Source organism: Chrysemys picta, chromosome 1 (assembly GCF_011386835.1).
Source record: "Chrysemys picta bellii isolate R12L10 chromosome 1, ASM1138683v2, whole genome shotgun sequence".
Taxonomy (NCBI): Eukaryota; Metazoa; Chordata; order Testudines; family Emydidae; genus Chrysemys; species Chrysemys picta.
In genome coordinates, this window is record NC_088791.1 from 23306707 (window position 1) to 23378795 (window position 72089).

The 72089-nt window shown below is 41.8% G+C and overlaps 1 protein-coding gene across 1 annotated transcript; it reads left to right on the forward strand.

The window, feature by feature from the left end:
* The first annotated feature begins 4222 nt into the window (after positions 1-4222).
* GNAT3 (G protein subunit alpha transducin 3) lies at positions 4223-31658 on the forward strand. The gene is made up of 7 exons (XM_005296970.4): positions 4223-4259; positions 15734-15875; positions 22964-23121; positions 26579-26707; positions 28787-28916; positions 29306-29459; positions 31029-31658. The coding sequence occupies exons 1-7, from the start codon at positions 4255-4257 to the stop codon at positions 31217-31219; spliced, it is 909 nt and encodes a 302-aa protein (XP_005297027.2). The 5' UTR covers positions 4223-4254; the 3' UTR covers positions 31220-31658.
* Positions 31659-72089: the final 40431 nt, after the last annotated feature.

Genomic DNA, 72089 nt, shown 5'->3' on the forward strand with positions numbered 1-72089 from the left:
AGAAAAATTCATTGAGGATAGGTCCATCGATGGCTATTAGCCAGAATGGGCAGGAATGGTGTCCCTAGCCTCTGTTTGCCAGAAGCTGGGAATGAGTGCTGGGGATGGATCACTTGATGATTACCTGTTCTGTTCATTCCCTCTGGGGCACTTGGCACCGGCCACTTTCGGAAGACAGGATACTGGGATAGATGGACCCTTGGTCTGACCCATTAGGGCCATTCTTATGTTCTAACATTACTCTTTAAAATGACCACCGGGCCACATTCATCCCTGGTGGAACTAACTCTGTGAAGATTAGTGGACTTAACACTTACAGCAATTCTCTATCCTAGGTCTTTAAGAAACAAGTTTTATGTTTAGCCATTTATACTTGTCTGAGCATAAATGAAGAGCGTATTTCGGATAGTTAGAAATGGCTTGTTATAGGTTTAAAAGCTTCATAGGTTTAGTTCAAAGAAGCACCCAAGAATTAGGACATATGTGCAGACTTTATCCCTCTAACTCAAACATCTTGAGTCTTGGCTCTAAACATCACAAGAACAGGCTTTCTAGAAACACTTCCATCATTGTATTTCACATTCCACATTCACAAACTAACAAATAGTCTGGTGGGAAAGAGTTCTTTCTATTGTTCCTGAATAGTTATACAGAAGTTGCCATAAAAACATCATTTACCCATAGAGAGACTGACGCCTAGGTAGTTATGCAACTATTATCAGGTTGTATTGCATCTTTACCTTTCCTGGGGCCTGGAGTCTGGAGTCTGCAGAGATAGCTGGTGTCTTATGAGCATAAGTGAAGCAGCATGTTGCAAAGGAGATGCACACTGCTCTCGCTCACACACGGGCTTCATTTTTGCATTCTCGTTTTATAGGTTTTTTTTCCCCTTTAATCTAAAATAACAGTGAATGAAACTGAATGTGACTGACCTTCCTGCATGGAAAAATTTAACAGAATATACCTCAGTCTTCATCTGTTACTCCAAGCAGGAGATAACTGAAATAGTTGGAAGGGTGCAGTGTTGTCTACTGGCTAGAGCACTGGGCAGGCACTGAAGGGACCTGGGGTCCATTCCCAGCTCTTCAGCAGGCCTGCTGGGTACATTTCGTCACCTCTCAGTGCCTCAGCTTCCCCATCTGTAAAATGGGGATTAAGATACTGATCCGCTTTGTAAAGCACGTTGAGATCTATGGATGAAAAGCACTAGATAATACTTAATAAATAAGCATTATCAGATTCACTTTGTAATAGCTCCCACTGTACATAACTCCGGTTGTTCAGTGTTATGAGTAGAGGTCTGGGAACTCCTTGCTTCTTCTTCTGACTCTATCCCAGACATAAGTGATACATATAAAGTAGGATTGTCACTAGCCCTAATCCTCAGAGCAGAACAGGAGGGAGCCAAGGCCCCCAAGCCCGTATGCAACCATTTAAGAGCTATGGTGACTCTGGGTCCTCAGCTCAGTTGCTGCCGTTCCCTGTGAAGGAGGGGTGGAATGCAGATACAGTCATGGCTCTCTGCCCCTGGCCCCTTGAATGCTCTGGCGGGAGGAGCAGGCTGAACATGAGGAAAGAAGAAAGGAAAGATTCAGGGCTGCACTAAATTCTTACTATTACACTCCCTTGGGAGCAAGAGCTGCTCCTGAGGCAGTATAGCTAAGTGTGATCCCATACTCAAGACTGAGCCTAAAAGTTGTATGTAGCCTATGAGTAAAGTATTCCTGAGAGATTAATTAAGAGTATAAGCAAAGAAGAAGAGCTGCACCCACTGGATTTAAATCCCAGCTCCTTCTATAATTTAACATTGTCTTTCAGTCACTGAACAGGGACTCGTTTATGTATTATTTTCACTAACATTGTTCAATGCCCCAGGCTTGCATGAATGTCATAAGAAGAAGAGCTCGGTATAGCTTGAAAGCTTGTCTCCCTCAGCAACAAAAGTTGGTCCAGTAAAAGATATTACCTCACTCCCCTTGTCTCTCTAATATCCTGCCAACACTGCTACAACAACACTGCATAGACCTCTCTGTCACATAGTGAAACTGTGGTAAGCATTGCACAATTGGCCGGGTGGGCTGTGGTTTGCTCAGTTCCTTAAATGGGTATTGAGAAGATACTGACTAATGACCTATACCAAATTTGCAAGTTCCAGATGCAAAACCAATTGTTGACATGATCGTAATTAATCACAAAGAGTGGCAGATGGCCGCATCAGCCAACTTAGCATAATCATGGTATTTTTCACCAGTGCTTTCTGCCACATCGGTTTCAGAAGAATGTTTTGCATATGTTTTGCTGGTTGTTGTGACTCGTTTGCTGACATTTAAAACTCATTCCCTTCAGCCAATGAACAGTCAGTTGGAATAGCAATGGCCTGATTCTCCACTGGGTGTAGCCATTTACACCTGCGCCAAAGGAGGGTAAATCAAAAGTATTTTGCACTTGTGCTGTAACTGACAAAGAGCACTGGAAAATCATGTTCATAGAATCATAGAATATCAGGGTTGGAAGGGACCTCAGGAGGTCATCTAGTCCAACCCCCTGCTCAAAGCAGGACCAATTCCCAACTAAATCATCTCAGCCAGGGCTTTGTCAAGCCAGGCCTTAAAAACCTCCAAGGAAGGAGATTCCACCACCTCCCTAGGTAACGCATTCCAGTGCTTCACCACACTCCTAGTGAAATAGTGTTTCCTAATATCCAACCTAGACCTCCCCCACTGCAACTTGAGACCATTGCTCCTTATTCTGTCATCTGCCACCACTGAGAACAGCCGAGCTCCATCCTCTTTGGAACCCCCTTCAGGTAGTTGAAAGCAGCTATCAAATCCCCCCTCATTCTTCTCTTCTGGAGACTAAACAATCCCAGTTCCCTCAGCCTCTCCTCATAAATCATGTACTCCAGACCCCTAATCATTTTTGTTCCCCTCCGCTGGACTCTTTCCAATTTTTCCACATCTTTCTTGTAGTGTGGGGCCCAAAACTGGACACAATACTCCAGATGAGGCCTCACCAATGTTGAATAAAGGGGAACGATCGCGTCCCTCGATCTGCTGGCAATGCCCCTACTTATATAGCCCAAAATGCCATTAGCCTTCTTGGCAACAAGAGCACACTGTTTACTCATATCCAGCTTCTCATCCACTGTGACCCTTAGGTCCTTTTCTGCAGAACTGCTACCTAGCCATTCGGTCCCTAGTCTGTAGCAGTACATAAGATTCTTCCATCCTTAGTGCAGGACTCTGCACTTGTCCTTGTTGAACCTCATCAGGTTTTTTTCGGACCAATCCTCTAATTTGTTCCTTGAATTCCTGGCGTTTAGCCCCCAAATTATGCCCCCATTTGTACTATTGAAACATCAGGGCCTAAGACCTAGATGTGGGATGTAAGTTACTCACCTGAACTTCTAACATTGTTACTCCCCAATCTGTGCTCTGACAACATCTCAGGTGAGTAAGTGCAGCTACACTTGCTTTGCAGCAGGGGGAGATCATTTTGTGATTGTTAGCCATTTTGCACCTGAGTAGGAGGGCCAGGTTCAAGTAAATAAGGCCACCCACTCCCAAATCTTGATCTCAGTTCTACAACTGACTTTATGCAGGCAGACCCAGGCACCACCTCAGTGAAGTCAATGAGGCTCTGCAGATACAGAGTTTTTCCTAAACTGAGCAAGCTTGGTTGGGGTCCTATTTTACACACACACTCACTCTCCCTTCTACATGAGAGTCCAAGGTTACGGTGCATAGAGAGTGGAGTTATATCTGCAACAAGGGGTTTGCACCCGTGATGCTTCTAAGTATAGATAAATGTAACCTTTCCACACTCCCTTCCCCACCATGCAAAGTAATGCAGGACCAAAGGTCTTTTGTTCAGTAAGCTGAGCTCTCATATGCTTCAAGTGCCCAGTGGATGCTGACAGAACATAAGTTTGGCCCATTTTCTTTTCTTTTTGTTTCCAAAATCTATATTCTTTTTATTACGTCAGTGTTCTTTTAGCTTTTACAAATGATATTTCTATTAGGATTTCAGTGCAAAATACGCCTTGATTTAAAATGAAAGAGGATTCTACGAGATAAAATGATGCCTCTGAAGACAGTATGTGTCTCTCCCCTTCCCAGTTTTTGTCCATGGAAATTATGGAATTTGCAAGATTATTTTAATGCCTATTAGAGTTATTCGTGTATCAGTAACATTTTTGAATATTCCATTTCTGCAGGTGCTGGAGAATCAGGAAAGAGCACTATTGTGAAACAAATGAAGTAGGTATATGAATATTAATTTCAGTTATAAAATTTGAATATTTACAGTATGTATAGCAAATGTCTTAGCTATCAGTAATTTTATTTTCAAATAAAATGCAAAAACAAAAAAAATTAAAATCAACTTCCAATTCGAAATACAAAACGATTGGAGATACATATTTGATTTTCTAATCAAATATATTTGGAAAATCTTGCACTGCTCCAACTACTACTGAATTCAAGCAGTCTTTCCATTAGCTTCCACAGGAATTGCATCAAGTCATGAGTAAGGCTGCGTGTCTGTCATGGAGGTCATGGAAGTCACGGATTCTGACTTTTCATAACCTCTGTGATTTCTGCAGTGGCCGCTGCTGAGGCAGTCCCGGGCCGCCATGTCCCCCCAACCCCAGCAGCAACAGTAGTTTGGGTGTGGGAGGGGGCTCAGGGCTGGGGGTTGGCGTGCGGAGCAGTGCTTACCTCGGGGGGAGGGGGGTGGAAGCTCCCTGGAAGCGGCCAGCATGTCCCTGCAGTTCCTAGATGGAGAGGCCAGGGGGCTCTGCACGCTGCCCCTGCCTGCAGGCACTGCCTCCGCAGCGCCCATTGGCTGTGTTTCCCAGCCAATGGGCGCTGCGGAGCCAGAGCTAGTGGCAGGGGCAGTGTGCGAAGCCTCCCTGGCTTTCCCTCCCCCTAGGAGCTGCATGGACATGCTGGCAGCTTCCAGGGAGCTGCGCGGAGCCAGGTAGGGAGCCTGCCAGTCCTGCCAACCCCTCTCCCCTCAGCAACAGTGGAGGTCCTGGGCCACGTGTCACTGCCCACCCTCTCACACACACAGCACCAGCGGCGGTCTCAGGTTGCCCTGCCCAGCAACTGCGGTGCCCCCTCCCCGGGACCTCCCCCCCCCCAGCATCCATGGTGCTCCCCCAGGCCAAGTTTTAATTAGGAGCATATAGTACAAGTCATGAACAGGTCACAGGCTGTGAATTTTTGTTTACTGCCCGTGACCTGTCCATGACTTTTACTAAATATACCCGTGACTAAAACGTAGCCTTAGCCATGAGTATTAGATCAAGGAGTATAACTGAACTCATAAATCTATGCTTTGCTTCTCAGAGTGTCGATCGCTGTTGATCTTCACAGAATTACTCTAATTCCTGTCTATAGCCGACTCCCTAGTGAAGGCAAAGATTGTGTCTGACCCTTGTGCCCTGTGCAGCGTGGGAGGTGCAAGCAGATCCCATTGCACACTTTGCACCAAGTCTAGGGAGAAGTGCAGGGAGTGATGTCTTTGTGCACCCAAGGATGCAAACCTCTCCAAAGGGCAAGGGAAGAAGTTGGGATGATGGCCCTACCCCACTTGCAGGCATCCATGGTCCCAGCTGGACATGCTGGGAAGTGCAGGTGGGATCATCCAAAGGGCAATATCCCTTCACAGACTCTCATTGGGGATTTTGATTGTGCCATTACTTCAGATAAACCTAGTGCAGTAACTGTTCACTCAACAAGGGCCTGGGCCTGCTTCCATTGAAGTCAATGACAGTATTTCCATTGATTTCAAAGGGAGTTTGGACTAGGCACTTATTGGTGGACTATTTTTTATATTTTATAGCTTTATAGCTAGGCTGTTCACATTCCTTTACATGTATCTAAGCAGGCCAATTTTTCCAAAGGTAGCTAAAGTAGTAGTTTAAAGAGGAAACTCAACTGTGCCAAGCAAGTGGCAACATAAGTCCTATTTAAATGTGCAGCCCATGTCCTCCTTTACATTTACAAGCTCGTAAAATCATATTGTTTAATCGGGGCTTATTTTTCCAGGTAAATTTGTGAATTATTGCCTAAAATTGCTTTTTATAGTCATCTGACAAATAAAGACATTCCAGAGCCATAACCATTGTAATTATTTGAGCATGCTGCCACATTACTGGTATCAATCTGTTCCAATGTAAACATTTTTAAGGAGAGCATTTTTAATAGAGGGGACACTTTATCTCTTATTTACATTTTTATGGTTATTTGACATCCTTATTGACCCATTTAAAGAGTAATTTGGACAATGTTGGGCACAGGGATAAATGCCATAATGGCATTTTTTTACTTTTTTTCCCTTATGTTTTGCAGCAGGACAATTTTAATAACATCACCATAGCTTTCACCAAATGTTTTTGCCAACTTTTCTGTTTCACGTAAGATCATGTATTTTTTATTTCCTTCATTGTAAGTCTGATTGAGCAGCACATCCGTACTCTGCAAAGTGCTTTAAAATGTACGTAACTCCCACTGGAGTTGTGCTGAAGTGTTTTACTGAATAGGGCTAAACTTAAGCTTGTTCTGCTGAATTGGGAACTGTGAGAAATCTGATGGCTAATTTACTTGATGGCATTAGACAGAGGTAAACCTGAAAAGCTCTATGCCATTTTTAAAGCTCCATGTCTATAAGATTTAGAGCTGGAGGAAAATGTTGTTGTTTTTTCATAGAAAATTATTTAAAAAATTGTTTTCATTTTTGTTAACAAATTCCATGGAAAAGTTTGACTTTTTGGTGAAATATCAAAACCAAAATATGTTGGCCAAAACCTGAAATATTTCAATATTCAATGGTTTGATTGTCAGGTGTTCGTTTTTTCAAAAAAATGTCACAATTTTTCATGGAAGCAGACACTGTTTCTAAAAAAAATTGTTTTGTTGAAAACTTTCGTCAGAAAACAGTTTTGACAGAAAAATTTTGACTAGCCCTAATGAGGGCATCCGAATACTACTAATATGATTTTTAATGAATACATTACAATACTATACTTTCTATTATTCATCATGACAGAGATATCTGTAAACCTGATCCAAACCCCACTGAAGTCTGAATTATTCCATTGACTTCTGTACGCTTTGGATAACATCCTCTGAGACATAAAGGAGACTTACAGTGTCTTAACAGAGAAAAAGCTAATTTTCAGTTAGGATTGAGGAAGATAATTCTTCAGCTGTTAAAACTGTTCTTATCCTTCTGAGAATTTACAAGGTGATATTACTGGTTTTAAATTTTCTCTAAAGAAGGCTATGCTTTGAGAGTGCATTTGAAAATGTTTCCTTGCTTGTTAAAGTCATACATAAAGAGAATAGGGGACTGCTACTGACTAACTATTCCTCGAGGTGGGTAGCATGGATGCTGCCAGAGGACGTGAATATAAATATAAAAGCCTCAAGAGAAAACAAGTATTTTTCTTTTTGTAATTACAGTAGCTAGTGCTATTTTGAGGCCCTCTATTTTCTTCCTTTCTTTGTTGTTCAAATGCTTTTAAGGATAATAACAACATTTAAAATGACTGTTTGAGAATTATAAGTGCATTTGCCTGTCTTCCCATCAGATGTTCACAACCCCCCACCCTTCAAAACAGACAGTAAAAATGTGTTCTTTTAATCCCACAACTTCCACACAGACCTTACTGCACGCATTGCTAAGGGGCATGCAGATAAAACAGCCAACCTTAGATTTTGAATGTACTGTAGTTTATAGTTTCCTTATATTTCATGCCATTGTATGTAATAAAGTGCCTGGTTTTTATAGATGGAGGGCTATAAAGGTCTCTTCATAAGTTCCAAAATATCTTGAAAACATATCGGAAATAGTTTTTTCTCTGTAACAAATAGCATATACAGAAAGTTTGATGGAATGGTACAATGTGAAGGTTTTTTGATACTCATTTGGATGACTTTCTCATGACCTGGTTTGCCACTCATGACCAACATGGACATTCCAAGCTCACCCCAATAAGTACTCCATGCGACTCCATACCACCATGTATCCTGTACATGGTTCATATGTTACATTCAACTGGCATTCATTTTGTCTTTCATTTTGAACATTTCTAGAGGTTGTAGAGGTGTTTCTCATTCTGAGGCCAAAGCCCACTGAAATCAATGGGAGTCTCTGAAGCCTTCCACAGTCTTCGAAGGGCTTTGAAATAGATCCAATATATATTCATTTTGAGAATGTCACTCAAACCACTAGGCACTTCCAAAATGGAGGGTAAGCTTTAAGCTATTTTGGAACTGTTTTAGAGAGGGGTTTTTGGTACCTCACTGTATGCAAAGTTGTATCTTTGCCTTTTCTTGAGTGATTTGGGTCAGAGATATGATAGGATTCATAGACATTCGATTCTAATCTACTCTCAACTCGACCTCCTCATATACAACTTCATCCTTGGGGTTGAGTCCGCTGTCCGCAGTCTCCAACCCCGCCGAAATATCCGTGGAGCTTTTGGTGGTGAAGGTGATGTCACTGCAGAGGATGGCGACCAGCTCTTTATAGAAGCATCAAGTTTTCGGTGCAGCACCAGAGCAACCTAACTCAGCTCCTTTATCTTTGCATGGCACTACTATGTGTCCCATTCTCAAGTATGCCATGAGAAATCTAACCATAGGTATAAAAGTCCCTACAGCTGGAGCACAGCTGGTACTGCACAGCCTCCTCTCCCCACAGTACCAGCAGATCCAACAACTCAGGTGTGCTCCAAGCGGGAGAGCATTTGCTGCGTGGAGCCACCATTGTCATCTGGAAAGATGTGATGTGAGCTATACACGCAGAGCAAACAGGAAGTGGCATTTCAAAAATTCCCAGGTCTTTAAAGGAGGAGGGGCGGATTCCTGTGTACCTGGGTGAAGGGCAGCAGAGTACTAACTGCTGACCACAGCGGTCATGAAGAGCATTGTGGGACACCTCCTGGAGACCATTTAGAGCAGGGATAGGTGTTGTATCCACCACGCAAGGTATTAACAAACTTTAACAGAACTTTATTTACAGTGGAAGTCTCTTTTCCAAACTGTACCTGCACACCCTGTAACTCTCCCTGCCTCAACTCCTCTCCCCTCCTTCCTGTTTCCTGTCCTTTCAGACTCCCAACAGCCAGTGCTCCCAGTTCTAATAATCACATGCAGCATCTAAACACCACATTCCCTCCTCTCTTAAGAAACTTTCCAAATTAAAACATTGTTGTTCTAACCACAGGAACAAATATGAAACAAGACACTATACTGTTTGCAGGAATATTACACTGAAAACACTGTAGATACTACAAAACGTAGTCTTTAGTCCAGGCAGGTGGTCGTCTGAGTCTAACAGGCCGTCTCTCAAGCCCCGGTTCCAGTGCAATGTCTTGTTGTGTTGGTTCTACAGTGAAGTCATCCAATGCAGACTGGGTGTTGGCATAATCTCCTCTTGGTGCATAGGCAGGTGCAAGATAAGAAGCATTCCATACCCGCCCATCAGAAAGTCGATAGGTGTAAGGTCCCTTCTTCTCTATGATTTTAAGAGGAGCTGTGAATTTATGGTCCCCTTTGCGTAAGATTCCAGGTTTTCGTATTCTAACAAAGGAACTACACTCAAACTTTGGTTCCTTAGCACCCCACCATTTGTCTGTGAAAGCCTTAGACTTTGCTTGGTTCTGTTCAACTGTCTTTCTCACATCATCCTTGTTTGGGGCATCAGGTCGTGCCTTTAACAATCCAGCAATGTTCAGTTTAGTAGTCATCTGTTTCCCATGAAGTAACTCTGCGGGTGATCTTTGCATTGTGGCATGTCATGTAGCCCGGTATGCTTGCAAGAAATCTGTAGTGAAGGGGATCCACAATCGCCCTTCCAGTTTAGCTGTTTGCAAACTCTCTTTCAAACTTCTGTTAAACCGTTTGATTTCCCCATTGGCTTGAGGGTAATATAGGGATGACCTCCTGTGTAAAATGTTCCTCTCTGCTAGAAAAGTTTCAAACTCCAGGGAAGTAAATTGACTACCATTATCTGAAACCAGTTCTTTGGGGTTACCTTCCCAGCTAAAAACTGAAGAGAGGAACTTCATTACTGTAGCAGAAGAAATTTGCGATGTAAACGCTACCTCAGGCCATTTGCTGAAATAGTTTATTAAAGTGATGGCATAGCGACAGTCAATTGGAGCAGTATCAAAGGGTCCTACAATGTCAATTGCCTCTTTTTCCCATGCAGATTCAGGAAGAGGAACAAGCTGTAATGGAGGGGTACATGTCACTGCTGTCTTATCATTCATTTGGCAAGTGACACAGGATTTTATGAGTGCTTCAGTTTGAGAGTCCATCCCTGGCCACCAATACAGATCCCGTAGTCGTTGTTTGGTTCTGACAATTCCTTGATGAGTATCGTGTGCCAGGTGTATGAGTTTTGACTGTAATTCTTCTGGCACAAGTAGCCGGTGTGTACCTCGTAGCACACAGCCATCGAGCAAAGAAAGTTCATCCCGAACTCTAAAATAAGGCAGCAAAACTGGGTCAAGGTTTTTAGGGTTAATGGGCCATCTCTTTGTCAGAAATTCCCGTAATTTTTGTTGAATTGGACACGCTGAACAAGCAGCTTGAAATTGTTCTCTTGTAACTGCAGTAAGAGTGCTTGTAATAAGCGCAACTACTACATCCTCATCCTCCGGTGGACCATCTGGTGAAGGCAAAGGCAGGCGAGAAAGGCAATCATCTACAACATTTTTGTTTCCAGACTTATATTCCAGTTCATAATTGAAAGAAAGTAGTCTTGCAGACCATCTAGCAATACGATATCCTGCTCTTCCCAGTCCTTTTGTGGTGAGCAACATTGTCAAAGGGCTGTGGTCCGTGCGCAACTTGAACGTGCGGCCCCACAGGTAAGTTCTCCATTTTTCAGTAGCCCAGACACAAGCAAGTGCTTCTTTTTCAACTGTAGAATATTTTCTCTCAGCATTATTTAGTGTCCTTGAAGCAAATGCAACAGTCCTCTCTGTGTTGTCCTCATGAAGTTGTGTGAGGACAGCCCCAAGTCCATAATCAGAAGCATCAGTAGTTACAATTATGGGCAATGCGGGACTGAATAATGCAAGTACTGGACTATGTACAATCAAGTCTTTCACCCTTTCGAAACTAACTTGTGCATCCATTATCCACACTAAGGTTGAACTTCTCCGTAGTAATTCTCGTAACGGTTCAATGACAGAAGCATAATTGGGAATGAATTTTGCATACCAGGAGGTAAGACCCAAGAAGGAACGTAAGATTTGCAAATCTATTGGAGGAGGAGCATTTGAAATTGCCAGGATATGATCTGGATCAGGTTTTAGTCCAGCCTGTGAAATTGTATGCCCCAGAAAGGAGAGTTCAGTTTGTCTAAATTTGCATTTGGACCTATTGAGCTTGAGGCCTGCTTTGCTGATGTAGTTTAGTACAGACTGCAGGTTATTGTCATGCTCCTCAGTAGTATTTCCAAACACAATAATATCATCCAAATAGCACTGAACTCCATGTTGATTCTTCAGAATCAATGACATCATTTTTTGAAAGGCACTTGGGGCTGATGCAAGACCGTAGTGGAACACGTTTAAAATGAAATAGTCCCTCATGTGTAATAAATGCTGTGAGGTCTCTGCTATCTTCATGCAATATAACCTGGTGGTACGCGCTCTGCAAATCAAGAGTAGAAAACATCTTTGCTCCACGGAGTTCTGCAAATACTTCCTCTATGTGAGGAAGAGGATGGCTGTCAACCACAATAGCTTTATTTGGCTCCCTTAAGTCCACACAAAGGCAAATGTCTCCACCCTTCTTCTGCGTCACTACTATAGGTGAAACCCATTCCGAGGAGTTAATCTCTTCAATAATGTTCTTTTGAACAAGTTTTCTAAGTTCCTCTGAAACAGCTTCCCTGACTGAAAATGGTAAGCACCGTAATTTCTGTCTTACAGGCAACACATTATTCCGCATTTTAACATTATGCAGAAACCCATAAGCATAGCCGAGTTTCTCCTCAACCTGGAGTTGGGTCCCAGCTGAAACTGGTGTGTGTACCGCAAGAGTGCTTTGCTGAGGAAGATCAATTCGTCCATTAACTACCCTGAGATTTAAAGCAGCTAATAAATCTCTGCCAAGGATAGGAGTGCCTTTGTGAACAATGTAGAATTCCGCAGTTACACAGCGATCACCAAAAGTAACTATTGCTGGCAAGCAGCCATGTACTGGAATATGGTTTTTCAAATAGCATACCAAGTGAAGTTTGGGTTCAGTAAGAGGCACATCTTTAAAGTAATGCAAATAGATGGAATCAGGTAGTATAGATACTGCTGAGCCAGTGTCCAACATTAGCTGAATAGAGTGTGATTTGCCTGAGGGTATGGCAGAAACATTTACAGTGCACTTTATCTGTTCTGGAATATGTGCAGTAGTGATTTTGTCTACACTCAGCACAGTAACATCTGGTATTCTAACTGCATGCACCCGTTGATTGAACTGGCTACTGCGACATACTGTAGCAAAATGCCCAATCTTTTTGCAATGATTGCACTGAGCTACTTTTGCTGGACATCCTGTGTAGCTTGCAAGATGTTGTGGGGATCCACAGCGAAAGCATGCTTTTACTGTATTTTGCATTCGCTGATTCAGTGGCTTTTCATTAGTTTTCCTTTTGCAATTGTTTGTCTGCAGTGATAGTGAACTTTTCTGCAAAGGAGTCACAGCCTGGACTGGGCCTCCTGTACCCTGGCTCATTATTTTGGCTTCAACTCTAGCTGACTCAATCTGAGTAGCAATGGTTATTGCTTTTTCTAGTGTAAGTTGTGGTTCTAGAAGTTAGCGTTCTCTTACACGAAGCATTGTTGTTTTCTCAATGAGCTGGTCTCTAATCATCTCATCTGCCACATTTCCAAAGTCACAAGTTGCAATCAGACTCCTCAGGGAGGCAATATACTGCATTATAGTCTCCCCTGGTTTCTGCTCACGCTGGCGAAATCTGTAGCAATTAGCTACTACATTCACTTTTGGCACAAAAAAGTTCTTTAATGCAGTGAGTGCAGTCTCATATTTATCATCTGCAAGGGGAAAAGTGTAAAATATATGCTGCCCTTCTGCTCCAAGGCAGTGGATTAGCAGAGCACGCTTTCTTACTTCAGAAATCTCTGTAGCACTGATTGCAAGCAGATAAGTCTCAAACATACAGATCCAGGCAGTAAAAGCAATTGGAGGCTCACCTGGGCTTTGCAGAAAGGGTGCAGGTGGGTTCAGAGGCAGAAGATCCATCCTCGTTGCCAAAATGTTGTATCCACCACGCAAGGTATTAACAGACTTCAACAGAACTTTATTTACAGTGGAAGTCTCTTTTCCAAGCTGTAGCTTCACACCCTGTAACTCTCCCAGCCTCCTCAATTCCTCCCCAGTCCTTCCTGTTTCCTGTCCTTTCAGACTCCCAACAGCCAGTGCTCCCAGTTCTAATAATCACATGCAGCATCTAAACACCACAATAGGCAACCTATGGCATGTGTGCCAAAGGCAGCACATGAGCTGATTTTCAGTGGCACTCACACTGCCTGGGTCCCGGCCACCAGTCCGGGGGCTCTGCATTTTAATTTAATTTTAAATGAAGCATCTTAAACATTTTAAAAACCTTATTTACTTTACATACAACATAGTTTAGTTATATATTATAGACTTATAGAAAGACACCTTCTAAAAACATTAAAATGTATTACTGGCACGCGAATTAAATTAGAGTGAATAAATGAAGACTCGGCACACCACTTCTGAAAGGTTGCCGATCCCTGATTTACAGCAACATAACCAAATGTCTACACTGACACTTTATGGATATAACTTTGCCACAAAAAGCTCTTTGCTTCTCGTCGAGGTGGTTTTATTTTGTCGGAAAATCAGGAGAGTTTTGTCGGCAGAAGGAGCATTGCAGTGTGTATACCTCCACTGTTTTGTCAACAAAACTGTGTAGTGTAAACAAGGCCCCAGTGTAGGCTTGTCCCTTGCAAGAAAAGTTTCTCTGTACACTTCTGTTCATTCAGAGCTACGTTGTCATGGCCCTTATTCTGCTGGGCAGGAAGTCCTACTTAGCCCTGCTCGGATTGTAACTCTGGATACAGGGCAACAGCAGGAATAGCTCACGTGGTACCCTATCTTCACCTTTGAGTAAGTGGGCAGGAAGGGTGCAGGGAGTGGGAGTAGCCTTGGCTCTCTGCCCAGTATTTCCAGCCAAAGACCTGGCTGGATGCACAGCAGGGAGTAAGCTGCACCCCAAAATGGGGGGAAGTAACTTATTCCCCTCCAGAGCCAGTGAAGAATTGTGTCAGAAGGTTTGTCTTCATGTACCATGCTACAGTGACACATCTGCACCGGCGCAGCTGCACCGCTGTAGCACTTAAGTGAAGACACAACTATGCCGAGGGGAGAGCTTCTCCTGTTGGTGTAGTTAATCCACCTCCCTGAGAGACGGTAGCTATGTCAACAGGAGAAGCTCTCCCATCAACATAACACCATCTACACGGCAGGGTTAGGTCGGTATAACTATGTCTCTCAGGGGCATGGATTTTTCACACCTCTGAGCGACGTAGTTATACCAGTATAGGTCTGTTGTGTAGACCTGGCGTGAGTAACAATTTGTTCTCTCGGCTGCTCCTGGAGCAGTGCAATTAGGCACCACCCCTAACTCGGACAGATCATGAAGTTTCAATCTATCCCTCAGTGTTAGATCTTCCATTCACCCTCACTGTCCATCTGGCTGTGGAATAGGAGAGCTGCCATCCCTGTCCTTTTGCTTCCTTTAGCCCAAGGACTGTTTCCTGCTAGTGCCCTACCATATTAGCAAAAACAACAAGGAGTCCTTGTGGCACCTTAGAGACTAACAAATTTATTTGTGCATAAGCTTTTGTGGGCTAGAACTCACTTCATCAGATGCATGGAGTGGAAAATACAGAAGCAGGTAAAGATGGGAGTTGCCTTACCAAGTGGGGGTCAGTCTAACGAGACAATTCAATTAACAGTAGAATACCAAGGGAGGAAAAATCACTTTTGTAGTGGTACTGAGGGTGGCCCATTTCAAACAGTTGACAAGAAGGTGTGAGTAACAGTAGGGGGAAATTAGTATGGTAAAATTTGTTTTTGTAATGACCCATCCACTCCCAGTCTTTATTCAGGCCTAATTTGATGGTGTCCAATTTGCAAATTAATTTCAGTTCTGCAGTTTCACATTGGAGTCTGTTTCTGAAGTTTTTTTGTTGAAGAAAAACTTTTAAAGTCTGTTATTGAGTGACCAGGGAAGCTGAAGTGTTCTCCTACTGGTTTTTTAATGTTATAATTCCTGATATCAGATTTGTGTCCATTTATTCTTTTGCATAGAAACTGTCCAGTTTGGCCAATGTACATGGCAGAGGGGGATTGCTGGCACATGATGGCATATATCACATTGGTAGATGTGCAGGTGAATGAGCTCCTGATGGTACGTGGGCAGAGATGTGTTGAGATAGTGCTCTCAGACCTACCCACCTCTTCAGCAGCCAGAAGATCTGGCTGACTACAGAGACTCACACTTGGCTTCACATTTCCTGACTTACAAATGGTTCTACTAGAGCAGGCTACATTAAGTTCTTCTTAATATTCAAACAGAATTCAAAAAGCACTTGTTATCCAGTTCTTCCTGAACCTTTACTTGAAAGTTGTCTGAGATCTGTTTTTCTGTTTTTCAGGATCATCCATAAAAATGGCTTCTCAAATCAGGAATGCATGGAGTTCAGATCTGTTATTTACAGTAACATATTGCAATCCATCCTGGCTATCGTGAAGGCGATGTCCACTTTAGGGATTGATTATAAAAACCCAGCCAGTAGAGTGAGTATGACAGCTGTGCCTTTGAAACAAGCATACAAATACGAACTTTTATGTCAAGATAATGGATGCCTATGGGATAGCAAAAGAGCTCAGCCTTTGTTTTATTATAGTGGACATATTTATTCTGCTTGAACTTTGTTTGTGTCACAGTATTTTTAGGCATCTGAATTGTAATATTTAACATTTAATTGAATGTTTTTTTGAAGGCTGACACATGAGATTCAAGATCTAAACTTTTGAGCAAAATGTTATTCAGTTTGTACAAACATTGACCAGAATCCAAACCAGTAACTCATCCCCTCGCCACTAATAAGAGAGAGAATCCCTTTGTGTTTAACAGCTATTTTTCCACTGTTGTTGGGAAATGCAATGAATATTTCCCTTTTATGGACAAATTTGGGGGCTCAGTTTGGGGGCTGAAAAGTCACTTAGCCATGGTGAGAGTAGTACAGAGTTACACTGCCCACTTGTGCTTCCCAGAGTTCACACATTGTGCAGAAGCAGCACACCTACCACTGCATCTGTAAGGGATGCAGCGTCTCCTCCCCTATGTGGCTTCTTAGTTCTGCTGCTGGTGCACAGAGGAAGACATGACCTAATCTTCATCCCCTACTTCTATCTCCAACCTCATTAGGGTGGCTGGTGGCACTAGTGATGCTGGTACTTTCCAATCCCTGAGTACAGATCAAAGACTTCCACTGTGGCTTGCACAGGGTAGAGTGCACAGGGAGTAAAGGAGGAAGGAAGCCCTTTGCTCCCCACACACACTTTGTGCCTTTGCACAGGGGCCAACTACTTTGCAGTCCTATTATGTATTAATGTTCCATATGCAAAATGAAAACATTAGAGCTCCTCTTTAAAGATATAGACATGCAAGTAATTCCCACTCCTTCCACACAAGAAAGTCTATTATCCCAGACTTATCATGCAGAGCTCCCAACACAGGAACAGAAATCAAATAAGAGCCTACATCTTCCCATTTAATGCTATGATTAATCAATTCCCTATAAGTCACACATATATTCCCTACAATTCACATCTATTGGTCTGGAGTCATAGTATAGTAAGGTCATATTGGGCCTACAGAGGGGTAGAAGCCCCAGAACTTGTTGCTAAAATGGCAGTTACCTCCTGATTTCACTGCAAGACTGTGCCTCTTATGTAGAGTGACCAGATAGAAAGTGTGAAAAATCAGGACAGGGGATGGGGGGTAATAGGAGCCTATATAAGAAAAAGACCCAAAAATTGGGACTGTCCCTATAAAATCGGGACATCTGGTCACTCTACTCTTATGACACCTAAGGCCCAATGCATCTGTGAAAACTCAGCACTTGCTAACTCCGTCACAATGCAGAACAAATCTGACACACATGGTGCTCTCTTGGATGACGTAGAATCAGCTTGGACAGTTATAAGTACAATCATCCAAGAAGCCAGAGATGCTGTTCCAAAACTGGAATGCTACAAGTGATTCCCTTGGCTATCTGATGAGATATTTCAAATTCTGCAAAAGAAATTTAAGGCTAAACAGAGCCATGGCACCGCAACAAGGGATTTGCCATGATACCATTGACAAGATACTTTTTGGTTGAGAGTAAAAATGGGGCAAAACTTGGCAAAAGAGACAGAAAAATAGAATAAGATCTAATAAATTATTACCTACATTCAAAACTACTTACTTACTTCGATCAAAAACTGAACTTTGCATGGGGTTTATGTCGATAAATATAGCTGATGGGTAAAACATGTTTGACCCAAGAAGTCCTGAAAAGATGGAAAAAATATTATGAGACCGCCCTTAACAATCGTGAATTAACTCCATGCCCATATATGGATGCATTGGTAGTAGTTGCAATTCCTGACCCCGAAACCTGTATAGATGTACCTAAATTGGAAGAAGATCACTGCCATGAAGAAACTGCAAAGCTGCTAGACCCAATAGCATGACACCTGAATTTCTCAGGTGCACTATAGAGCCCAGAAGTGCAGCATTTTTGTCTGGGCTTGGACTACTGGGAAGGTTCCAGTGGAGTGGAAGAAAGGGGTCACCATCCCACTTTATAAGTGGAAAGGTCCAAGCGCTGAGTGCAGTAGCTACAGGCCAATAATCCCGCTTTTCCCAGAAAAGTTTTTATATGTGTCCCACTCATCCATCTCCAACCTTTCCTTATGAAATGCCATTATCCAGAGCAATTGGGCTTCACTGCTGGGCCATCTCCAATGGACACTACACTTGCTCTTCATCTTTTATTTGAGATCTATCACAAATTCAATCGTGGCAAAAGGTGGCAAAATTTGCAGATGATACAAAACTACTCAAGGTAGTTAAGTCCCAGCAGATTGTGAAGAACTACAAATGGATCTCTCAAAACTGGGTGACTGGGCAACAAAATGGCAGATGAAATTCAGTGTTGATAAATACAAAGTTATGCACATTGTAAAACATAATCCCAACTATACAAAATGATGGGGTCTAAATTAGCTGTTACCACTCAAGAAAGAAATCTTGGAGTCATTGTGGATAGTTCTCTGAAAACATTGACTTAATGTGCAGTGGCAGTCAAAAAAGCGAACAGAATGTTGGGAATCATTAGGAAAGGGATAGATAATAAGACAGAAAATATCATATTGCCTCTATATAAATCCATGGTACTCCCATATCTTGAATACTGCATGCAGATGTGGTCGCTCCATCTCAAAAATGATATATTGGAATTGGAAAAGGTTCAGAAAACAGCAACAAAAATGATTAGGGGTATGGAACGGCTGCTATATGAGGAGAGATTAATAAAACTGGGACTTTTCAGCTTGGAAAAAAGATGACTGTGGGGGATATGATAGAGGTCTATAAAATCATGACTGTGTGGAAAAAGTAAATAAGGAAGTGTTATTTACTCCTTCTCATAACACAAGAACTATTAATTAAGAAATTAATAGGCAGCAGGTTTAAAATAAACAAAAGGAAGTATTTCTTCACACAATGCATAGTCAATCTGTGGAACTCTTTGCCAGAGGATATTGTGAAGGCCAGGACTATAACAGGGTTTAAAAGAGAACTAGATTAGTTCATGGAGGATAGATCCATCATTGACTACTAGCCAGGATGGGCAGGGATGCAAAACCATGCTCTGAAGTGTCCCTAGCTTCTCTTTGCTCTTTGGATCACTTGATTACCTGTTCTGTTCATTTCCTCTGATGCACCTGGTATTGGCCACTGTCGGAAGACAGGATACTAGGCTGGATGGACCATTGGTCAGACCCAGTATGGCATTCTTATATTCTTATGTTCTAATCCTTTCTCACAGTTTTGACCTGAGACTGGGCAATACTCATTGATTTCAACAGGGCTTTGCTTTTAGATGTAAGTTTTGTTCAAACCCAAACCTATGAAGACTGAACCAAAAGAAAATGTTTGCACAAAGTTTTGTGGGTGGAATACTGAGTTTCACAGATCCTTATGGCTAATCCAATTTTTTTAAACAACCTTCAATTAAAGTACTTATTCATTTGAGACAGGAATAAAGGAACTTCAGATCGCACCCAGACTGTCCATCTAGAGCAGCATCCTCTTTCATTCTAGCCAATGTAATTGGATATTCTGTGGTATATGACACCCAAGTCTGTCAAATTTTGTGAAATATATTTGATTCCAGTGTTTGTATTTTACTGATGCTGGATATACTAGAAAGAGAAATAGGCATATAATATATGGTCCACAGGACCCAATCTGCTCCCATGATTCATGCTCAACATCTGTTGTATTTTTATCTTGTTTTCTCTGAATGACGCTTTCCACCACAAAACTTGGAGGAAGTAGTTTTGTTATTAGTGACGTAGCTATTGTGCTCAACATTGTGTAGATATAGGGTAACGCCTAATTCTGTCACCTGTAGTCTCATTGAGTAGTATTGACACAAGTCAACATGAATAGGATTCATTAAGACACAGTCCCTGCCTTCAGTGATCTCATTTAGGAACAGAGGATCTACTAGCCAGTGCTCCTGCCTTTTAGCCAGTATTGATCACTACTGCTATAATTTAAAATAAAGAAAAAGAGTTTGTTTTGTTTTAGAGCAGATAAAAAAGTAGAATATTTCATTAATTTTTTCAAATGCATCCCTTTTTATTCTTGAAAACATTCAAAACAGGTTTCTAAATCCTTACTTAGGGACCTAACTCAGTAGCCTGGTGTTGAACTAGGCTACTGACACACATTCAAATTAATAGGAGTTTGGGATATTCAGCACATGTGAAAATCAAACAAGTCATTTAAGTGCTTGCATTAGGCACCCACCTTTGAAATGTTTGCCTTATTATTTTCGCTTCATACATGTGCATGGTGCTTTACAAAAAAAATATTAGAAGACTAGGTCCTTGCCCTGAGGGACTCTCAAAGTAAGTAAGAAAGATCACACAAAAGAAAGAAAAATTCACTTCTGTGCTGATGGTATGAACAAGGCTTACACATCACAGGTTCTGTCTACACTGCAAAAAAAAAAAAAAGACACATGACAGCGCATCTCAGAGCCTGGGTCAACTGAATCAGGCTCACGGGGCTCCCACAATGGGGCTAAAAATAGCAGCACAGATGTTCAAGCTGGAGCCCAGGCTCTGAGGCCCAACCCCTTGCCAGATTTCAAGAGCTCGGATAACAACCTGAGCCCAAACATCTATATATATTTTTATCCCCAGAGCATGAGTCCCGCGAGCTCAAGTTAGTTGATCTGGGCTCTGAGACTCGCTGTCATGGTTTTTTTTTTTTTTTTTTTTTTGTGATATAGACATACCCACAGAAAAAAAGACACTAATGTGGAACTACAGTGATGCACAGCCCTTGTGCTTATCCTCTGCATGGGGATGAATGTTTCCTTTAGTGAAGATACAAAACAATGGGTAAGGAAGAAAAACGGGGGAGTGGCTAAACAATCAAAAATGGAAAAACAATTTCACCAAAAATATTCAAAATTTTGAAACTGTTTCTGTTTTGCAGAGTTCAAAACTGAACTTTTTTTTACAAAAAAATCACAAAATAAAACTTTATAAAAAAGTTTTGGATTTTCAGACTTTGAAATTTTAGTTTTTCGCTCTCCCACTCTTCTCTTCCTGTTTTCACCACTGAATGTAATAAAATTAATGTTTTTGTTTTATTTTTTCTCATTTTTTTTCATTATAACTTGTCAAAATTTGTCCAACTTTTGGGAAAGTTCCAGTGTCAGAATTCCAGTGTTTCAATTTTGCAAGTCTGTTACTTTTCCAAGGCTGAGTAAGTTTTGAAAAATTACAGAGTGGAGAAAAGAAAAAGGAAAAGTGGGAACCAAAACCTAGTCTTTCTATTGTATTCGGTGGCAAAAAAGGAAAACGGGGCATAAAAAAGGAAAAGCAAAAATCAGAAATTTAAAAAATCTGTCTCTTTTTGAAAATCAAAACAAAAAATCATTTTGAAATTAAACAAAATAAAAATGTCTTTCATTTCTAAATTTCCCATTTGAAAAATTGAAATTTAGAATTGAAAATGAAATTTTCTATGGGGGGAAAAACAGTCATTTTTGAAGAAACCATAAGTTTTGGTTGAAATTTTTCAAACAGCTATGAGGTTATTTGGTTGCAGTCATTTCAATTGTCTTATTATACTTCTTAGCTTGGTGAGAAATGATTGTAAGGGATTATTTTCTATAATTATCCACTGATATGACAGTGTATCAAGTGATCCTTATATAATCAAGCTCTCTATTTAAACTCTGCTTCTAAGCCATTAGGTATTGAAAAAAAAATATTTTCCTCATAGTACATTGCCTGCAGTCTTTTGTTGATTAATTACAACAGGACACACACAACTATGAATAATAATTTTAAAACTGCCACTCTTTTCTTTTTCAATTACAGGTTCCTTCCCTAAAGTCCACATCAGAAGAGAAATGCATTCATTAGCTGCATTCACTTAGCAGCTGTGGGGGGGGGGGCGCGGGGGCGGGAAGAGGGTTGTAGTGCCCTAAAGCTAGCAAAACCTCTGTAATTTTTTTTTCAATTACATTAAAAATATCCTTAGGAAATATTTAAGTCTTAAATCTCACTAACACTCTAGTACAGAAAGCCAGAGGATGTTCTCTTAACCACTTAAGTCAGGGGTTCTCAAACTGGGGGTCGGGACCCCTCAGTGGGTCGTGAGGTTATTACATGGGGGGTCGTGAGCTGTCAGCCTCCACCCCAAACCCCGCTTTGCCTCCAGCATATATAATGGTGTTAAATATGAAAACAAATGTTTTTAATTTATAAGGGGGTCACACTCAGAGGCTTGCTATGTGAAATGGGTCACCACTACAATAGTTTGAAATAGGGTTACCATATTTGGAGTGTCCAAAAAGAGGACACTCCAAGGGGCCACTCCACCCCTTCCCCAAAGTCCCCGCCCCAACTCCGCCCCCTCCCCTGCTTCCCGCGAACATTCGCGGGAAGCCTGAAACAGGCAGCAGGTAAGCTGGGGGGATGGGGGGAGGAGGCGCAGCCCAGTCTGGCCCCCCCAACCGAGCGGCTCCCTCCGGCGGCCGGCCCCGGCCCCAGCGTCTCTAGCCTGGCTCGGCTCCTGGGGTGTCGGCCCCAGCCCCAGCCCCCGGCCCAGCACCCCCGGCCCCGGCCCAGCACAGCCGGCCCCAGCCCGGCCCCCGGCCCAGCACCCAGTGGCGCCGGCCCCTCCCTATTTTCCCGGACATGTTCGGCTTTTTGGGATTTCCCCCCGGACGGGGATTTGAGGCCCAAAAAGCCGGACATGTCCGGGAAAATCCGGACGTATGGTAACCCTAATAGTTTGAGAACCACTGACTTAAGTCCTGCTTTGGACCTGCACCAGAAGGTGGTGTGATAAGCTGTGAGGTGTGAGTGTGTGTGTGCTTCCTCTCCCCCCCTCCATACACACACACACACACACACACACAGAAAAGTTGCACAGATCAACATCATAACAACAACAACAACAAAAAACACTGCAAGAATGAGAAATTCCTAAACCACTGTGATTCATTAAATAAGTATGTTTCAGAAAGAGATCAAGGACCACAATATGTTTGAACTATACTTACTGAAATTTCCTTTAGGAAGATGAAAGACAACTATACACTATGGCAAATTCTCTAGAGGATGGATCCATGACTCCTGAATTTTCTGAAATCATAAAGCGACTGTGGAGTGACCCAGGAATCCAGGCCTGCTTTGAAAGGGCAGCAGAATATCAGCTCAATGACTCAGCAGTTTAGTAAGTGACAAGAATTATACCTTAAGAGCTTTTAGATATTACAATGATGTGCTCTCAAAAAAGACCTAAATTTAGATGGTCTTTATCAGAGTTTTTAAAAGATAGTTTCTACTAGACATTCATTTATAACTGCTGTCAAGAAAATATAGGAAATATAGCCTGAATATTGTCAGAAAGGTAGGGATGCATCAAATGTGGTGGATGAAAATAAATGCATGGTAACTTGAAAAACCCCAACCCAATTTTTGATTTGCCTATCATGCATTTATCACATTTAAACAAAGTAAACAAATAATGATAAGAGGATATTTCATTCTTTGAAATTGGGTTGATAAAATAGTTGAAATATTCTTAGACTTTTGTAAGGTATTTGATTTAGTACTACACAACATTCCGACTAAAGAATTAGTACTATACAATATCAATGACATGGATTAAGAACAGCTAACTGACAGATTTCAAAGTAGTTATCAATGGGAAATTGTCATTGAAAGAGAGTGTTTTCTACTGGGGTTTCCCTGGGGTTGGTACTAGGCTATTATGTTCACAGCATTCAGTCAGAGAAATTGTATAAATAAAATACTCTTTCTGGAAGGTTGCAGTTGCAATGTGACACTAATTTATTTCTTAAAATCCAGAACCATAACACAAAGAACCAAAAACAGTGAGAAAGTAGAGAGGCACAACTCATCCCACCTTGCTCTAGGCTGGCTCTTGGAGACTGACTCTGAAAGACCCAGGTCACCCACTTCCCTTCAAACCCCTTGCAAACTTAAAGTGATAGCTTGTAATTTTAACATAATTTTCAATACACCACATAAGACTGATGCTAGTCAAGATTTTCATCAATAATCAGGAAGTAAACAGAAAATCATTGTTGATAAAAATGTGTGGATGACACAAGATTGGTAGAGTGGTAAATGATGAAGAGATAATGGATACTTTTAAAATACCACTAGATACCAATATGCATCTTTAGGCACCTAAATATCTTTGAAAATCAGACCTTTAGACCATGATCCTGCACCATTAAAGTACAAGTGGGTTTTGCCATTGCATTCAAAGCTCTCATGGTCAGTTTAAAGCCGACTGGAGCCAACTAGCCATTCTAACATTGCACTTAAATTGCTTTTAAAACTACTTAGATTGTAAGCGCTTTGGAGTAGGGACCATCTTTTTGTTCTGTGTTTTGTTCAGGGCCTAGCACGATGGGGTCCTAATCCATGACTGTGGCCCCTAGATGTTATTGTAATACAAATAATACATAATAAAAGCCACTTCCTCCAATGGTGTAATTCAGTATAGCTCCACTGATTTCTATGGAGGTACTTCAATTTACACCTGCTGAGGATCTGGCCCCAAGAGTTTCATTGACTGATCTTTGAACTTTTTTGTTAGGTGAGTCCAGTAAGTTTGGACATTCTCCTTCTTTCTGGTGTTTTTATTGTTTGTTTGTTTTTCTTAAACTTCTTGAACTCTGGAGACGATCTCTATTTTTAGGGTATCATAATTTAGAAATGTCTTGTCCAAATCAGTTCAAATTTGGCTGAAAATTTTTACCTTGGAGTCAGACACAATTTATCCAAATTTATGGTCAGTGTAACAGCGAAAAAAACTAGGGTTATAATAGAAATTCAGTTGCAGCCTGAACTGTGGAATGACAGAACTAGCACTTAATGCCTCCGGCTTGTTTAGGCACTTGACTCTTTTTTGTTTAAGAAGACCCAAGGTGTGTGTATATTGACTAGCATATACACGTGTGCTTTACTACCTTTATACATAGTGAAGACTGCCGTGGCTCCTGACTCCCACAAACTGACCTCTGGCTAGAGTAACTGCTAGGCCACGTGCGCAGAGAATAGGAATTTAGACCCCATGAACAAGAATTAGATGACAATTTTAAAACAATAGGTTGGCCATTTCTGCTGGACATACATAAAGGGCTGTCATTGAAATGCTCAGATGAGCTGAAGTACTCCTTCCTTCTTCTGTGCGGTCTATTCAGTTTACAATATGAAAATCCCATTTGTTTACTAATCTGCATGGACGGGAAAATCCCAGCACTTGCACTTTTTAAATTTGCAGGTATGTTAAACAGTGCCAGATTAGGATGGTGAGTGTTTGCTTTTGCAGTTCTCTGATTAGCTGAACTGTACATAGGCACATGCCACACAGGGTAGACTTTGTGTGAGAGATGAAAAAAGCACAAAGCCTAACAAACATCAGAGAGACTTCCATTTGGGCTACATTCCTTGTTTGCCTTTGATAAACAAATCACTGTAAAAGTGCCAGCTCACAGACATCCTAGAGGTCTGAAGATGCTGACACCATTGTTAAACCACATATCAAAACTGACGTATTTTGCCTTTACATTTTGTTCGCTATTTGGATATTAATTGTAAGAGTCAATATACTTATAAGCCAAAAAACGTTCTTGCCTTCCTTTTTGTTGCTGGTTCATAACTCTCTTTATCTTAGCTTTTAACCTCTTAATGGAGGGAATCTTTACATGTTAGGGAGTTGGGTTACTGATGAGCCATTTCTAAACCTTTACTTGAAGTTAAAAGGGATAGGAGAAGGGTGAGCTTCAAGATGGTCAATACACTCAAGACTCATGAGATCTGGTTCAATCCCTGGCTCTGCCACAGACTTCCTGTGTTATTCCAGGCAAGGCATTCAAACTTCTGTGCCTCAGTTTACCTCGTGGTAGAATGAGGATGGTACTCCCCATATAACAGGGGTGCTGTGAGGATATTAACAAAATGGGACCCCAACTTGGGTTAAGGCCTCCCTGTGCTACTATAATATCAATATGAATTAACAGTAGTAATTAATAATAAAGAAGACACACACATTCCTGGACCTTCAACTTGTAAATTCATGCATGTGCAGGGAAATGGACCTCAGTTGTGAATTCTTCTGAACCATTACATTCACTCATTATGACATTATTCCATTTAGAAGAGGAAAAATATTATAGCTACAACCTGGCAGCATTGTCTGATGCTCAGTTTCCTGGCAGATCTCCTTCTATCAGAGGGATTTTGTCATGATGGCAATTTCTACTTGATTGAACTAAGTTAACTAGACAAACTACCTTTCTGACCTGTGCTTTCTTAGCATTCAGGAGGAAGATTAAAGATGTGCTGGAGCTGAAGTTTTCCAGCAGATGTTTAATGCATGGGGCTAAACTCTTTTCTTGTTTATGAGGGCAGATCCCCATTGAAATCTATGGGCTACCACTCTGTATGTGAGAGTAGAATGGGTCCAAATAAACGCTTTGACACAAGTGTAACTCTATTGACTTCAGTGGAGTTTCTCCCAGTTTACAGGTGTGGAAGAGAGAAAGAGAAGTAAACACAGGCCCATTTATATTGGGGGAAAAAACACTCAGTTTTATTGGTATCAGAAATCCCCTTTGATTCACGGATTATTAAACTCTGTTCAATTTCTTTAGCTATCTCAACGATCTGGACAGGCTGACAGCTCCTGGATATGTTCCCAATGACCAAGATGTTCTGCGCTCACGAGTGAAAACAACTGGAATTATTGAGACTCAGTTTTCCTTCAAAGATATGAACTTCAGGTATAAAACCCTCTGATGCTTCTTGGTGGGTTTGTCACATTTCAAGCTCTTTGTAAAAGGTTGAAAAAATATTACAAAAGGCTGATTCCTCTGGATGCTACTTATCCCAAAAGGCTGGTATATTAATAACTCAGTTGTAGTAGCTTTGAACCCTTTATTACTTATTTGATAGCTCACAACTGAAACAAGCAAAATACTGTGTTGTAAACTTATCAAGTTTAAGTTCATAATGAAATGCTTTTTAAGAGATCCCTGAGGAATTTGAATTAGGGTTTAATCTTGCAGTCCATACTCAGGCAAAACTCTCACTGTCTTCCTGTCTGAGTACGGATTGCAGCAGCAGACCTAAAAGGGCATCTTTACATTTGCAAACATCTAAGATGGTTTCATGCTGTGCCTTGTGACTCCTGTGCAATTTGGTTACCTAAATGATCTTAACAACATGCAAACATTTTACTATTATGGATTTGCATCTACTTTCTTTCTTTTTTTTTTTTTTTTTACAGCAAGAACTATAATTTGCATTGGAATTGAAAATTATTAGTGTGGGTCAAAAATTGGAATTTCTGACCAGTGTGAAATTCCAATACTTCAACATTTGTTTTCATGCTGAATCAGGAAGAAGAAAAAGAAATCAAAATGTCATCAATTTTCTTGGAACAAAAGTTCTGAAAAATATTGATCAAAATTAATGGTCCAACATTTTGAAATCTTCAATGTTTCATTTCAGTTTGTTGAACCAAATCACAATATTTAGTTTCACCTTTGTTCAATATCTAACTGCCACCTCCACAGCTCCCCCACTACCTCATAGTTTGGGTGCTTCATTCCCCCCATTCTCCTCTCTGGGCTGGACTCCATCTCCCACCACTGTCATGGGATTCTCATGATACACCATGACAGTTCAACTGGATGGGAGAAGGGGAGGCTGCAGGGCACCATTAGAGATGTAGTCCAGCCAGGGAGCCCAGCTCATAAGGGAGAATGGGGGCATGAGTCACCTCAACTAGAACTCTTGTGAGTAATTTAGGTAAATGCAGATTAATGTCAAATGGTTCCAAAACAAAATGTTTCAATTTGACAGACTAATATGTTTCAATTGGAGTTGACTCCACTTGGATTTTCTCCACTGAGAAAAATTTTCAAAAACGAGGAGTCAAAAAATTTCCACAGAAAATTTTGATTTTGAAGAAACTGCATTTTTCATTGAATAAACGTTGATGAAAAATTCATGACCAGCTGTCATAATTATGCCTTATGCTTGAAAATTGGCTATGTCTGCTTCCAACTAAGGTCTTTTCCGGACACAGAGTAAAACATCCCCCTGCAAACACACCTATACTTCCAACTAAACAATTTTTGAAAAGGTTCATATTAAAAATATACAAGTACCTCATAGCTCAGCTCGATGATCAAAGGCTCCTAAGTGACTAAATCCCTTTTAAAAATTAGATTTTTGACTCCTAAATCAGTTAGGCATTGCAATGCTGAGCACAGCAATACCTAAATACCTTTAAAACTCAGAGCCTTAATTGCTACTGCGAGGTCAACCAAGGTTGGATTCCCTTTACTCCTATGTTTTCTATTGATCGAACTGCCAGTTCTCCACATGCACAAGAATTAAGCAAAGAAAATGATAATGGATTTGCATTGCTTTTTTTAAAAAAAAAGGTTAGGGAGGTTCCCTGCCTGTCTATTACAAAGGGCCCCCTCCCCTATTCATTTCAATGGGAAATTTAACATCCACTCGAGCTCTGGGTGGATGGGTTCCTTCCCCTGTGTGGAGCCCTAGTGACTTAACTGGAGCTCTGCATGAATGCATGGGGCCAGCCACACACAGCTCCTTGGAGAAGTCAGGCTTTGGTTTGTACTGGATCCCCAATACATATTTGGAAGAAAAAATGCAGGTCTGCTTGGCTTCCCCAAGGGGGAAGGAGAATAATGCCCACCCAAGGCTTGAGCCAGCTACATATTACAATATCCATCCATCTCTAGTTACTTTGTGTACTTTGGAGGTGTGAGTGTGTCTTCAATTATCTACTGTTACACACAGTATGCATGTTATTTTTTTCTGCCCAGAATGTTTGATGTGGGAGGACAGCGATCAGAGAGAAAGAAGTGGATTCACTGCTTTGAAGGAGTTACTTGCATAATATTTTGTGCTGCACTCAATGCCTATGACATGATCCTGGTGGAAGATGAAAATGTGGTGAGTCAGAAGAAAAAAAAAAAAACCTCTTGTGAGTTGTGAAGATTTAATGTGTTCTCCGATGGCACATTAGAAATCTTCCCTTTCCCTGTTTGCCAGATGCTGGTAATGGGCGACAGGGGATGGATCACTTGATGATTATCTGTTCTATTCATTCCCTCTGGAGCACCTGGCATTGGCCACTGTCTGAAGACAGGATACCTGGCTAGATGGACCTTTGGTCTGACCCAGTATAGCCATCCTTATGTTCCCTTTCCTTTTCCTAATACCCTTCTTTTAATGGTTAACACACTATACTGGTATATTGATTGAAGAGCACTTCAGAGTACAAGTAACACAAGGTGATGGACTCCGTCAGCTTCTAATTGGCACCTTTTGCATTTTAACAGAACAGAATGCATGAAAGCCTTCACCTGTTCAACAGCATCTGTAACCACAAGTACTTTGCTACCACCTCCATTGTGCTGTTTCTAAATAAAAAGGACCTCTTCCAAGAAAAAATAACAAAAGTTCAGCTCAGTGTCTGCTTTCCAGAATATGATGGTAAGGTGTAGGTTTCAAGATGAAAAATACATTAAAATAATCAGCATAGGCAAAGTTGCCAAGAGCTATCAGAAGGTTATTAGGGCAAAAAGGCATTATGTCATCATCATTCTATGTGGATGCTATACTAATACACATCCAACCAATTTCAGAACCAGCATAAGCAAGTGCAACGCCATTGAAGTCAATGGAGTTTCACCTACTTACACCAGGCCTGAATCTGGCCCTTTTTTTCTGCATTACATAAAAATATAGTGTAAAATGTGTGAATGCTGGTCCTTTTTGGAGGTTATAATTTCTATGGATATAGAAAAAAGCTGTTGTTACAGGCTGGTGCAGAAGAACATGTAAAGTCAGGTTACAATCCATTGGTAGAAAAACAGTGCTATGCTCCAGACTGTTATCCTAATGTGTACATTAAGGCCCAAATTTTTAAAAGTGACTAGTAATTTTGAGTGCCCAACTTGGAATACCTTTCACAGGGGCCTGATTTTCAGAATATGGGTTCTCCAGCACTTTCTGAAATTCAGGCCCCTTAAAGGTGTCTCAAGTTGGCTACCCAAAATTGCTACTCAGTTTTGAAAACTGAGGCCAAACAGTTAAACAATATGGGGCCAGATTCAATGGAGCTATGCTGATACCGGCTTAGGATCTGGTCTTGCATAAACATGACTGAGGCCCACCATTGTCTTCAGGCAGTAATCAGCCAAAAGTTTTCTCCTCCACATTCTGCCCTTAGCTTAAAGTGGATCCCCTGAACCTCCTTCCAGGATCCTTCTTTTTGTTAGGGAAGCACAAATACAATGCAGGAAAATTACATAAAGAAACAAATATTGCATCCTTAGACCTATTTGGCTTTCTTGCTTTTTCTTGATCTTTTTCCTCTTTCTCCTTCTCACCTGCCTTCCTGCAAGCCTTTTCATTTCTATTTTCAACTCTTTTCTTCCTTTCCATTTTTGTCCTGCTATTTTCTCATCTCTTGTTTCTCCCACTTACTGCTCTCCTCCCTTTGTCAAGTCCCCCAACTCTTTTACCAGTAGAAAAAACAGCTCAATTTTCCAGGCTGTTTCAAACGGGTCTAGCAATTTTGAGTGCCCAACTAGAGACATCTTTTAAAGGGGCCTAATTTTCAGAAGATGGGTTCTCAGCACTTTCTGAAAATCATGCCCCTTTAAGGTGTCTCAAGTTGGCCACCCAAAATTGCTAGTCAGTTTTGAAATTTGAGGTTTATGTGATTTTTCTTGCCTTTCTTTACTCCTTCCATTTCTCACCTTCCTTTCTGCCCGTCCTTTCTTTTCTATTTTCAAATTATTTTCTTCCTTTCCATTTTTGTCCTTCTATTTTCTCATGTCTTCCTCTGTTTCTCACATTTACTGCTCTCCTCCTTTTGACAAGTCCCAAACCAGATCACTTATTTACATGGTAAAATATGAATTTTGGTGCTTAATTTAATTTCAGAATTTTCAGGCCTGGGTGCCTCAAGTTATCTTCCTGACAAAATTGTTTGTTATCAGCTGCTATGAAGCCTTTGATGAAAAATGTTTGTCATTTGCTGTTGTCTCCAACTAGGATTAAACACATTTGAAGATGCAGGAAATTACATCAAGAAGCAGTTCCTAGACTTGAATTTAAAGAAAGAAGACAAGGAGATATATTCTCATATGACCTGCGCCACAGACACCCAGAACATCAAGTTTGTTTTCAATGCAGTAACAGACATCATAATCAAAGAAAACCTGAAAGACTGTGGGCTCTTCTAACCATTCGCTCCCTCAGCCCCATCCTCTTTCTTCCTCTACCTCTCTCTTCTCACCTCTCTTTATCCTGCATGTTGGTTGTGGTGGAAAAATGAGAAAAAAGAGAAAGTGCTGTCAGCTGGGCTTTGGTTAGATATAACTTTATACCTTGGATGTAGTTTGCATTGTAGAACAAAGACCCCTGTAAGGAGTGTCATGAGATTATATGATCCTGATGTTGAGAGATTCTGTGCTCCCATACCCCTTATTGGAGTCAGTCGGAGTTTCCCACTAAAATCAATATGAGTTAAAGTTGATCAGCGTTTCTCAAGATAAGACCCTGTATTCTTCAATGGGGGCGGGGAAGTGGTGGAGCGTGAAAGACAATATGCAGGAAGGGTTGTGTTGGGTTTTGTTTAAGGCTTAAGAAAACCTTAATATTAAAAAACATATCTCTGAATATTATCCAATCATTTCAGTTCAGTTTTCTTGTGTTTTCATGTTACATTGATGGTTCAAAATTATGTTGCATTAATTCAACAATTTTTATGCAAATATAAAATAACATGCCCCAATGGAATTTTAGATTGTTGTATTTAGTTGGCTTATGGTACAGCAATGCAAATCAGATTTCTCAATATTATTATTTGTGTAAAAAAGTTTACGGAATATATATGTATAAATACATACATAATTCATACAAGAGCTATATACTGAATTTGAAAAAATGTAATATTGGAAGCATTAGGCATCCAATTTTTGGAAAAATCATTGATATGCAGTAGAGCAGAATTAGAGTTGTACCTTACAGTACATCCCTGAAGGATAAACAGCAAGTCTTTCTTTGTAGCTGCTAAGATATGAGTTTAAGGTTCTGAAACCAATTATCATAGTGTGATAGCTGCCATCTTGGATGACTGAAAGATCAATATATGTGCAGAAAGTTAAGGGGTATAGAGAACATATAAATAAATAAACATATAAATAAAAAAATATATGAAGGGGCAAACACCAAAGAGGGAGAGGATTTAAATGTAGGATTAGTGGAATAAAATTAAGAAAGGAAAATTTTAGTCCTAGTTTCAGGAAAATCCTTTTGATAGTAACACCCATTAGACCTCGTATAGTCTCTCACTTGGGTCTTTTAAAACTAAACTGAACAAAACACTAGAAAATGGAGTGTAGTGGACAGTCCTGCATTACACAAGATGACCAAATACAGTAGGGTCTGCCATTCCTAATATCTGTGTTTCTGTTAACTTCTGAACTGCATCCCTTTAATTGACTTATTCATTATTTGTATTTTCAGTAATGTATATTCAATGCCAAGGCCTTGGGATGACTTTAAATCAACAAATCACGTTTAAAATGAACCCTGTCAAGAGTGGCAGCATCAAAATTAATTTCTGGATGCCATGATGGTATAATGCAAGGCAAAATCTTTTTTAAACCATTCCTAATCATTGAAAAACCCATGTGTTATTTATAATATCATTCACATCACTTCGAGCAAGAGCATGAGCAAATGAATGGACCTTATACAGTGCCCTGAAGTTCAACAAATGTAAATTGCAAACTATGAGGTTTTATGCTGCATCCTCTGAAGCATCTGGTGTTGGCCACTCTCAGAGACAGGATTCTAGGCTTCAAGACCCATTGCTCTGATGCAGAATGGCAATTTCTTTGTTCTTAAACTTGAGATCTTGGAAGCCAACAACAGGAATGAGCTCCAGCGTTGCGGGCCCAACACCAAAAATATTCTAATGCTCCCCAAAGTGCAAATCTAATGACTTTTAAGAGAAGAACTTCTTCTGATCTCAGCTGCCAGAAAGGCAGGATCTATTGTACCCAGAACCAAGACTATGCCTGTAAAATGACCAGTTTCTCCCTCAGGAATATTTGCATGCAAAACCTGATCTTTTCACAAATATTTGCAAACTTTGTCAGAAGAAAGTCTCTCACCAAATACAGCCCTTCACTGCAAAAAAATTCTGCCAACTAAGCAAACTCATCAACTTGCTTAAAATCACCACAAGAAGAAATTCATTATGGGCCCAGTCCTGTGAATTACTGAGAGCCATCCACTCTCTTTGAAGTCAACATTCACAGCAAAGAGAGATTGAAAGTGGTGGGGACACTTTCAGGCCTAGAGATTATACATCTATCTCTGAATATTGATTTATTTAGGAATAGAGAGCAGATTACTAAAAATGAACTTCTAATTCCTGATTTCTCAATTGTATGTTTTTCTTTTTAAAAAACCCATAATTAATATAATTGATTACTTTGTAATACATAACACTTCTTGAACCATCACGCAGAGCCAGCAAACATGAGTAATAGCCATATCAAATGGTACCTACCAAAATTTACAGAGTGTCACATCATGGTTCTGACATCTACCTGTAGAACTGTTGGTTTTTTTTCCAGAAATCCTGATTAAAAAAAAGTGCACCTAAAATTCTAAGTTAGAACAGCAGCAATTATATCAGCAAAGCAAGGAAAACCCCCAAGGATCCCTTTCAGATTGTCTCAAGCCTCAATGAAAATAAATGACCATTAAACATTTTCATAATCCACTTGAGATAGTAAGATTTTTCGGGAAAGCACTTCCGTACATTCATTTCATTTTGCAGTGTAACAGGGCAGCAGGATTATTTAAAGAAAAACCACTAAATCTCCATGTACTTTATTTGGATTTGATGCTGAACTGATTGATTTGCCTCTAAATCTCTCCCGAATAGCGAGCAAACAGTAGTCTCATCTCTGGTACTGTGTATAGGAGTCTACAACCACATGGGGGCATGTTGACACCATTTTTCTCCTTTTAAAATATATGGCATAACTTCATGGATAAACTTCAGTATCAGTTCAGTGCTGCTACCAGTGTCTGTAATGGAACAATAAATAAAAATGGATTAGACATAATTCCTTCTAGACACACAGTTCAAGCTCCCAGTCTAATAATATACAATGCCATTCAAGCAATACCATAATATAATTTATATATTTTGTATGCACATACATGCACACAGTGGCTAACCATTGCTGAGTAGATACTCTCCCAAATTACCGTGCATGAGAATGGATACAACAGAATTGTAATAGAGATTATATTTACCATTAAATCCTCCATCAAGGTACTGTTATTTTCAAGAAATCATTCCAATCTGAATTGCCATCCATTGGCTGACTTGAGTAAGTTATTATACAAGGGACTGATCTTGCTCACACTTTTTTCAAGGGGAAAAAGAAAACCTTATACTTCAATGCCACCACTTACATCTTATATAGAACCTTTCATCCATGGATCTCAAAGCACTTTGCAAATAAAAATATTATGTCTTGTTGGGTGACAAACGAGATCCATGCCAATTTAGACTTGTAGCCTTTATTTTGTATGTTTTAAGACACTGCTATACCACCTATCAGTTACACATGCATGGAAAAACAGATAAGCCAATAAAAGAAATTGATCAAGTTACCTCTTTTGAGAACAGGGCAACTGTTTCCAAATCTTTAGTCTTTGCTATGTTCTTCCCCTATGTTTTATCCACTTTCCTATTGTCAATGACCTATCTTTTCTCTTCTGTTCTACGCAGACTGAGTTACCTCATCTGCGTACCTATCCCTTCTAAACCCCAGGATAAGCATTTTATGCATAAATCGTAATAACTAACCTAAGTAATGCATTTTGTTTAACCTACTAAAACTTACTTTTATCTATTTACTTTTATCATTTATTCGCCACTGTTAATCCTATTGGCTCCCTCAAGTTGCTAGAACTGGTCTATTTTTGTGGCCTTGGGTTTTTGCTGGTCAGTTTGTCTTGGGGAGCACCTGAAGTTTACAGTTTACAGGAAGGGACCTCAGGAGGTCATCTAATCCAACCCCCTGCTCAAAGCAGGACCAATCCCCAACTAAATGATCCCAGCCAGGGCTTTGTCAAGCCTGACCTTAAAAACCTCTAAGGAAGGAGATTCCACCACCTACCTAGGAAACCCTTTCCAGTGTTTCATCACCCTCTTAGTGAAAAAGTTTTTCCTAATATCCAACCTAAGCCTCCCCCACTGCAACTTGAGACCATTACTCCTTGTTCTGTCATCTGATACCACTGAGAACAGTTTAGATCCTCTTTGGAACCCCCTTTCAGGTAGTTGAAGCAGCTATCAAATCCCCCCTCATTCTTCTCTTCCGCAGACTAAGTAATCCCAGTTCCCTCAGCCTCTTGTCATAAGTCATGTGTTCCAGCCCCCTAATCATTTTTGTTGCCCTCCGCTGGACTCTTTCCAATTTTTCCACATCCTTCTTGTAGTGTGGGGCCCAAAACTGGACACAGTACTCCAGATGAGGACTCACCAATGTTGAATAGAGAGGAATGATCATGTCCCTCGATCTGCTGGTAATGCCCCTACTTATACAGACCAAAATGCTGTTAGCCTTCTTGGCAACAAGGGCACACTGTTGACTCATATCCAGCTTTTCGTCCACTGTAACCCCTAGGTCCTTTTCTGCAGAACTCCTGCCTAGCCAATCAGTCCCTAGTTTGTAGCAGTGCATGGGATTCTTCCTTCCTAAGTGCAGGACTCTGCACTTGTCCTTGTTGAACCTCATCAGATTTCTTTTGACCCAATCCTCTAATTTCTCTAGGTCCCTCTGTATCTTATCCCTACCCTCCAGTGTATCTACCATTCCTCCCAGTTTAGCGTCATCTGCAAACTTGCTGAGGGTGCAATTCACGCCATCCTCCAGATCACTAATGAAGATATTGAATAAAACCGGCCCCAGGACCAACCGTTGGGGCACTCCGCTTGATACCGGCTGCCAACTAGACATGAAGCCATTGATCACTACCCGTTGAGCCCGATGATCTAGCCAGCTTTCTATCCACCTTATAGTCCATACATCCAGCCCATACTTCTTTAACTTGCTGGCAAGAATACTGTGGGAGACCATATCAAAAGCTTTGCTAAAGTCAAGGAATAACATGTCCATTGCTTTCCCCTCATCCACAGAGCCAATTATCTCATCATAGAAGGCAATTAGGTTAGTCAGGCATGACTTGTGCATGGTGAATCCATGCTGACTGTTCCTGATCACTTTCCTTTCCTCAAAGTGCTTCAAAATTGATTCCTTGAGGACCTGCTTCCAGGGACTGAGGTGAGGCTGACTGGCCTGTAGTTCCCTGGATCCTTCTTCTTCCCTTTTTTAAAGATGGGCACTACATTAGCCTTTTTCCAGTCATCTGGGACCTCGCCCGATTGCCATGAGTTTTCAAAGATAATGGCCAATGGCTCTGCAATCATATCTGCCAACTCCTTTAGTACCCTCAGATGCAACACATCTGGCCCCACGGACTTGTGCTCATCCAGCTTTTCTAAATAGTCCTGAACCACTTCTTTCTCCACAGAGGGCTGGTCACCTCCTCCCCATGCTGTACTGCCCAGTGCAGTAGTATGGGAACTGACCTTGTTCGTGAAGACAGAGGCAAAAAAAGCATTGAGTACATTAGCTTTTTCCACATCCTCTGTTACTAGGTTGCCTCCCCCATTCAGTAAGGGGCCCACACTTTCTGTGACCTTCTTCTTGTTGCTAACATACCTGTAGAAACCCTTCTTGTTACTCTTAACATCCCTTGCTACCTGCAACTCCAAGTGCGATTTGGCCTTCCTGATTTCACTCCTGCATGCCTGAGCAATATCTTTAAAATCCTCCCTGGTCATTTGTCCAATCTTCCACTTCTTGTAAGCTTCTTTTTTTAATTTAAGATCAGCAAGGATTTCACTGTTAAGCCAAGCTGGTCACCTGCCATATTTACTATTCTTTCTACATATCAGGATGGTTTGTTCCTGCAACCTCAATAAGGATTCTTTAAAATACATCCAGCTCTCCTGGACTCCTTTCCCCCTCATGTTATTCTCCCAGGGGATCCTGCCCATCAGTTCTCTGAAGGAGTCAAAGTCTGCTTTTCTGAAATCCTCATGACACTTGGCTTCATCCCGCTATTTACACAGACCAGACACACAGACCAGGTTTCATGGTTTACACAACTCTGAAGCTGTTTCAGCTAAGTTATATATATATATAAATTTTCATTACACACTATTTTGCAAAACTGTGCACAGACAGATGAAGTGACTAGGTCAAGGTCAAAGAGCAGGCCTGTGGCAGAGTTGAGGATAGAAGCCAGGTCTACTGATTGGCAGGCTAGTCTCCTAGTCACTAAATCACGCTACTGCTGTTACCCAGTAGTAGCAAGACCTGTTTACCATTGAAATTCAGACCAAAAAAAAAGATTATTATGCTGATTAGTTTGCTCCTTACAGACTATTCATTTGTATTTGAAAATCAACAAGCTGAAAGAATCTAAAGAAAAGAAGTGGTAATAGTCACTAGCTCTAACATGTATATTCTTTCACATCGCCCTCTCCCTTTGCCCTTTCTCCCTTTCTCACAACTAAATGGGAGAGTAAATCAGGATTGCACTTTTGCTTAGTTTATTATTACTGTTATTATTGGACAGACACATGGTGGCTGAGGTAATATATTTTATTGGACCAACTTCTATGGTTAAAGGGATGAGCTTGCAAGTTACACAGCTTTAAAGAATAGCTCTGTGTAGTCAAAAACTTGTCTCTGTCACCCACAGAAGTTGATCCAACAAAAAAGATTATGTCACTCACCTTGTTTCTCTCATATCCGGAGGACCCAGACCGCTACAACAGCACTGCAAACGTTATTAGATGGGTGTAAAAAAAAAAGTCTCCAACTGTAGTAGGAATTTGCTTTTTAATCATGTTTGTGTCACAAGTACAGTGAAATAATAGAACTGCAAAACAAAAGGAATAAAAAAAGAAAGTGCTATTTTACTCTACCAGGATTGAAATAGCCTTTCATTGTACCTTTCAGATGAAATACAATACACAGTGATTTCTTGTTCGTGTTCACATATTTACAAACCATAGGTTAGGATTTTCAAACACACCCCGGAATGTGGCAATTTTACCATTGGGAGCATTCAATGGAAGCACCTGTGGTCTCCTCTAGTAGGGTTTCAGCAGGTGGAGGAGACTCACAATCCACAGTGAACCTCTGCTGAAGCAGAGCTTGAAGTGGGCGCCACCCTTGTGATCTTATAAAAGCTGCTGTGATGTTGAACTAGCACCCATATGACCCACCCCACCTTGTTTGTAAGTCAGTGTCCAAGGTTTTGAAATCTTTTGAGTCAGATATGTACATTTACATCACTTTTACTTGCTGATTGAAACTGGAAATCCGGGTCAGAGTCTTTGTAAAGGATTATTGAGACCATGCATTGTACAGTTTGCATTTTGTGCTGTTTTTATATCAGTGTATGAGGTAAGTAAAGCTGATGTACCGTATGCTGCATCCCTTTGCTAAATTATGGATATGAAGAGGCAGTACTGTACATTAACCTTCAAGCTAGCTAAGAGGGGGTTTTATAGTCTTTTCCCAAAGAGACTAAAGAAACAGTGGCTAAGATTGTACTTTTTATATCTGACACTGATTAAAAGTATCTTTAACCATATGATTAAGAATAATGATATACAAACTTGACCACTTTTGTCTTTTAGGAAACATAAAGGTACATGTGAAATTTCTATGCATATGATTTTGTGACCACTGAACAGTGGTAAGGGACCGTTTAATGACACAAAAGACATATTTATTCATTGATTTTTATTTTACATAGGTTTCTCCTAGCCCTTATCCTTTCATCTCTCCAATCTTTGGGGTTTTTTTTTACTTCCCTCATCTTCCGCCACTCCCATTCACTTTGCATTACATCAACTGTCCTCCCACATCAGAACGCCAGGATCAGCCCCCTTCTGGTCCTACCAAGCAATCACTATAGTAGAACAGTCTAGCAATCCATCCTGTCTCTGACACTTGCCAGTTGAAAGATGCTTCTGAGAAAGAAGTAATCTACCCTGTGATGCACATAATTATGCAGTATTGTATCTCACAGGATGGAATATTTCCTGCTGAATAACCTGCCACCACTGTACACACAGGCTCCACTTCAGGGAAACACTTGCGCATGTGTTTAAGCATGTGAGCAATCCCACTGTAATCAGTGGAACTACATGTGCTTAAGTGCATTGCTGGATCAGGGCCAAAGAGGTCACTAGAGAAAGACACAAAGAACATTTTCATCCTCTGAGATTACACACAGTTTTTCTACATTGCTCCTAGCCTAGGAGCAAATAATTGATGTCAAGTCTCAAATATAGAGTCTCCAAAGGTCACATTCCCTCTAGACCTCTGAATCAGCCGCTCTTCTGTAAAAATAAATTCTTTATCTACTAAATTGGATTAAATACTCTGCAGTCTATTCTCCTGTCCATAGGGACATATAACTCTTATTAATGTCAATAAAGATTGCACGTGCCCAGGGAGAGGAAAATAAACCCCTTGACATTCAAATCAGTTACATTACATATCCTAAAGCCATTTGTAGGATACCATTGCTGACCAGCCTTCTGTAAATATTGCTCTGTCCATAGTGGCTGAAAAGAAGGGAGATGCAGTTGCTGCAGGAAGAGCCTGCACATGAATCAAATGGATTTTGAGGTGGAGATAATGAATATCACAAAAGCCTCGTATCCTTGGCACAGTCCAGAGTCCATTAGAAAGAAAACGTAAATATTAGAAAGCATTTAAGCATGCTCAGCTGGCTAAGCACTAAGTTTCTGACTGTGTTTGTATGGGGGGGGCGATGCTGTCCACACAGACACAGAGAGCCATGAATGCAGTGAACAGCTGAGGACTCACTGCATGGGAAGCAGCCATGCAAGGGAACCTCCAAAGCCTTGGCATGCCACTAGAAAGTGCTACCCAATGGCTCTCTCTCTTCATCAGCAGGGTGTACAGCCAGTGACAACACATTATCCATTGGTCAATACTCTGCTGTTTGCATAGGGGAGAGAAACATAGCAGCCGCAGATGCTTTTGGAGAGTATGTAGTTTTGGCTGGACTAACAATTCACACCCTGGGGGGTGGAAGAATCCATCATCCCCATCAATTCCATGCACAAGGAATATTATTCAGGCTTTGCACAGCAATCCAGAATTCAACCCTTTGTGCCTTGCACTGAGAAGATAATGGGTTTTCATAATTCTTTTTTTACTTATTTTTATGTCAAGTTAATTTCAATTATGCATGTATAAGGTGCATTGAGGCAGTCAAGTTCTCTCTGTCACCACTGGGGCTGGGTTACTCTTTGTAAATATGCCATAGTCCCAAGAATTGAGGCACTCGTGAAGAATCACCACTAACACAGCTAAGCAGATTAAACAAGAACAAGAGCTAGAACACCACGTCTGCTGTGAGGATCAGTTGAATCATGTGTGCCTGGTTCTACGGCCTTATCACACGGGGTAGCACCTGCTTGCTGATGCACATACGAGGCTGAACTCAAGCCTCCCTGATGCCTCATGCAACCCCACTGTATGTAAAGTTATAAGGACAGTACACTAGAGATGATACATGTATCTGAGGTATAGGAGGCCTCACGACTCACCCTAGTATTCAAATTGCTGTATCCTTGGGGGTATCATGAATGTTCAGGAGGTTATAATATCTTCATATGTGAAAACCTTCATGTATCAGGTGTAAGCCAACCTCTTACTGTTGGGGGTTAGGTAAGTTACCCCGTCACTGCCTACCACAGGGTCTCTTGTACCTTCCTCCATTGTCGGAGATACTGGCCACTGGTCTGTGACAGAATATTACACTAATTGAGGATAGATAAAATTGGGAGACATCTACTGCTAATTTCACATACTATAAGCTTTCCTTGTGAGTTAATATTTGGCTTCATCCTATCATGTTAATTCCTATTAGGTATGCAGAATATTGCACTTTATAAAGGGAACCACAGTGTCTCACTTTTCTTAGAAATATTTTCTTCTATTAGCAAGGAGATATTTAATCTGTGTACAAGATACATTAATTGTACTTAGATGGGAGACATATTATGCCATCAAGTTTTGAGCGGAGCTCCCTATTGATTTCAAGTCAATGGGATGTTCTGCTTTAAAATGATGGCATAACACTGCCTGGGGGTATTTTTTTCAACATGCGCATAGTGTGTATGACGATCCAGTAACAAATCGCATCGCTTAAAATCATTTAAACTATATGCTATTGTAGTTTGAACCCTCTTTAACTTGCAATAAGGGATTGGAGTCTCAGGGATTTTGTAACTTGTTTAGGATTTTTAGATCATATTGTAGTAGGGATTATTAGTTACTTTCATAAAAAATCCTTTGTTTTGGAAAGAATACTGCCTGTGTCAATCACTTTATCGGAAGGTTTTATCCGTGTCCTTTAGTGTTTCCTTAACAACCCTGGAAACTTTTACCTCAGGAAGAACAGACTAAGGGGGCGAGAGGCAGGTTATTGGAGCGGTGTCCCAAAAATCCATTTTTCTGGGTAACAATCCAATACGTTGGTTGCTCGCTTTTATGTTACTATTATACTTACATCTTGTAGTCCTGCTTAAAGCTGATATTTTCTATGTATTACTTATACATATAATAAATTATATTACAAGTTTATACACACAGACACACACACACATTGGACCTATCAGAATTTGCTGTTACTTAGATACTATATTCAATTATATATGTTACTTTGTCCTTTTCCGATTCCCTTTCCTCCTTTCCTTTTTCCTCTTTTCTTATTTCCCTTCTATAACATAGATAAGATATTGGAAATAATGGAATACACATTTTAAAGCATATTGTTTTATTTTACACTATATCAGCAATGACATTAATCTATAATAGTGTTTCACTTTTATGTCTGATTGTTTAGTCTGGGTGTATCCATATAACTAAACATGGGTAAGGAATGGTGTCCCTAGTCTCTGTTTGTCAGAGGGTGGAGATGGATGGCAGGAGAGAGATCACTTGATCATTGCCTGTTGGTACATTCCCTCTGGGGCACCTGGCATAGGCCACTGTTGGTAGACAGGATACTGGGGTGGATGGTCTGACCCAGTATGGCTGTTCTTATGTTCTAACATTTAGAAAAACAAATGCAATTGTTCCTTCCAGTCAAACAACAAACACCACAGAAACAAGCTAAAACAAATGCGGAAAGGGCCAGAACAAACAAATGCGGAAAGGGCTGGAATAAACAAATGCGGAAAGGGCTGGAACAAACAAATGTGGGACAGGACTAGAACTCAGAACCATTTTCTCTCAAAACACAGGATTAATTTTGGCTTTGGACTTACTGTAACTTTGTTGATTTTAGTGAAGAACCACTGTGTCACAGAGCAAAATTTAGCTCATGGCATTTTATCATATCAACTAAACATGAGGCTATGATCTTGGTCTTATAAGCTTTTTGCCCGCAGGACTTCTATGAGGGCCAGACTGAGTCATAGATGTTATAGGCTTGTGCTAGACCTCATCTCCTAGAGCAGTGGTGGGCAATCTGTGGCCTGCGGGCTGCATGCGGCCCGTCAGGGTAATCCACTGGTGGACCACGAGAGAGTTTGTTTACATTGACCGTCCGCAGGCACAGCTGCCTGTGCCTCCCAGTGGCCGCGGTTCGCCATTCCCAGCCAATTGGAGCTGCGGGACTCGGCGGCCAGCACGTCCCTGTGGCCCACACTGCTTCCTGCAGCTTCCATTGGCTGGGAATAGTGAACCGCAGCTACTGGGAACTGCGGGCAGCCATGCTTGCGGACAGTCAATGTAAACAAACTGTCTCACAGCCTGCCAACGGATTATCCTGACAAGCCACAGGAGAAGAATGAGGGGGGATTTGATAGCAGCCTTCAACTACCTGAAGGGGGGTTCCAAAGAGGATGGAGCTCGGCTGTTCTCAGTGGTGGCAGATGACAGAACAAGGAGCAATGGTCTCAAGTTGCGGTGGGGGAGGTCCAGGTTGGATATCAGGAAAAACTATTTCACTAGGAGGGTGGTGAAACACTGGAATGCGTTACCTAGGGAGGTGGTGGAGTCTCCTTCCTTGGAGGTTTTTAAGGCCCGGCTTGACAAAGCCCTGGCTGGGATGATTTAGCTGGGAATTGGTCCTGCTTTGAGCAGGGGGTTGGACTAGATGACCTCTTGAGGTCCCTTCCAACTCTGAGATTCTATGATTCTATGATTCTATGCCCACCACTGTCCTAGAGTCATGTGATTACAGCTTTCAATTTTTTTAAGTAAGTTGCAACGGAAAGCTTGGACATGTGACCTGAGTGTAACCAAAACAGTGATGACTGCCTCAGTCTGAAGACAGCATGAAACCGCAGCTCAGAGAAAGGTAATCGGCCCCCTACCTGTCAGGTTAGTGTAACTCCAAAACCCACTGCTCTGGAGGGCCCTGCCAACATCACCCCAGAATAGATTCATAGATTCCAAAGCCAGAAGGGACCATGGTGATCATCTTGTCTGACCTCCTGCATAACACAGGCCACAGAACTTCCCCAAAATAATTCCGAGAGCAGATCTTTGAGAAAAACATCCAACCTTGATTTAAAAATTGTCAGTGATGGTGACTACTGTTACGACCCTTGATAAATTGTTCCAATGGTTAATTACTCTGACGGTTAAAATTGTACATCTTTATGCAGAGGCCTGAATGTGCAGTGGGAGGAGGAGAGTGAACAGGCTTAGCTCACCTACAAAAGCAGATACACTCCAGCAGCTGGGGTAAGCACTGTGCCCCTTCGCCACCACCATCACCACTACCTCTCCAGGGGAGAGGGGACCCCAGCTGCCACCCTTGCTATTCCTAAGGGGAGAAAATGCTGCTGCCATTCTTGGGCAGGGTGTTAACAGGCCCCATGCCACAGTCTGTTAAGATCTACCACTTTTACTCCATGTAGAGGATAGGACCACAGCAAATGGCCATGGGCAGAGCCATGCAGGGGGGGCTGCATTGTGATGTGCCTAACTCAGCCCTGGTGTCAATGAATTCAATGGGTGTTGTGTGTGCACACGGCTCTCAGGATCAAGCCCCTATTTAGGGGTTAGTATCAGAGCTGGTCAAAAAATCTGCATCAGAACCATTTTCCATTGGAAAATGCAGTTCCTCCAAAACTGAAACACTTCACAAAATGGTGTCGATTTCATCAAAATTTTGTTTCAGAGATTAAAAAAAGGGGGGGAGGGGTCTGACAATTTTTCCTTTTGAAATGACTGTTTTGAAAAATTATATTTTGTATTATATGACAATATAATAAAAAGTTATAATAGGAACAAAACATTTGGACATTAACCTCAAAGCAACTTTTTTTCAGAATTTTGTTCCAAATCTGAACCAAAACCAACGTTGAAATCTCAAAATCCTCCACGAAATGGAATTGCCATTCTGGACACAGTTCTAGTTAGTTGTATGTATTTTCTCTTTGCTTACGTCTATGTGGCAAGCAAGCAAGCAGCAGCAAGTCTCAGAGCCTGGATCTACAGACCCAGATTTGGGCTCGTGGTATGGTACTAAAAAACAGCTGTGTAGAGATTCAAGCTCAGGCTGTGAAGCCCTCCCCCTTTCCTAGGCTTCAGAGCCCGATCTCCAGTCCAAGCCTGAATGTTTATTCTGCTAATTTTCATGCCGTAGCACAAGCCCTGCAAGCCCAAATCTGCAGACCCAGGCTCTGAGACTTGATGCCGCAGGTTTCTGCTTTCTGTGTAGATGAACCCTGTGTCAGCCTGCATGTAGTAGACACAACATACTATGGGGGCAACTGGCTTAAATGTGTGAATATCTTTAACAACACATCCAGCAGAGAACAGTGGTTTTCACACCACACTTCATCAAAGACCCAGACACTGCATGATCTGAACACCTTTAATTCCACTTAGAATTAGATACTCAATAGGATTTGAGGGAACTCAACACCATGTTGGAGGTACATTGTCCTCACAGGAGCAGGCTTCAGTACTTTCCGCCCTGGGGTTCTATTTATTTTATTTTATTTATTTAAACATGTGAGTGCCCACTGAATTTAAGTTTATTAGATTTTTTTCCAGTGACCCCATAAAATAGTCTTTGCCGATACAGTTTGATATTTACCTGCTGACAACATTATTATTTCTACTCAGAAAGGCTCTGTTTATACAAATAGAAAATCTCACCGCACTAGCTCCCAGAGCTTCAAAGCTCCTACTTCAAAAAGGACCCAGCTAATGCCTGAACTAGAAGGTTTGCAGTTTGGAGCTAGTGCTGGTCTATGGCAACAAAACACCCAGCTGAGCCCAGACAGAGTCACAAGTGTACTGAATCCTGGAGGTGAAAATATCACAACATCCACTGGCTAATTGTAACATTAATCTCACTCTGCCTACTGCTGAGATGTTAATGCTGTGCTAGAGGCATGTTGCCATGTAAAGTCATTTTATTCGGTGCTGGAAGTCATGTAGTTATGATGGCTTGTACAGACCCAACAAAGGTTTCAGAGTAACAGCCGTGTTAGTCTGTATCCGCAAAAAGAAGAATAGGAGTACTTGTGGCACCTTAGAGACTAACAAATTTATTAGAGCATAAGCTTTCGTGGACTCCGAAGAAGTGGGCTGTAGTCCACGAAAGCTTATGCTCTAATAAATTTGTTAGTCTCTAAGGTGCCACAAGTACTCCTGTTCTTCTTTTTGCAGACCCAACAAAGTGACACTGAATGGAAAGGAAAAGGAAAGCAAAGAAAAGGCAAACAGGTTTACTACTTTTAAAAGATAACATTTTGAGAAGTGGCCTCTGATTTTGATGGGCCTCAGTGTTTACGGGCCCAACTTGAGACACTCACAGGTCACTTTTGAAAAAACTGACCACGATGTCCAGATTATATCAGAGCAGCTGGTGGCTTTGGGGATCAGTGCAGAGAGTGAATTAAGGGGCTCAAGACTGCAAAGTGAAGGATGCTAATGGCACCTCTGGGATCTCCCTCTCTTCCTGTCTCTTTGATGAGGAACTCGATTGGATGCTGGGAACTGTAGCAAACCCTGAGCCCGCACAGGTGAATGACAATCAGCTGAGCAAGGTCAGAATCTTTAAAACTCCCTAGCGCCAGAGGAGAGTCATTTGATGGATGAAGGGCAAGAAGTGACCGTGGTGTCGAGGCCAGTAACCAGGGAGGCTGGGCCTTCAGAGCAGCTGCAGCACACCCTAGGTCCATATTTGGAGAAGCTATTTGGGATGACCTGAGGTAGCAGCACACAGTGGAACCAACAGAACAGGAAGCACTGTTGGAGCCGGAGCCTGATAAGTTTCTGCCATCATGTTTATTGTTATTAATATATGGACAGGAAGGATTTTTGGCTTATGACCCTATTCAGTTACTAATACCAGCTGGGTTGATAGCATGTTTCATAGACTCATAGACTTTAAGGTCAGAAGGGACCATTATGATCATCTGGTCTGACCCCCTGCATGCTGCAGGCCACAAAACCGTCCCTACCCCTTCCCTTGACTCTGCTGTTGAAGTCCCCAAATCCTGTGTTTTAGTGACTTCAATTGGCAGAGAACCCTCCTGCTAGCGATCCCTGCCCCATGCTGCGGAGGAAGGCAAAAAACCTCCAGGGCCTCAGCCAATCTACCCTGGAGGAAAATTCCTTCCCGACCCCAAATATGGCGATCAGTAAGACCCCGAGCATGTAGGCAAGAGTCTCCAGCCTGACCCCTGTTAGCCATTATACTATTCACCTGCCATTGCTTGGTATTCCTTGGCTAATATGTTTTACCATTAAACCATTCCCTCCATAAACTTATCTAACTTAATCTTAAAACCAGACAGGTCACTCGCCCCCACCGTATCCCTCGGAAGGCCGTTCCAATATTTCACCCCTCTGACGGTCAGAAACCTTTGTCTAATTTCAAGCCTGAACTTCCCCACGGACAGTTTATATCCATTCGTTCTCGTGTCCACATTAGTACTAAGCTGGAATAATTCCTCTCCCTCCCTTGTATTTATCCCTCTGATATATTTAAAGAGAGCAATCATATCCCCCCTCAGCCTTCGTTTTGTCAGACTAAACAACCCGAGCTCCTCTAGTCTCCTTTCATACGACAGGTTTTCCATTCCTCTGATCATCCTAGTGGCCCTTCTCTGCACCCGTTCCAGTTTGAGTTCATCTTTTTTAAACATGGGAGACCAGAACTGCACACAGTACTCCAAATGAGGTCTCACCAGCGCCTTATACAACGGAAGCAGCACCTCCTTATCCTACTAGATATACCTCGCCTAATGCATCCCAAGACCGCATTGGCTTTTTTCACTGCCACGTCACATTGTCGACTCATAGTCATCCTGCGGTCTACAAGGACCCCTAGGTCCTTCTCCTCTTCCGTTACTTCTAACCAATGCGTCTCCAGCTTGTAACTAAAATTGTTGTTAGTCATCCCTAAATGCATCACCTTACACTTTTCACTATTAAATTTCATCCTATTTCTGATACTCCAATTCACAAGCTCATTCAAGTCTCCTTGCAGAATATCCCTATCCTCCTCCGAATTGGCAACGCCTCCCACCTTCGTATCATCCGCAAACTTTATCAGTCCACTCCTGCAATCGGTTCCGAGGTCAGTTATAAATAGATTAAATAAAATGGGTCCCAAAACCGAACCTTGAGGAACTCCACTGGTAACCTCCCTCCAACCTGACAGTTCACCCTTCAATACGACCCGCTGCATTCTCCCCATTAACCAATTCCCTATCCACCTCTGGATTTTCATATCGATCCCCATTTTTTCCAGTTTAACCAATAATTCCTCATGGGGTACAGTATCAAACGCTTTACTGAAATCCAGGTATATTAGGTCCACCGCATTTCCCTTATCTAATAAGTCCGTTACTTTCTCGAAGAAGGAGATCAGATTCGTTTGGCACGATCTGCCCTTCGTAAAACCATGTTGTAATTTATCGCAATTGCCATTAACCTCAAGGTCCTCAACTAGTTTCTCTTTCAGAATTTTCTCCAGCACCTTGCACACTACAGATGTTAAACTAACAGGCCTGTAGTTACCCGGATCACTTTTTTTCCCTTTCTTGAAAATGGGAACCACATTAGCTATTCTCCAGTCTAACGGAACCACCCCTGAGTTTACAGATTCATTAAATATTACCGCTAATGGGCCTGCTATTTCCTGTGCCAATTCCTTCAATATTCTCGGATGAAGATCGTCCAGTCCTCCCGACTTAGCCCCATTAAGGTGTTCAAGTTTTGTTTCTACCTCGGATACGGTAATCCCCCATCCTGTATGCCCCTCTGTCACGGTGCTAGTATCCCTATCCATTCAGGGCTGAACTCAGACCATTTATCTAGCACCCCACCTCCCATCTGACACCCATGGGATTGAAAATGGACACCGGGAGTGGAGGAGAAAAAGGTTAGACAAGCAGTTCTCGTGAAATTTTTACTAGTTCCTCACTGATTGTTAGAAATATGGGTTGGGGCACTACAATTATGGGCATCACATACTCCTGCTAATACAATTTACCTTATAAATTGAGCTGTATTGGACTGCTCAGTTAACTGAGTCAAAAAAACCACAAACCTGGCTGTAAAGAATCCAAACGAAACCAGAGTGTGTATTTGGTCCATAGCTGGCTGAAATATGAGTTCAAATGACAGGGGATGGTGTTGGTATTAGGGAGTCAGCTGGGGCTGTCCGTGTCACCAGGGTGCTTGTAAGGTGTCTGCACTATGTCTCCTTGCACATCAGCATCTTGTTGATTTGAGCATGAATTTTTGCTGGCGTCCTATCCAAATTAGGAGTCTCTGAAGAACTGGAACATCTGGTAACTCTGGAGATAACTGCAAAAATATTTTTAGGACCAAACAAGTTTTATACATATTTTCACTTAAAGATCTCATATCAAATTCTGAAACATGTGCCGACGACAGAGAAACTTGCCACTCCAGAGTCCATTCTAGGGAAGAAACTAAAAGCTCCCATCTGGAATTAGTCAAGAACTGTCATGTCTGAAAAATGTGAGCTAAGTAAAAACATCAGCTCTCACTCTCGCTCTTGGAGGAGGAGTTTATTAGGAAATCTCTCTCTCGCCTGCTCTACCTGTGAACGTCACAGACAAATCCCAGATGAGATTTTCCAGCCTCCACAGTAATGGATTCCTCTTGTTAGTTCCTCCATTTCCTCAAAGACTTTTATGTTACATAATACAGTGCACTCAAAGCACAGAAATCAACTGAGCAGTGATGAGTAAAGCCTGCTAGCTCGGTGCCCCTTTAAAATATACATATCCTCATGAACATTTCTGGGCTGCTACGGTGAAACCAAGCAGCAGTTCCAATTTTTGAGGTTCAGTATGGGCTTTTTCTCCCAGCTCCTGTATTACCTGGAAGCCTCCAGCTTCCATCCAGGACACATCACATGATCCATTGTCTACAGCCAAGCCCTAAGATACAACCGAATTTGCTCCAATCCATCAGACAGAGACAAACCTACAAGATCTCTATCAAGCATTCTTAAAAGTACACCTTATAAAACTACAATACCCACCTGGGGAAGTGAAGAAACAGATTGAGAGAGCAAGACGGGTACTCAGAAGTCACCTACTATAGGACAGGCTCAACAAGGAAAATAACAGAACACCACTGGCCATCACGTACAGTCCCCAGCTAAAACCTCTCCAGCACATCATCAATGATCTACAACCTATCCTGGAAAACAATCCCTCACTCTCACAGACCTTGGGAGGCAGGCCAGTCCTCGTTTACAGACAGCACCACAACCTGAAACAAAGATTCACCAGCAACTATACACCATACCACAGAAACTCTAACCCAGGAACCAATCCCTGTAACAAACCCCGTTGCCTACTCTGTCCCCATATCTACTTTAGGGACACCATGAGAGGACCCAACCACATGAGCCACACCATCAGGGGCTCATTCACCTGCATATCTACTAATGTGATATATGCCATCATGTGCCAGCAATGCCTCTCTGCCATGTACTTTGGCCAAACCGGACAGTCTCTACGTAAAAGAATAAATGGACACAAATCAGACACCAGAAACAGTAACATACAAAATCCAGTAGGAGAACACTTCAATCTCCCTGGACATTCAATAAGAAATTTAAAAGTAGCCATCCTTCCACCAAAAAAACTTCAAAAACAGACTTCAAAGAGAAACTGCAGAGCTACAATTCATTTGCAAATTTAACACCATTAATTTGGGCTTGAATAGGGACTGGGGGTGGCTGGCTCACTACAAAAGCAATTTTCCCTCTCTTGGTATTGACACCTGCTCATCAATTATTGGGAGTGGACCACGTCCACCCTGACTGAATTGGCCCTGTCATCACTGGTTCTCCGCTTGTGTCAGTATATATTTATGCCTGCATCTGTAATTTTCACTCCATGCATCTGAAGAAGGGGGTTTTTTACCCCCAAAAGCTTATGCCCAAATATATCTGTTAGTCTTTAAGGTGCCACCAGGCTCCTCGTTGTTTTTGTGGATACAGACTAACACGGCTACCGCCTGATACTTGAGATTAGGAGAGTTTACTGTGCATGCCCACTCTTCAGTTTTGGAGGCTGGATTCTACCCTTTGGTGGCGGTGTCTCTGGAGGGAAAAAGATGTCATGCTATTGAACCAAGCCTTGCTCCTGAGTCATATCCCACGCAAACCCATCACCTTCAGTGGAGTTTCAGCATACTTAGCACTTTATGTTTTCAAAGTGCTGTACAAATATTAACCCATTAACTCTCGCACAGGTCCAGTGAGGGAGGGAGGTCAGTAATCCCAGCCCCATTTTGCACACAGTAAGTAACTGAAGGACACAGAGAGGGCAAGACTCCATAGTGCCTTCCAAGAGAAGCATCCAAAGGTATTTTTCCGCAGGAAGCAGGATTCATCCCAGAGCACATGGGGCCATAGTGCAGTGCATCTAATGCCGTACCTCTTTATGGAATGCAGACTGTTACCCACAGCACAAGCATGTCGCTTCATAGGCCAGTGTGCCTGGCTAGGCAAACGCCTTTGGGGTTGCCATGTGAACACAGATAATAGGCACAAATAGCCCCTATGCATAAGGACTGCAATTCCACCAAGCCCTTACACATGCCACCATCACATGGGTTTTTATGCACTCCTCACTATTTGGCCCAAATCGATTCAAAGATCCTAGGCAAGTAATTACAAGTGCTCGGATTAGACTCTGACTATATGTCTAGATCTTAATTCACATGAGCAACTGTTCTAACTTTGCTATACTACTTTGCTGTACTACTTTATCTGTACTGAACATTTACAGTTCCCAGGAGTCTGTCTCTGCAGCAATAGCCTTTTTGCCATCTTGACATGCAGAATGGATGAGGCCTGTTACAGAGGAGACACACGCTGTGCTCTCTCAGGGTAGGTCTACACTTACCTCCGGGTCCGGCGGTAAGCAATCGATCTTCTGGGATCGATTTATCGCGTCTTGTCTAGACGTGATAAATCGATCCCGGATCGATCCCGGAAGTGCTCGCCATCGACGCCGGTACTCCAGCTCGGCGAGAGGAGTATGCAGCATCAACAGGGGAGCCTGCCTGCCGCGTCTGGACCCGCAGTAAGTTCGAACTAAGGTACTTCGAATTCAGCTACGTTATTAACGTAGCTGAATTTGCGTACCCTAGTTCGAAGTGGGGGGTTAGTGTGGGCCAGGCTTCAGGGAGACTGTTACTGTTGTTGTTTGCTGTTTTCCCTTAATCTAAAACAAAGTTCATTCAAACGGCAAGTATATGGTTGCTTGTTGTGTATAGAAATTATTAACAGGTACCTTTGTCTATTAAGGTCCTTCTATGCCCTTCACTACTGCTCTGCAGTATCTGAACGCTGGATTACAGAATATAGAAAATGGGTATAAAAGAACTAGTTGCTCTTCTTCAAGGTGAAAAATCCAATACAGTACCATGTTAGCCCTGTTCTCTTCCACACGGAGCTGGTCTGGGGGAGATCTTGTCCTGGAAGGTGAATCACTCTGACAGGTTACTGCCCCGCCACTCCGAGGTGCCACCTGATGTACTTGGGGTTCCACCAGCCTGGGCTCCTTTACCATGTCCTGCCGAGCCAGGCCCTCAAGCCTCCTCCAGCACACACACAGGTAGGGATACACGCAGCTGCAGAAAGACACAGACACTGAAATCAGCTCTGAATGGGAAGACTCAGCTATGGAATTGCTTGGCACTCAAGTGCATACCCCCTTTGGAGTGCAAACCCCAAATTGTACTGTCTTGCGCTGCACAGAAAACTGTGCAGCGTAAGCTCATGAAATTCACCCCCTCCCTGAATGTGGAGGAAGATATGCACAGCTTTTTGCCCCCCAGTTCTGAATTCCACAAACTGGTTTTATAGAAAACAAAAACAAGTTTATTAACTACAAAAGATAGATTTTAAGTGATTATAAGGGATAGCAAACAGATCAAAGCAGATTACCCAGCAAATAAAACAAAAACATGATATAAGCTTAGATACTAAAGGAATTGGTTACAAGCAGTAATTTCTCACCCTAAATGTTGTTTTAAGCAGCTTACAGCGTTTCTTGAAGACAAACTGCTCTTGCTTGCAGCTTAAAACTCCAGGTATTCCTTTCACAGGCCAGACACCTTTTCCAGCCCTTCTTCCCCCCTTTGTCTTTGTTTCTTGGATGTTCACAGGAGCCTTCCTGGACGGGGATTCAGTGAAGATCAAACCCTGATTATTTCACTTCCCTGCCTTAAATAGGTTTTACATATGGCGGGAACCCTTTGTTTTCTAGTCTGGTTCCCCCCTCCCCAGTGGAAAAATACTGGTATTCCATCATGGAGTCCAGTACCAGGTGACATGATCATATGACCCTGCAGTATCAAAGCAGCCTTGAGTCAAAGGCTGTTTGTAGCATCGCAGGAAGGTGGGATATTAGCATCTTCAAAGACCTATTATTGTCCCTAATGGTCTGTTGACTTGTTTCTAGACTTAGTCAACCAGACTGACTGCATTTTGTCCGGTGGGCATTCCCCAAGTGCAAACACTTTTGCAGTACAGATGTATAGTCAATATTCCTAACTTTAGATACAAAAATGATACAAGCATACAAATAGGATACTCATATTCAGTAAATCATAAGCTTTCCAATGATATCTCACATGACCCATCCTGCACAAAATACATCTTAGTTATGCCATATTAATATCAGAACCATATCTCTATGAAGAATATGGGGCGTAGTGTCACATCCAGCAAGCAGCCATCTGGGGTAGGTCATAGCCAATGGTTTGTCAAAATGTAGACACATTTTAAAGATACAAAAGCGCCATCTTTTTACTGGTTGCACTTGATATATTCCATATCGAGCCCTTGTGGGGGAGGAGGGAACCACCATCTGTAATAGATATTTTCTCCCAAACCATTCTGAATTCTAACATATCATTTTCTGTAGCCATGAAAATTACAGTATTGTTAAGAAGCTGCCAACACAGTAACATGCACAACATGCAGCTTTTGACTCAAAATGTTTTGAAGGCTTTTCTTAAATACAGCTAAGTGTTTCTCATGCTTCCAGTAACCTATAATAAAGAGCCAAACTTTGTGTTCACAAATGGTGGGGCAGGCTTTTCAAGAGACAGGACCTTTCATTTACTTTATACATTTCTATTTAGGGCTCTGCTCTTTAAAATTTAGGAAACACAACACTGGAGATGGTCTGCCGAAGTTAGGATTAGACAAGAACTTGCCTACTGCAGTACTTTTTATTTATGTGAATATTTCACACTAATTCTGATTACTGCTATTAACAACAATGGACCCAAGAGAGCCCCCCCCACCCAATCTTCATATAGAGGAGACTCTCCATATGGGTATCTCTCCCCTCTCCCCCATGGACGGGATCAGCCTCCTCCATGGCACTGTCTCAATCCCAGAGCCTCACGGGAGCATTAAGTGAGCTGGGATTTTGGAGGAGGCTGAGAGTTGGTGGCCCTTTGGAACAAGACAATCAGGATCCACATCATTCTCCTTCCCTCCCCCCATCCCTGCTGAGATTTCCCAGCAAAGGCCATACAAGTGAGGGCTGCATTACCCACCCTGAAAAGCATCTTCCATGTTAGGGATCCCCCCTCTCATGGGGGTCCCATGACAGTGATGATCAGGAGGAGACCTTGGTAGTGAAGCTCCAGAGAGCCATGCTGGAAACAGTCCTGTTGGTCTGCCCTGGTGCTGCAGGATCCCCGGCAGTCTGCCAGGAATCAGGGATTCCCTGAAAGTTCGTTGAACCCAAAATGTTTCAGACAAAATACTTTGGGCTCAATAAATCATCAGTTTCATTAGACATTTTCCAGCCAGCTCTCTTCCCCACCATGGATAACACCAGTGTCAGTCGTCACATAATCTGGCCACTTTTGGCCAGTCACCACTAATTTTAAGCACCATGTCAGATATGCTTGTTCTGAGCAAGATTACAAAACCAATGGCAGTAGCTGGATATTTTCACTAGGACTCCTACAAGGGATAAACAGAAATTTTTAGTGTAGATAACCCTGTTAAGAAAAGCTGGGCAAGAACAGTGTTTTATTAGCCTGGTTTATTATTATTGTTTGTTGTATTTGCTGTTGCTCTTGCTGTTTTACGAACGCATAGCAACCATGGACATTGTAAAGGATGTGTTAGTGTCCATGTCCCCATGGGGCTCTCCTCCCTTTAGTGGTTTCCGTTTTAAGCCAGAATACCAGAGTTGATTGCTCTTATAGATGCAGGCTTTTATTACAGGTTTCAGGAACTGTATAAAAGAATATTTCTTTGGTGACCTTCTGCACTCTTCAAGGCTTATCACAGTGCAGTGATCAGTATCTGTCTTCATACTGCATTCCTCATCACTAATGAACAACCCTGTTTGTGAAATCAGCACCAACAGGCAATGTTGCTCAGCGCAGTCTTAAATCCAGCTGGAATTAACAGCATCAGCTTCTAAGCAGTTTTATGGGAAGTCCCACACCTGGCGACTTCCTCATTAGTTGCTTTGGAAGGGATTTGATTATACATGTACAAGTGCAGATGAAGGCATGATCTAGCCCTCATATTTTGCATTCCACTCAGTAGCAAAGCTGGGTAGAGGCAGAAGTTCCGTTCCATGAAGGATTTTTCAATTCAAAACATTTGGCTTTGTTCTGAACCGGAACAAAACCTGAAAGTTTCATAATTCCCCACAATAGAAACTTTTTAAAAATGTCATTTTTGGTTGATTTACGTTTCATTTTGACAAAAATCAAACCATTTCAATTTAAGTTTTTTAAATGTCTCATTTTCAAACACAAAATTTTAAAAATTTCGAAATGAAAAGTTGCTTCAACATGAAAAATTGAAACATTATGTTCTGGAAATATCAAAACATTCCATTTTGACATTGTCAAACATTCTCCCTCACCCCCGCAGGGTTTTCTTCCAAAACAAAATTCCTGCAAATCAACCCAATTTCGTGAAGACTTTCAATTTCAATGTCACTCATGTTCTGAAAATGTTTCTGACAACGTTTTTTCCAAGCAGCTCTACTCAGCAATTTGGATCAGGGAGGTCAATTAGTCAGTGTCAATGTCTGGACAACCCTACAACATTTGGCAGCAAATGACGTGACCCAGAAGACCATGAAAGAATGAGTGAATGAATCCTCTGGGTGGATTATTACTGTCTAGGGGACTGCAAACACTGTGACTCACAGTTTCTACCAGATTGTCTTGGGGCAGGGCTTCCCCTTTCATGGAACAGGCTGGCTCCCTGAGATCCACGTAGACATCTGAGTATCTGCGGTAGCACAGGAGTTTCTGCCCTGTGCCTCCTTACTTCTGTCAGAAACCCAGACCCCTGATGGCAATGCAGTCATTATTAGGGTGACCGGACATCCAGATATTGTTGGGACCATCCAAATAGGGGCTTTGTCTTATTTATACTGTCTTTGTCCCAATTTTTTTCACTTACTATCTGGTCACCCTAGCTATGATGATGAATGATACCTGATGCCACTACTTCCAGGAGTGCCTGCTAAGGTGGGTCCATGCTGCAGTGGAAAAGAATCAGTATTAACTTACCAGCTAAAAGTCATATGGGGCTGGTAGGGATGAGGGATGGAGTGAAAAACAACCATCACCCAAACCCCAACCCCACCTGCCTCTAGCCTACCCCCTTTTACACTTTGGTACCTGAAACCAATGGAGCATCTACAGAGGGGATTGTGGGAATCACCACAAAGGCAATGGGGCTGATGAAATGAAACCCCTCCTCCTGACCCACATATCTGCTCACCTGGGATTCTGGAGAATCCCAGTCCCTCCTGCTCAGAGAAGGGATGGGACATGACCCTCTGTTATTATTGATATCTAGTGATATATTTTTAAAATCTAATCAATGAGAAAAGTCACTAAGGTAATGTTCATGACAACTGAGGGTGCTGGGTGTTACCTGGGACTTGTTACTGACTAAAGGAATCTGGCTGTAATTTGAGGCTCCTCTATTGAAGGCCAGGGAGGAGGGGATGTGGGTGTCAGTCCTACTGGTACCTGGCAGCACCTGACTGTTCTCTCTAGGACTGGGGGGAGGAGGGGGAAATGGCAGGAGACCTTTTCCCTTTAGTTTCTTATACTTGTGACTTAGTGCTGATGATGAGCTAACATGAAGCAAATCAGAAATGTTAATTGTACTTGAAAAACTCCCTCAGAAAGGGGATGTATTATTGCCTGGGTAACTTAGAAGGTTCTGAAAGCCAAATTTTCACAGATGGGAAAAAATAGGTAGTTTCATGCTCAGAAGGCATTCAGATGCCACAGTAACAAGCATAATGTAAAGGCCTAGACAGATAGATAATGTTCTGCTTCTGTTTATGCTGCAGAACTGGAATTTGTGGAAGATCATCACAGGGAGCTATGGGTTAAACTACAGCTTTAAAGTTAGCTTTTAAGTAGGTATAAGACAGCAATGCAAGACGCCTACAGGCCCAAACCTGTAAGACATTAGCTTAGCATTTTAGCATAAGTTAAGCCTATTAAACCTTAGCATCAGTAAATTGACCGACAGTGACCCTAACTCACAACATGGCACAAGATATAATTTTGCAATAAATAATTCTGCTAAAATTCTGCATACAGTGCTGACTGGTAACCACAAGAAGTGAATTGATGCCAGTTTGCGTATTTTAGGATAGGAACATCAGCAGATGCTTAACCACAGGATTACTATAGTACCTAATTGATGTATATATAAATAGTTTGAGATAATTAATATACTAACCTTTAGAATAAGGACACCACAACATTATTAGGGTGAGGACGTTAGTTATGGGCAAAGGAGGCCGAACACAGTTATGAATATCCATGGCAGCCATCAAACCCTAGGACTAGACCATCGAGACCTTGACCATTGGAATAGTTTGGCATGCCAGAGATAGGATAGGATCCTCATGGACAAGTCTCCCTAATCCCAGGTCTCGACAAGGATTGTGTGAGTATGCATATGACAGGACATTAAGTTAATATTGCATTACTGTTATATTCATGTTTGGATCGGAATATATGTTTGTTTACTAACCTTGTTAATAAAGCTGTTAAAATCTCAGAACATTTTTTTATGTATGATTTTTGCAACTGTGCACATTGAGATTTCCAATTTAACTGTAATTCTAATAATTCTGGGCCTGGTCTTGGAACTGGAACCTGTTGGACTTCAGAGTGTTTATTTAATAGTTCCCAATTCTGCAAATTATCTATAAAATCAATAAACCAGGCAACAGTGAGCACTGGGCTACTGGACACACTCCTCCAGTAGAAGTTTACAGGCTGGGAATGTTATTTTTCTGCTCAGTCATGAGATTGGACCCACAGCATTTGAATCACTAGGGAGCCGTTCTGTGCAATCATCCGTTGAACAGAACCTGAGGCTCTTATTCATTCCATATAAACTACATTGCGCTGAGGGAATACTCTAGGCAAGATGGAAAATATACCAATATAAAATCAGATATAATCATTGATATTGTTTTATAGCAGTAATATAGAAACAAGCATGTGATACTGCACTTACATTAAAATATTTCAAGTATAATCCGTTCTCTTTTATTTTCATATGCTTTCCCAGGATTTTTTCCTCAACAAGGAAAGATATTATGGGCCATATTCTGCTGCCCATATCCACATTGAGTAGTACCTTGAGAATAATCCAGTTAAAGACACTCACAGAGTAAACTACTACTTATTGAGTGAGAAACCTCAGTAAAGACAGCAGAATGTGTCCCAGTGGATCAGAGCCAACCTTAGGGGTAGATGTGCAGGGCAGTTGGCCTTGGCACCAACTCCTCAGGGTGCCACATCACTCTGTCAACCTGCCTTTTTTTGCTTGTCTGCTCTGCAGTGGGGAGAGGGGAAGGAGTGCTGAAAACATTTTTGAACCTGGGTGGCAAAACAGAGAAACACCTAGGGCTGGCCCGGCCTGTGGTAGAAACATGGGGCTTATCTTTTTCTGTTTCTCCAGTGTAAATCCAGAGTGACTCCACTGACTTTAAAAGAGTCACTGCAGATTTACACTGAAAAAAAAAGAAAGAACAATTAAACCCCATGTCTCTTTACAAAAGGTTGCAGAGCAAATAAACTTTACATGTTCAGGAAGTCTACCATTGGTTTTGATGGGACTATTTGCATAAGCAAATCTGCACACATGCAAATTTTGTTCTCTAACTCAGAAATGATAAATTGCTGGCTAGGTATCTTTTGCATTTTCCAGATAGAAAACATAGCCAAAATTGATCTCTTTTGGAATAGAGAAAGGCGGGGCATATATTAAAACTGACCCTGTAGAAATTAAGGAAATATTTTATTTGAAATTAAAAAAAATATTGTAAACAGTAAAATAAATAATATAGAATGATAGTGGAAAAGATACAAACAATTGAATTCCCTCCAAGCTCTTGTAGCTCTCAAAGACAGACCTCTGTCTCTCCATTTGACTTATTCGCATTTCAATTGTCCAGAAGCTCTCTATTTTTTTTTTTTCTGGCATCAAGTAATCTCTATGAACTATCTTCATCTGCCCTCAAGAAATCTTAAAGCCTGGCATTTAGGTGAATGTCTTATGCTGCAGCTGGGAATGAGCCAGCACACCAAAAATAGCCATGTGGACGTTGCAGCTTCAGGGGAGACTCAGGCTACTCACCCAAGCTTAGACCCTGGGGGACGGGTGGACTTGAGATCCTAAGCTGCTGCTTAAGCTGCAATATCCACATTGCTGTTTTTAGTGCACTAGCTCAAGCCCCTCTAGAGCCTGCCTGTTTCCCCAGGCTGGGAAGCTCACTCCCAGCTGCAGTGTCGACATAACCAACAAACAAACTGAAGTGTTTTTAAAATAAATTTGATTCTAAAAATTGTGAAAGGAAGAGTTATTTCCCCTATGGTACCTCAGCCCACCTGTGAGCCTTCTACTGAGTAGGAACTATGCTGCAGATCCTCTTTTAGTAACTCACATGAAAAGACTGAAAAGATTGGGGTTGTCAAGGAGATGACTAAGAGGAAGCGTGATAAAAGTATACAAGATAATGACTGGTTTAGAGATGGTAGATTGGGAACTTCTGTTCAGTCTGTCTCATAATAAAAAAAACCCACATGGATAGATTCAATTAACTGGAAAGATGGAAGATTCAGAGTAGATAAAAGAAATACCCTTTCAGACAATACACAATTAGCCCGTGGAAGTCATTTCCAGAGGAGGAAATGGGCCACACTCTAACCATTGTAGTTAGGAGGGAACTTCCCTTGGGGCAAGATATTCCAATAACTGCCTTCTATTTCACCCTCTATTAAAGCATGTGGAACTGGCCACTGTCGGTGACAGGCTACTGGACAGACATTGAGTCTGAACCAGTATGGCAATCTCTATGTTCTTATCAGAAGCCCATTGAAATCATTCGAAAGGGTCCCGTTGACGTCAATGGGCTATCAAGGAGGCCATTGCTTCACAGGTAGTCCCACTGACATTAACTGAATGACTTACCATGTATGTAGTAAAGTACCACTCTAGAGGCCTGAAATCAATAGGAGTTTGTCACACTACACCTCATATTCTTCATAGATGCATGATTGATATAATTATGACATAATTATGATGCATTTTGTACAAGATGGGTCATGCAAGGTGTCATTGGAAAAGTTACAATTTGCTGAATATGATTATCTTATCTGTATGCATGTATCATTTTTGTATCTGAAGTTATGAATACTGACTATGTATCTGTGTTTCAAATGTAGCTACACCTGGGCAACACCCACTAGGCAAGATGCTTCCAGCCTAGACAGCTGGTTGGGAAGGGCCTATTCAAGGTAATGGGCCATCAGGGGAAACAATAGGCCTGAGGAGAAGCTTATCCCCCACCGGGTGAGCCTTCCTGAGAACATTTTGGCCAGCCTGTAAGTAATGGCTGCTATGACTCTGCAAGGGCATGTGACCAGATCACATGACTCTGGACTCCTGTATTTTTCCACAAACTGGTCTAGGAACCAAGTTTTGAAACAAAGGGTTCCCGCCCTTTGAAAAAGCTATATAATGCAGGGAGTGATATCATCTGTTGTTTTTCACCTCCCCCCCCCCCCCACAACTGAACACCTAAGAGAAACTCCAAAAGAAAAGGACTTAGAACGGGGGTCGAATCCCAAGCTACAAAGCAAATACAGCTTGTGCCTTGAGCACAGGCGCCAACTTTTAAAACTGCCAGGGGGTGCTTGACCCCTACCCCCACCCTACCTCTTCCCGCCCCCGTTCCACCCCCGCCCCGCTTCCTCCCACCCAGTTCCACCCCTCCCCCGAGAATGGTGCATCCTCACTCCTCCCTGAATGCTGCAAAACAGCTGTTCGCAGTGGGCGGGAGGTTCGAGGAGGGGGGCAGGAAAGGCACTGATCCTTGGGGCCACTGGTGGGTGAGAAGAGCCAGGGGGTGGGTGGGATCTGATAGGGAGGCTATCGATGGGTGCTCCGCATCCACCATTTTCCCCCCGTGGATGCTCCAGCCCCAGAGCACCTACAGCGTCAGCACCAATGGCCCTGAGAATCTGCAAGCCTACTTGTATCATCATTCAGGGTGAGAGATTGTTAATTCAAATCCTATCTTTCTAATATGTTAAGCTAAATTAATAAACTTGTTTTAAGCTTTATCTAAACCAATAAGTTTGGAGTGAAGTGCTTGGGAATCTTAGCTCACGGGGCAGGGACTGTTGCATTTCCTCTCCACATTGAGGGATGGGCAAACTTTATGAGCTTACTTTGTACAGATCTCTGTGCAGTGTAAGGTGGTACCATTTGGACTTTATACTCCAGAAGGGGGCATACCTGGGGAGCTGGGAAACTGGCTGGTGTCTGGAGGTTGCACTCAGGCAGCCCAGTTTGGGTGAGTGGCGCCACCTGCTGTCATGTTGGGCAATAACAGGGCCTGGCTGAAGCTGGTTGTGTCTCCGACCTCAGGAAGCAGTGTGAGCAGGGCCAGCCCAACTGATTGGTTAGAGGGGTGTAGCAGTTTCTCATGGCTCCCAGACTGTTGCCCTGACCCTTAAGGAGGCATTATGAGATTGGGAGCATATGAAGTAGCAAAAGGAAGCCTGCTCAGCCAACTGCCCTGAAAATCCATATGCAGCCCTGGAGCCATCACACAGGGCATAGGGCTGTAGGACGTGTTCTGAGGCATTCTGCAGTCGCTGGGTGATGAGTAAGTGCATCCAGAGAGGGGAATGAGTGGAGTTCGGCTGTTGTATGCACAGCCAGTGCAGGGAGAGTGCACGAAGATCAATTGCGGGACTAGGCAGGAGGGTAGAATGATGGTGGGTGAGCATGGAGAAAGGAAGAGTGGGTGTGTGCATGTAAGGAGGGTAACTGTAGGCAGTGGTTTTTCCTATTAAGCAGCTGCCTGAGATAAAAAGTTACATTGGTTTTAAATTTGATGTACCCTGAAAGCTGCATAGAAACAAAGGAAACACTAATTTTAGAGATCTTAAAATTGGCTTTGATTTTATCTTTATTCCTTTTGTTTCTGAACAAGAACTTGACAGAAACACAGTGGCAAAACAGGCCTTTAAAAGAGCATTTCTTTATAGGCCTGTTAATCAGCATGACTCATCCGGAGTTCATCTCTGCAGCTGAACGTATTCCTTGAAGTTTCCATCTCAGGCCAGTATCACATTGCATGGGAAAGAGGCTAGTGCTACATTAGATTTCCTGACAGTGATAATCATATAGGGACAGTTCTACATAAACTTCAATGGGGTTGTCTTTGATTGCAGCAGGGGTCCTTTTACTTCTTATTAAAAACAGTTTCCACACTTACACGTTAATGAAATCCTCCAGACTAAAGACAGATTGATTTATTTTGTAGCTTCTCTCCACTCACCCATCACCTCCCCCCAGTGTATCTATTATTTAGAATTCCTACTATATTATTATCATCAAGGGCATGAAAAGAAAGCTTATGGTGCTATGTGGAATGATATTACTCCACAAAGCAGCAAGTCAGAATTTGATTCTTCTTGGAGTTTTGTAAAGACATAGCACTGCCATGCTGTGCCCACAGGTAGGCTGAACATTTGTTAGGTTTCTCTGGGCAGATAGATGGGTTGGTTCTGTTTTACCAAATAGAATACATGCTGCTGAGTATAGCTCTTTATCATGTTTGCCCTTTTATTTGCCATAGCCAGCATTGTCATCGTTTTCAAAAAGGCATGTGGTAAACATCTTTTAAACTCTTTTATAGAACTCTCATAGCCTTGAGTAAGCTATATGCAGGGCCGACGAGAGAGGGGGGAAGCCGGTACAAATTACCTGGGGCCGGTGGTCCGGAAGAGGGCCCGGCTTTCTCTCCCCCCCCCCATTAGCCCTGTTTAGCTGGTCCACACTTGCTGGGGGGCCCAAAAAAATTCTGGGCCCGGCTTTCCCCCCTCTCGTCGGCCCTGTTTAGCTGGTCCACCCTTGCTGGGGGGCCCAAAAATTTTTTTTCACTGAGACCCGAACACATTCTCGGCGGCCTTGGCTATATGATCCTAGTAGACCTTTGGGCCCTACAAAGCTGAGGGATCCCCTGATTTGGGCAGGAACTAGAAATGTAAACAAGAATCTCAGTTTTCATTTTTTAAAAGATGCAAGCTTCTAGCCCTTTTACACCTGAAGACAACTTGATGTGCACCGATTGCTAATATCAAAAGGATAAGCAGCTGGTTTCCATTTTGCAGTAGGAGATTGAGGGGCCAAAGATCACACACAAACACACATGTCAGTTATGTGAGGTAAGTTTCAAAGAGTCATCATGCTGATCCTCTCCCAAAATCCTTAGGCCAGGGGCATGATACCGCTGCTTCTGCCTAGTGGTGTGATAATAGTGGACAAACAACAATTACATTAGTGGAATGACAAAAAATTGTTTCAACTGTCTTTCTAAAGTTAAACCACCACATACAAAGCCAGAGTTAAGAAGCAGCTCTAGATCAGAGACATTTTGTCTTGCCTGTTACATACAGGCCAGATATTGTCACAAGAAATCTGTGAATTAAGAGGAAGCTGAATGTGACTCACTCAGCTGATACTATACAGGATGCTTCTCTTGAGAGCGGCAGCATTATCTAGGAGTCTGACATGTGAATGGGAACCAGGTGATCCCGAGTTCTGTTAATAATTCCTACTACTGAGTCAGTGTACAGCTTCAGGAAAATCTCTTAATCGTTCTGTTTCCCAGTTTCCTCATCGATACAATAGGGGAAATAATACCTACCATGTACAGAGATGGCCTTAGAATCTGCATGTTTTTCTTGTTTTGGGATAAACCTATTGTATTTTGCAGGTAGCAATGTTAACATTTGTTCTTCTTTACTTCCTGCATATCCCCAAACATGCACCCAGATTTCCTGCCCCCCACTCAGGTGGCACAAGTGGGGGCAGACACTGGCCATAAATCCACTACTGCAGATTACCCCGGTTATTGTTATAATTATCACTAATATTACAGTAGTGCCTAAGGGTTCCAACCAGGACTGACAATATTTAACAATATTAGCACTGTACAAACGTAGAATAAGAGACTGTGCCTGCCCATATGGCTCACAATCTAAACAGACACTGTGGGCGCATCTCCCATGCTGCATAGGTCGACGAGCCGCTTCCTATGCTTTCCTCCTGGTTAAGGAAGCACGGCAGGTGCAAGGAGGAGCACACAGAGTGTATGGCTAGAGTGCAACTATAGATGGTCCCTGGGGAACTGTTGCCAGCTGACACCCATTAGGGCAGCCTCCTCTAACCACCTCTTAAAGACGGTGCCAGGCAGAGATGCAGGAAACCATAACTGGCATCCCTCACTGGATGAAGCAGGAAACGCGTCCCACCGTGCTAAAACATGTGCTAAATATATTTTTTGTATAGTCATCAATTAGAAATGTTGCTGATGCAGCATGTTTACTTTGACTAAAGAAGTTTTGAATGGCAAAGAGTGGTTATAGACAAATTAAGATTTTCCTTTCCTCCATTAGCTATTACTTTCTGTACAATTTCCCTGCACTTTTTCTATTGCACATTCTGTTGCTTATTATTATTTCTTCTTTTAAGTTCCATTTCTGTGCTATGCACTATAAAAGTATATTCCCTGCCCCAAACCTCTGACAAACAAGACAAACACAGTAGGATAGGTTGAGGAGTTCTATTGAGTGCCGTACAATGGCAATAGTAATTTCGAACTTTTATAACCAGTTTTCTGTATTGTTTCATATGGAACACATCGACCTTCTGAGTAAAATAAAGATACATACAGCAAGTGTGTACTTTTATGAATAAATGGATGGTAAATACAAAAACAGTGGCTGAACACCAGTCCTGAAAGTGCAGCGCATATGTTGCTTTCACAATAATGTATCCAATCGCTTGTTCTTGAAATATTTTGCCAAACTTTTTTTATCCTACTAAAAGCCAAGACCGCCTCTTTATCATTGATTCTGCCCTTTTGGTGAACCACAGAGTCCTACGGAGTAATGGGAGGCACTGAGTTGTTATAGGGCAGTTCAGTTAATGTTACCAGTTACATTGTTGTACCAAATATCATTATTTTAAAAATTGTTAAGTGAATGTGAGACTGAAGCTGTACAATCTAAATAAATAAAATACTTATCTGGGAGTTTCTACTTCATGAAGTAGAACACAGGATTTTCAAACTACAAATCATTCCTTTACATAATAAAAGAAATTTGGCACCCATATTTTACATGCACTTTAAAATTCCAATTCTGAGGCATTTTTTCCAGCACTCCAGTTTTCCATATTTGAGATCTGTGATCCATCTTTATTGGGCTATTCTGCTTTCACCATCAGATAGCACCAAATCACTTTGAGGGCCTAACATTTGGATCCTTTACCTTTGAAATCAATGGGACATTTTCATAATAAACCACAATTACTGATCATAATAGGGTTAGTAGAGTTTCCCAGGGCATATCTGAATGGAGAATTTTACCATCCTTGCTCACTCTAGCACTTGTCATTTTTCTAAAAGAGTAAGGAAGCTTTATATCTGGACCTGATTAAAATCATGTTCTTCTCTTAGAAGGGTTCAGTTGTGGCTTTGCCACAGGCCCTGAGTCATGCTGCCATAGGAACAGACTGAAAAGGGGAAGATGTACCCGGTACTATCTCTATACCTGGCACAGCACATACCCTCCGATGTGTGCATACAGCTGCACTGGTCAGTATATTGGAATGGAGCCTGGGCTCCATTCATTTCCTGTTCTTCACCCACCTGTAAGGGGTATGGGCATGTAGTGGTCCTGGGAAATCTTCTCTCTGCTTCATGTTACTACTCAAGACACAGCTAGTCAATGCAGTGCTGATAACTAGGTATCCCCCCTTACATCCGCCTAGTCCCTTGTGCAGGAAAGCAAAATGAGTCACAATCTGGCCCTTAAATTAGAGACAGGTGTTACACAGCTATTGGGAATGATGTATCCACTCAACCACTCCTTAAGCCACAGAAACTGGTTTTCTAAATATAACTGCTCAAGGTCTTTGAGTACACAGTATTATTTCATTAACTCTTAAAATACATCCTCTTCCTATTTTGAAAGCTTTCTTTTCCTTGTGGCAGCAGCATCTATAAAGGCTATTTTAGACTTGTAGGAGATGTTAATGGTGCTGTTTGTTTTAAATCTCTGGCTGCTTCCCAATTAATTAAGGCTTCTTATGATTCAGTTTGTTTTGAAATCTAAGATAGAGATTATATGAATGCACCAGAAGGTCTTCAAACAAAACACACTAATTATAAATTGCCAAACCCAATTAGAGTGAATTGTCAGCATCCTTGTTATGAACAGATACGGTGCATTAAAAGTGCCTCAATGAGGAAACAGTCTGGTAATAGTCCTTCTTGTATGCTCTTAGCCATAATGAGAATGAATTAGGATTTTAAATTAGAATAATAGATTTTTTTAAGGGTACATGGAGTTTATTTTCAAAGTCTGATCATGGCAAGCATTTTAGGGTGACTGCGCTGTTTTTTGACAGCTGATTTCCACATGTAAACAAGGGTGACACCAGGAGGACTTTAATCCAGATTGTTAGAATTCAGAATGCATTTGATGGACGTCATCTGTTTTTGGAGCTATGGTTTGCAATACATTTTCAACCATGCACTAGTTATTAGGAATCAGCCCAACACACTAACAAGTTATTTCTGCTGTTGTTGAATGAGCAGATAGATCACCTGATCACAACTGGAACCTTACTGCATTGATTAATTCATGGAGTATTAATAGCTCTTTAGTTTCTAACGTATGGTATCAGTGAGTGACTAAAAAGTGCAAGACTCGATGGTTTCTGATTGCAGGGTTTTATGACAATCCTTTTCAATTATTATTTGTGTCACTTCACATTGGTTTGCAGTGCACACCCTGAATTTATTTTGAAGTTCAGGGTCAAAAAAACACCCACAATATCAAAGGGAAACTTAGCTAGAAGCATTACGTTTTGACTGATTTGGCATGAAAATCACGCAGAACCACTTATTCAAACTTATTCAAGTTTGTAATAAAAACTTGGGATCAGGGTTGGTGGGGTTTTTACTAGAGTATCACAGAATTCTAGAATGCCTATTTTTTTTTGTCATGGTCACAGATAAGATGATTTAAAAAGAGAGAGAGAAAGAGAGAAGTAACAATGGATTCTTCCTTCTGCATTTTACTTCCTATAATGGTAACCCCTCAGTGTCGTTTTGTCATGGCAGGGTTGAGAATACAAATGCTAGTCCAGCATTGGTAAGAAAAACAGAGCTATGGAAAATTCTACATGATAGCTCCATTCTGGAGCAAAGGGTCCATCTCTGCAGTTCTCACTCAAACAATGCTTCCAGTGAAATGGATGGGAGTTTTGTCTGAGAAAAAAACTAAAGGATTTTACTTAGAAAAGGAAATATAGTCATCAAAATTTCAGTGGAAATGTCTGTTTTCCATGATTTTTTTCTGGCTACCACCCATTTTTGCACTGACATCAGTTGGCTTTGGATGGTTGTTATGAATTAGCTGTATTACAAAAGGGCATAGGAGCCGCAATAATGATCAATTATCCTAGGTGCTGTATGCACAAATAGTAAGTAAGAGATGGTCTTCCACTAAGAGCTTACAATCTACACACACAAGACAGATAAAGGAAATATCACTTCATTCCATTTTACAGATAGGAAGTGATGCACCGAAAGATTAAGTGACTTGCCCAAGGTCACACAGGCAGTCTGTGACAGAGCTGTGAACTGACCCAAGATCTTGTGAATCCCAGTCAAGTGCCTTAACTATTGACCACCCTTCCTCACCACCAGGTAATAGATCCTCCTTAGGACTTGTGGGTGACCACTCAGTTTTGAAAACAGCTTTTTCATGATATCCCAGTTCAGTCAGGTCAGAATGGTTCTGTTCCTTTCACTCTAAAACTGCAAGCCAGAGTGAAATAAACAAACATCACTATAAGATGTCAGCTGCACTAAAATACCACCGCCTCCCTCTGTAAGTTCCTAGTTGTTAGGATATAGATATTCAGGGCTGTCTGCAAAGGCCTATACGTTAAGAATTTAGGTATATGTTATAGAGGTATAGAAGAAAGAATCAAAATCACTGTCTGCCTGTGTAAGGGCCTTCTCTCACTGTGACAGTCTGAGGCCTTGTTCTTAGGCTAAGGCCTTTGGCGAAGCAGCAGAGGCAGCCGTAAACTGGGAAGCAAACAGTCAGATCCCCTCACCAGTCACACTGAAATAAGGCAGTTTGGGGCTGTTAAAAAGGTGATCCAATCGATCACCTCCAGAGAAAGGGAGGAGCCTAGAAGATTTAATGAAAACTCAGTTTGATAGCATCCTGTCCGGCAAGAACTCACTTATCAGTAGCTGGGGTGTGAAATCCTCATTTCTTTGTTGTTCTATCACTGTAGTCCCCATTTCCCTATTGTTTGTCTGTCTAATCTCTGTCTGGTTCTGTGATTGTTTCTGTCTGCTGTATAATTAATTTTGTTGGGTGTAAGCCAATTAAGGTGGTGGGATATAATTGGTTAGATAATCATGTTACAATATGTCAGGATTGGTTAGTTAAATTTCAGTAAAAAGATTGGTTAGGGTATAGCTAAGCAGAACTCAAGTTTTACTAAATAGGCTGCAGTTACTCAGGAAGTAAGGGGAGGAATGGGAATCATGTTTTGATGGGAACAGGGAACCAGGCAAGGCTCTGTGGCATCAGAGCTGGGAAAGAAGACACTGAGGAAGGAAATTGGAATCCTTGCTTGCTGGAAGTTCAGCCCAATAAACATCAATTGTTTGCACATTCGGACTTCGGGTATTGTTGCTCTCTGTTCATGCGAGAAGGACCAGGGAAGTGAGAGGGTGAAGGAATAAGCCCTCTAACACTAGTGACTGGAACCTGGTAGGTATTCTCAACTGTTGGCCTCAAGTGGTGTATAATTGCTAGGGGAAAATATTTGAGCCCTGTTGTCCCATTAGTAGAATAGGAGCGATAATTGTTTACATGCAGCTGGAGTCCAGATTGGTTATTTCATAATGAAAATAACAAGGAAAAAAATTGTGCCTCCAGTTCTATTGGGATTAGAGGAGGGGGAGGGGAATGCTAGTAGGAAAGAGTGAACTTTAGTAACCCTCGGAAACAGCTTGAGCTGCAGGTACAGAATTGAAAGGACTATTGGCATTAAGAGGACACTGGGGATTGTGTTTCTGGCTGTCTGTCATCAAATTTTGTCCCATTTAAATAACTCTTCTCCTCTGCCCTTCACCCTCACCTCCCTGTCACCATCTCTCTTTTCTAGGTGGGTTTAGTGATAGTGTGAGGTGCTGGGCTGACTGAAATCCTTTGTTAATCTACAATGAGACCAATCCCATGTTTTTTTACTCCGGTAAAAGTACTATGGACATTGCCAGAGTGAGGAATGCCAGAGTGGGCTCAGAACAAGACAGACCATCGGCAGAGCCCACTTTTTCCCACTGCCTTGTCAGCATGCTTCAAGTTGGACCTGGCAATAAGAGGGTATTACGGTCTCCAGTCAGTCAGTGCTGTCTCTGCTAAAAGGGCCAAGAAGGATGACAATAGCAATGGTGGATTTTAAATTCTGGTTATCAACCCACCATCACCTGCGGTGAGACCACAGATTCATTTCACAGGTACCATCAAATAGCCATCAGACAGTGCTACTGACCTGGGCTGGATTTGAACCAGTGATTTTAAAGTAAAGGCTCGTCTTTTCAGACTGGCTTGAGCTTTGAGGCTCAGCCCCATGGTAGGGAAGGTAGTACCTAGCAGCTAGGCCCCAGGAACAGCCTGGTGGGAAAACGTGATTCATTCACAAAATCTCCACTGCTCTCCTGGGACGGAAGTAAGTTACTGCTAGCCTGAAAAGGCTGCAGCTAACTCCTCTGGCCAGCAAGTGAGGGGCCAAACCCAAAGCTTTGCCTGCTTCCTGTTCCTCTCCACCCAGATGCTCACATGTGGGATGGGATGATAAACTAGAAGGCAAGATTCTGGAATGCTAAGTAAGGGAACAGTGTGTTTGTGTGTGTCCGTCCTTATCTTCACCTTCTCCCTTAGTCACCTGAGTAAGACAAAGGCACATTCTCCTCTCCTCCCCAATAAGTTTCCTTTTTGAAGTGCTGATTTTGCAGAAATAAAAAATGTGGTTGTTTTCCCCTTTGATGCTAGAGATATTTTCATGTTCTCAAAAGAGACCACAGTGAAGGACCCAGTGTGATGTAACCTTGGCTAAAATACAATGCCTCTTTGGTGGAAACGCTCCCCATCTGACAGAGGTGTAAATGAAAATGTAGTTACAGATGCCCAGACCCCAGTTCCCTTGGTCACACTGAATAGCATCTTGCTCCTCAGATAGGTCCATTGATTTCATTGGGATTCCTTGTGAGGTAATATGCAACTCATCTAGAGATAGCCAATGGAGAATTCCTCTTGTGCATGGGAACTCTCCTCTAACAAGGCTGGCAAGGGTGGCGCCTGAGACAGATATCCCCACATGCCTCAAGTAAATGAAGTCAGTGTCTGGGGACAGGGCATGGCATTGGTACAAGTGGGAAAGGTGGAGTGAAGATCAGCTATGCATGATCCTCCACTAGCACAAGATCCACTACAAACTTTATAGTGGTAAACCTAAGGGCAGGAGGGTCCCTGCTTTAACTTCCTCTGTACCGGGTGACTAAGGATCAAAGAGCCACAAACTACTCCCTGTAGCTGCCACTCTGCATTATATCAGACCTCAATTTGGCCACTGTGGAAAATCAAGGCCCTGGCAACGTATAGAGAGAAGTCAAGACTTGTGGTATTTGATTGTTCTCTTTGACGTAGGGCCTAATTCTGCTCGATCACAGAGTAATTCCACCATAGAAATGGTAGCTGAATTTGTGTTTGCTGCTAAGATCACCCAGAGATAAGGCTTAGAGGGAGAAGAGAAGGGAGCTAAGGACAGAGCCCAGTGGAATCCCCACAGAAAGCTGGAAGAGGGATGAGGAGGATCCTATGAAGGACATGCTGAAGGAGAGATTAGACTTTGACTCCACGGGTCTATCCTGTCAGAAACAGCTCTGCATCTACGACTTGCAGACATCCTCTGATACACATAAATGGAAAAGTAGATTGCAAATTTGTATAACTGCATATATTTGCATTCATTTAAGAAATGCATCCTTTTCCCTTTCCATTTTAAAGTTTTGCTTTTAGGGAGATGATTGCATGCATCTGTGAGGAGCCTAGGGTGTTTGATAGGTGCCATGTGCCTCATCTTAAGACATTAATTTGGTAAAGCCTCCATTTTGCAAAAGCTTAGAATAACACAGTAATAAATATTCAGTGTTGTTTATTCAACTAGTAGAGTCTTCCATGTTATTCTCTATGCAACATATGGGTGTTGCTCGGTAGTTCAGCTTTATTGCATCTTGAATTTTCCTTTCCCATTATTCCCATTAAAAACAAGGCCATCTGTATAAGAGCTTTTAGCAAAAAATATCTTCTTGATTTTTTTTATCCTAGGGACCCATATAAACATCATTATCATTTGGGGATTAAAAAAATACTCAGAAGGGAAAATAGAATGTTATTTGTTTGTTTATTCATTTATTTATTTAACTACACAGGGATTCTATAATTCCACTATACAGGTTTCAGAGTTTCCAAAATCTTTACTTTCAAGTTCACTTGATGAGAAATTGTTCATGCATGAAAGAGTTTATTATCTTGTAAAAGCATTTCCAGTAAACAGAAAAGCTTCTGAGCTTTATATGTTGCTGCTTTTAATTTTTACTTGTGCTATCATTATTTTTTCTGTACAATGCTTTGTACTGGGATTATGGCCCGAGGCTGACTATTCTAATAAATGAATTCACCGTAAAATAATTAACATTATTAATTA

What these genes read in the sequence shown, in the direction of transcription:
- GNAT3 (XM_005296970.4), top strand. An exon ending in TGGTGGAAGATGAAAATGTG is followed by an intron (nt 28,917 to 29,305) that starts GTGAGTCAGAAG and finishes GCATTTTAACAG; the next exon opens with AACAGAATGCATGAAAGCCT. An exon ending in CTGCTTTCCAGAATATGATG is followed by an intron (nt 29,460 to 31,028) that starts GTAAGGTGTAGG and finishes GTCTCCAACTAG; the next exon opens with GATTAAACACATTTGAAGAT.